This window comes from Leucopleurus acutus (genome assembly GCF_964270905.1).
Source record: "Leucopleurus acutus genome assembly, chromosome: 8".
NCBI lineage: Eukaryota > Metazoa > Chordata > Mammalia > Artiodactyla > Delphinidae > Leucopleurus > Leucopleurus acutus.
In genome coordinates, this window is record NC_139151.1 from 99,686,740 (window position 1) to 99,757,023 (window position 70,284).

Here is a 70,284-nt window from a genome sequence, read left to right on the forward strand (position 1 = left end):
GCTTCCCTGGTGGCGCAGTGGTTGAGAATCCGCCTGCCGATGCAGGGGACACGGGTTCGTGCCCCGGTCCGGGAAGATCCCGCATGCCCCAGAGCGGCTGGGCCCGTGAGCCATGGCCGCTGAGCCTGCGCGTCCGGAGCCTGTGCTCCGCAACGGGAGAGGCCACAACGGTGAGAGGCCCGCGTACCGCCGAAACAGAAACAAAAACAAAACCCTTCTTTCTACTCCTCTGAGAATGGTAACACACTTACTGCTCCACAGCATAAGCAGGCTTCAAGGCCCAGTTTACAGACCATCTCTTGTAAACTTTTCTCAATTCCCACCGCGAGTACTTTGTCTTCTCAACTCCCATACACGTCTTGGGTCACCTGGTGATCATGTTTCATCTTCCCGTCTCACTTATGCTCCTTGAAAGGAGCCTCTAGTTCCGATTAATTCTGGTGTCTTCTAACTACCTGGCTCGTAAATCAGAGGCACAAAACCCCCTACTACCCCTTGCCCCAAAAAAGGGCTGCTTGCTAGACAACAGACCCCAAACCCCACCGTGCATTTGCATGGCACTGTCGTGCACACCGTTTCTCATTTTCAGATCGTTGTTAGTAAAGAGAATCTTGGGGCCGGGGCCTATTTGCCAATCCTGCGGTCACATTACCACTACTGGCTACACTCAGACGACTCATTGTAAACCTGGGATGGGGAAGCCCAAGAGCCGCTCCCGTTCCTGGGGTCCTGAGGACAACTGCTCGCTGGGCGGCCACTGTTCTCTCTCAGGTCGGCAGCCGAAACCCCAGCGAAAGCAATTTGCTGGCACGCGCGGACTGCACCGAGACATCCCAGGCACCCCCGTAACCATAGAGTGAGGTAGGCGGGTAGAGAGGCCAGAATAGAGGGCCGCTCCGTCCCCAGCTTCCGGCAACGCCTCGCTGCTCCAGGAGTAGCTGTAGCCGCGTATGCAGTTTCCATGGGGACTGAAGATGGCGTCGCGAGGTGAGATTCCGGAGGTGTGTGAGTCGCTGGTCCCGCTCTCCTCAGTACCCACCCACCCCCAACCTTCTCTCCCAGTGCTCGACCTAAACCCTTCCTTCTCGGGTGTTAGGGACATCACTCCTCACTTGTCCAAAGCAGGGTTTGGCGGACTCACCCACCCTGAGTGCCCGAAGGTCTCGAGGTGCGGGTCTCAGATACCCCCAAATCCTTGGCTGGGCCTATTCTAGGCCAGCTCAGTTGCGAATTTGCAGCGTGACTTCAAACAGGCCAGTGCTGGTCTCTGAGCCCCAATTTCCCTTCCCAAATAGTGACGAGGTTAGATCTTAGAGAGGCTTTGACTTTCAGCCCCAAAGCCGAAGGAGTCGAGTTTGACGGTATTCCGGAAAGAAGGGGATTGAAGGAAACCCCCCTCCACACCGTATATACACACGTACTCCTCGTCAGCAATCAGAAGTGCCCCCATGTGGCCCTTTCCACTAGCTGCGGCCTCGTGTTTCCTCCAAGTTAGACACAGAACCATTGAAATAACTGAGGCTGAGCTGCCCTCCAGCCCATCTCTTTTCTCTGTGCTCATATTTTCAGGTAAACGGTTGTCCTCCACCCCCTTGGAAATCCTGTTCTTTCTGAACGGGTGGTATTATGCTACCTGTTTTCTGCTGGAACTCTTCGTATTTCTGTATAAAGGTAAGGCCTGGGGTTCTGACTCCCCTTGCCCCAGCATCCCTTCCCCACTTCAGCCCAGTGCCAGCTGCCACCAAAAGCCTTCTTGTTTTTCATTCTTTTCTGCCCCCTGGGGCTCCTCTTCGTTGCACGGTGGAAGTCTCTTCATCAGGTGACTTCCTTGAGAATGATTTAGTAAGAAGCCCCTTGGCAAGATTTTCTTGAGTTTGGGAAATGTGGACTTCCCCATTCTGACTCTCCCCCATCACCTCTTTGCTGAACTCCACTTTAAGCCCATTGGTGACCTTCATTTCAGCAGCCTGTGTACCCATGTACGTCTGATTACAGTGGAGACCAGAGTCCCCATAGACTCTCCGAGTTAGGAGTAAAACCCCGTAATAACGAGCCTGCCTCTAACAGACGCAGCCGCACCAGGAGTTAACAGATCCTGCCCACATCTCACTAAGTAGTTCATGGAACGCTGATAAGACTCGTGTTGTCTTTATTCCCAGGTGTGTGGGAGTTCTTGTGTGTCCTGTTCTATGTTGTTTGCAAGCTCTGACTTTTGTATTGGCAGGTCTCCTGCTACCATATCCAACAGCCAATCTAGTACTGGATGTGGCGATGCTCTTCCTTTATCTTGGAATTGAAGTAATTCGACTGTTTTTTGGTGAGTGTTGTCCAGAGAATATTTCCATTCCTTATGAGACGAGCTGGTATCTGTAACCTGATTAACAAGGAAAAGTTTCAGTACATAACCTAGGCTCACCATAAGAGATTGGATCTGGTGGTATATCCCGTTACCCCCTCTCTGAAGTTTCAAGCTGCTTCATATTTTGGGTCAGGATTTATTTGTCTGTTGCTCTGCAGGGCCAGAAGTAGGTGGTGACATGAGATATTAGATAATTCCTTCCCAGTTGTCTAACTAATACAGGAGTTCCTGGTTCCTCTCACTGGTTTGCTTGGGAGAATAGATTCAGTTGTAACTCCATGTCCAGGGCAGTAGACGCCTATCCAGGGCAGTAGACGCCTGCACAGGTCAGCACTAAGATCCCCTCCACTTCTCTGAATAAGGATTTCTCTAGGACAAGTTTTATATCCCCAGAAATACAGAGCAAGCCCTTATTAGTTAGAATATCTCATCCTTGAAAACGGCGTTAAAACACACACTGAGGGGAAAAAAATAGTTTCAACACATATAACAAAGGATAAAGAAGGCTCACATAAAGTGCTAAGAAAAAACCTAGTTTTAAAAATTAGCAAGGGGATTGACATATATACACTATTGATACTATGTATAAAATAGATAACTAATGAGAACCTACTGTATAGCACAGGGAACTCTACTCAGTGCTCTGTGGTGACCTAAATGGGAAGAAGATCCAAAAAAAGAGGCGATATATGTATACATACAGCTGATTCACTTTGCTGTGCAGTAGAAACTAACACAACATTATAAAGTAACTATACTCCAATAAAAATTTAAAAAAAATTATCACTAGCAAAAAAAAGAAAAAATTAGCAAGGGACGCTAATGGGCAATTCACATAAGAATAATTACAAGGACCAATACACATGATAAAATGCCCAGACTCACTAACAAGAAGCAAATTGAAAAAACAAGGTAACATTTTCACCCATCAGATTAAAAAGGTTTCCAAATTCCCAGCATTCGAATGGCTGTGAGGAACAGGTCTCTATGGTCTCACACTCTTGTGGGTATTTATATTCCCACACCCTCTAGGAATATAAATTAGTACAAGCTTTTTGCTAATAGTTTTACCAGGTAAAATTCGTATTCTTAGACCTAACAATTTCCCTTCCAAAACGGTTGAAAAAGACAGATACTTCTACAGATATGCTAAGATATCTGTATGAGAACGTTTATTGCCATGTATATTTTTTTTTATAAATTATTTTTAAAATTTTATTTATTTTTGGCTGTGTTGGGTCTTCGTCGCTGCGCGCGGGCCTTCTCGAGTTGTGGTGAGCGGGGGCTACTCTGCGTTGTGGTGCGCGGGCTTCTCATTGTGGTGGCTTCTCTTGTTGCGGAGCACAGGCTCTAGGTGCGCGGGCTTCAGTAGTTGTGGCACATGGCCTCAGTAGTCGTGGTTCACGGGCTCTAGAGCACAGGCTCAGTAGTTGTGGTGCACGGGCTCAGTTGCTCCACGGCATGTGGGATCTTCCCAGACCAGGGCTCGAACCCGTGTCCCCTGCATTGGCCGGTGGATTCTTAACCACTGCGCCACCAGGGAAGCCCCTGCCATGTATTTTTTAACATCAAAACATTAGAAACAACCTAAACATCTATCAGTACAGGATTAGTTAAATAAGTTATGGCATTGGTTCAGTGAAATTGTTCATAGCCATTAAAAAAGGGTAAGGTAGTTATGTGTGGAAAGATGTCTAACTATGTTAAGTGGTTAAATAAGTTGCAAAACAGTATGCAGAGTATGATTCTATTTTTAGAATAATAAATAGTAATATGTGACCATACACATAAAAAAGTCTGAAACAGTATACATCATTCTGTAATAATGGCTGTCTCTAAGGGCTGAGTCATGTGGTCTTTTAGTTTCTATATTTTCTAAAATTATTTTTTATATATTTTTTTCTATTTTTTGGCTGCCCCGTACGGCATGTGGGATCTTAGTTCTCCAACCAGGGATCAAACCCATGCTCCCTGCAGTGGAAGCCTGGAGTCTTAACCACTGGACTGCCAGGGAACTCTGTATTTTCTATATTAACTGAAAAGTTTTCAATGATTATATATTATTTTTATGATTTACAAAATTTTTCCTCAAATAAAGAGCCCGTTGTCCCTTGACTGGGAGCCAGAATGGAAGCAGGACCTTTCGGTGAATGACTGCAATCCTATAGCTGCTCCAAAGCCTCTACTTTTTTTGTTGTTGTTTGTTTGTTTTGCGGTACACAGGCCTCTCACTGTTGTGGCCTCTCCCGTTGCGGAGCACAGGCTCCGGACGCGCAGGCTCAGCGGCCATGGCTCACGGGCCCAGCCGCTCCGCGGCACGTGGGATCCTCCCGGGCCGGGGCACGAACCCGTGTGCCCTGCATTGGCAGGCGGACTCTCAACCACTGCGCCACCAGGGAAGCCCAAGCCTCTAGTTTTTAACATGGTGGGACCGCATTTATAAACCTGCACATCCCCATTCAGGAGCATTTTCCTCTGCTTGCCAGTCCATCCCATCCCGCCCGCCTTTCCTCTGAGGCCAGGGAAGGCAGGCCACTTGGAGGTGATTCCATGGGCTGTGTCTGACAGGTACAAAGGGAAACCTCTGCCAACGAAAGATGCCGCTTGGTATTAGCATGGCCTTGACCTTCCCATCTGCCATGATGGCCTCCTATTACCTGCTGCTGCAGACCTACGTGCTCCGCCTGGAAGCCATCATGAACGGCATCTTGCTCTTCTTCTGTGGCTCAGAGCTGCTGCTTGAGGTGCTCACCCTGGCTGCCTTCTCCAGGTACTGCTGCCGAGGGACCGTTTCCTACCACCTGAGGGTTGGATTCCCATCCCAGGGGGGGATTCATTGTTTGTCTAAAGCCTGAGGGGTCTAGAAGATTTTTAAGGGCAAATAGGGTTGTCTGTGGGACTGCCTTTCCCACTTAGGGTAGACATTCTCCTTGTTCTTTGGGGCCAAGAGGCTTGGAATATAGAACAGTTCCAGCCAGCTGCTCTTATTCACTGGTCTTTTAACATGTTGTTTCTTTCTTTCTTTCTGCCATCAGTATGGACAGGATTTGAAGTACAAAAATTTCAGCCAGCAGCCCTCACAGGCTAAGACCACACATACCTCTGGTACTTTAGCCATACGAGTGAGAAATGGTGGGTCAAGTTGTCCTGGGCAAGGTTGCAGCTTTTCCTCAGCACAGACACCTTGGGGAACAAACCAAGCATAAGCCCACCGGGCACCATCTTCTAAACCAGGATCATCAGTTCAAGAGACTTTTCTACACTCCAGTATAGGGAGGGGCAAGGCTGTCGCCATCCTGGCCCTTCTCAGAACCAATTAATTCCCTTCTGACCTCAAGTTTTCCTCTTTGATCATCGTGGCCAGAGCATCTTGTGTGGACCGTGTAGGCTCCTTGGGCTTCCAGCAGGACCTGAGCTGCACACTCCCTGTGTGTGCTGCGCCCCACGTCCTGCAGGAGCACGGGGCACCTCAGGAGGGTGTGCTCCCAGAGTGATGCAAAAGCCGCTAATCCCATTTCTCAGAGACTGAGCTCCAGAACTTTCTCTGGAGCTCATAGTGTTATTTTTCTACTCTCATCATGAAACAAAACATTATTTTATAATAAAGATGTATTTTCTGTGGCGGAAGTTGTAGTAGCCTTTTCCTCACGGCACCCGTCCCTAGAATTTCTTCCACTTTAAGAGAAGGTAGCGACTATCCCAGCGGTTTGTTCTCGGCTGCGCTTGGTGGTTCAGTGTGGACACAGAGGCAGTGGTGAAGGTGTCCCACTGAGTTTCTTCCCACAGCTCCAGCCTCAATTAATCCCTAAAGGCCCTGCCAGCTTCTTCAGATCTGTCTTCTTCAGATCTGTCATCCTGCCTGCTCACATTCTTCACCTCTGCCCCAAAGCCAGCATCTTGTCTCTCATTCCTCTTACAGATAATTGTCATCTTTCCAGGGTGAGGCATGAGTAATTGGAAGAAACATATTCTAAACTTACCAATATTTTTTGGTCATTTGTTTTAAAATTTCAAGTTAATATAAAAGGAACACATACTTTTATTCTTTTTTTTTTGCGGTACGCGGGCCTCTCACCGTTGTGGCCTCTCCCGTTGCGGAGCACAGGGTCCGGACGCGCAGGCTCAGCGGCCATGGCTCACGGGCCCAGCCGCTCCGCGGCATGTGGGATCCTCCCGGACCGGGGCATGAACCCGTGGCCCCTGCATCGGCAGGCGGACTCCCAACCACTGCGCCACCAGGGAAGTTCCTATTTTTATTCTTTAAGCTGGAGGCGTGTTGCCCTAAATGAGTGAATCATTCCCTTCTCCAAGTAACCGTCTTTAAAACTATTTCTCATCTTGCATGATAGCAGCCATTTCTTCAGCCCCAAGAAGCCATCACAGAAGCCACTTTAGGAAACCCTGAGCCATACGGCCCATCTGCTATCAGGTGAACCCTAGAATATCTGCTCTTCCTCAGAGTAAAAAGTAATTGGCCTTTAAGAATGTCACGCTGGTTTTTAACTGCTTATTTCCTGTGATCAGGCTCATTCTCACCCTATGTAGGTCTCCACTTTCCAAAGCACTGATGCTTTTTCTTATTTCCTAACCCTCCGTGTCCTTGCCTAAGAGCTGCCTTTGGGGTCCATCCAAAGACTATTAATAGGTCTGATTAAGCATGAAACAATAACAAAAAACCCAATAGGAACTTCCCTGACATTTCAATCACATATCCCACTAATACCTTAATTTTCTGCTGCTTCTCACACTGCTTGTCTAGCCCTGCTTTGAAGAAATCGCTGGCATCAAACTGGAGAACTCATTCCCCATGGCCTCTCTATTCCATTTAGAGTTTCACTGGTTAAGGTCCCCCTCCCAGCAACACAGAAAAATGAATGGGAGGCTCAGTTGAAAGTTTAGAGGTGGCTTATAATTCAAAGGGGCTTTAGAGATCAACTTAATCTCATCCCCAGCTTGGCAGGTTTAGAGATGAGGAAGTAACATAGCCAAGCATCATACAACTGGTTACTAATTTGTTAGAAACTTTGTCTTACGTGTTTCAATCTGGATCAAGTAAATTCCATTCCTGAACAGGTACCACGTGAGTATAAGAATGAATGATTGAAAATGGGGCTTAGAACAGGAAGTCTTCACATTTTCTTCATGGGTATCTGGAAGCTTAGCGTATTGTGTTTCCCAGGCGTGGCTCCATAGATGCTCATTCTTCTTATTTTTATTATTATTTTTTTGGCCGCGCCGTGCAGCTTGCAGGATCTTGGTTCCTGACCGGGGATTGAACCCGTGCCCCCTGCAGTGGAAGCGCGGAGTCTTAACCACTGGACCGCCAGGGAAGTCCCATAAATGCTCATTCTTCTTGATGCTTGTTGGGGCGAGCTGTGTGGATGCAGTTAGTCACACCAGAGTAGAACATCATACAACAGAAACTGAGGCAGTGGAGGATGGGAATCAGCACAGCTAGTCTTTCAGGGTTAACGTGTCAGAGGCTGTATTCACTGTAGTGTCAAGGGAAGCCACTATACCCCATACACACCTGAAGGACTAACATTCTGGGACAGTGAGAGGACTGGGCCAAGGAGCAGGCCCTGGTCACAAGAGCTGGCAGAGGCCTGCTAGGATATCCACACTCATGCCTAGAACTGACATGTCACACCTGACATGCCTAGTCAGGTGACTGCAGTGGTGGTCTCTAGGGGCTGAGGTCTGGCTCATTTCAGGAAGCACTCAGGAACACAGAGGTGACCCAAAGGTCATTCCCCTCCTATACTGCCATGGTAACCCCTAGGAGAAACTGAACAACGTACTTGCTTCTCTAAACTAGCAGTCCTCATGCTTTAGTTTATGTAAGTCATCTGGAGCATAAAAAGTAGATTTCTAGACTTCAGAGACTGATGCAGCCAGGAAGGCATTTTAGCAAGCATGGCGCATAACTGAAATGCCGGCAACTGTGGAACTCAACTTGAGAACCCTGGTTTAAGTTCTGAGAGGCATTCCAACTATTTTTTTTCCTTCAAGTTTTATAACATCATAGACCCTCAAGGAATTTCCCTTCTACTAAGGGTTTCTTGCTTTTATACTGCTCTTGCCTTTACTGGTCTCAGCAACTCATTATATGTCATCTGGTTGCTGGTTCATCTTTTTATTATGCTAACTCTCCTCTTGTTTGCCCGACTTTTTAAAAAGCCTTTCAGGAATCCCAAGGATTACCCCGCAGCACTTTGCTAAACTTTCTAATCTGTACTTCCCTTATATTTAGATAGCACCGCAGTCTAAGTAACACGTTCAGACCTCCCAATGTGGAAGGCAGAACAGCTATCATTTTCATCTTACAAACGAAAGAGACTGAGGTTGTGCTGCTCGTCCGTGGTTAGACAGATTTAGATGTGAAGGAGGCACTAGCCAGCATATCTTCTAACGCCTAGCAGAGGACTCTTCCCTTTATGAACTTGATGACATCGGAACTGAACTGTACAAGGTAGGACATTTATTCTGAGAATAAATCTTAGGAACCTTGAAGGATAAAAGATGACTTGGAATTAACTAGGCTGTTTGGATGGCTAAGGAAAAAAGCTAAACCTCAAGGGGCACCTCCAAAGGTTCGCACGAGGTCTCCTAGGAGGTGTACCACACGCACTACACACGCCCACCGTGCAATTCCAGCTGAGAACTCAGGGATTCACTCCCCTCCCAAAGCCTCTACATCAGCCCACACCCGTGTCCCAGACACCTCAACAAATCTATTCAATGCAGAATCCGTGAAACAGCTCACACCCCATTTATTATTTAAAAATATTTTGTTACAAAAGGAAAAAAAATACAATGCAGTATAAAAGATTGACAGTGTCATCAAGTTTATTACACAATTTTCAACCTATCAGAAAGACAAACAAATCACCAACAACAGGGGGACGGGGCCTTGGCCTTTTTGAGGGTTGGGTTTTTTTCCTTTTGCTATCAGGAAATAAAACTAAAAATTGTGTCACCAAGTAAAAACAAAACAAAAATGGGGAGAAAAAAATTCTCCGGGTAAACGGCTTTTCTGGTATTCTATATATTTTTTTCTCCTTAAACTGTCACCTTACTTGGTTTTCTCTACATTAAAAAGACACCCGGAGCTGCTCTTGAGGATAAGCACATCACTTAACGCTTGGCCGGCTGGGCAGGGTGCCATATTCTGAAGTGGAGGTGGGGATGGGGTTGGGGGACAGGGGGAAAAAAGCTACAAATCTGTAGCCTCTGTCCCAAGGGAATGTGCCTCTCCAACCCCGGGGGACTCCCTCAGTGACTGAGCGAGGGCTATGTCAGAAACGTGCAAGGAACAGAGGAAGGCTTCGGTCCAGCTCAGTCTCTCCCCTCTGAGCCAGAAGGGTCTCCAGCGACCCTACATCCCACGTGCCACGTTTCCTGTTCGATGTCGCGTGCCCTACAGACGCGTGCAGAAGTAGCATCTGTCGCCCCGTGGGTACCGCAGGACCCTGTTGCTGCTGCTTCTTTCAGCAGCAGCCGCCTCACAATTTGGATGTTATGGGAAAAGCAATTCCATTTGCCTGTGTAGAATATGGCCCCCAGAGTGGTGGTCCTTAGAATTCTGAGCTGAGCTCATTAAAGTCAGGCTCCACTTCTTCCTTGCTCCTTATCAGAGGCAGCAAGTACCTCCAGGCAGAGCGAGGGGAGCTATTAAGTCAAAATTCAAAAGGTGAAAAAATACCAAATTTGTGACTTTACCTACTAGTGCCGGGTTATCCCACAATAAGTAAAAGTATGTACCTGGAGGATGCAAGCCCATGCTCACATCAAACCTGAAAAAAGAAAAGCCTATGGAAGTAGGCCATATCCCGCCCAACTTGCCTCCTTCCCCACTCCTAGTATTTCACAAGGGTTCTTCACTGCTGAGGTCCGATGTCCCCGACTCCCAATGGCAGTACCTTCCTCTAAAACAAGGAAGCAGCCTTCTTGGGGGAAGGGCTCCACATGTGAAATGGAAAAGCCCCAGGGAAAGGGAACATCTAGTGGAGCTGGTTATTGCAAGAGGCAACCGAACCAAGCAAGAAGCAGTAGAGGGTGGTAACTGGCTCTGCCAGGCTCCCCAGCAGAAAGCAACCTCATGGGCCTTCTCTGCTTAGGAGGGGCAAGTCCACTGAGCAGGCTGGGCAGCAGGGAGTTAAAAGGGTTTTAGCCCCCTGGGAGGTCAGGGAAACAAACCGTCAATGAGTAAGAGGGAAAAGCAAGAACAGGAGAAGCTTTCCATAAAGTAATTTCTGTTCTCATGGTCCCTCCTCAAAGGGCTGGGCAGGTAAAGGAGTTAAAGAAGTGGTATGTTAGCAAGGGGTTTGGACCCTCTTCGCCCCATCAAACCTAGTGCTGAGGGCAGGACCCTGGGCATATTTTGGCACACCCAGTCACTCTCCTAGATCCCACAGGGAGGATCCCTTTCCTTTGGGAAGGATGTCTTCCCATCAACCTCACCACTGAACTGCTCCTGGAGAATCAGAAACTCATACGTTTCCTTGGACAAAGCACCGTTCTCTATGGAGACCAGGGACCTGGACATGGTTTCTTCCTGTCTGCCACCCTCCCAACCACATGAAGTCTTTACCCTGGCAAACAGGAGTGGGACTGGGAGGGCTGCCAGGCAATCTTCAATCTTGCAGGGCAGAGGGTATTCCCTGTGGGTGTCTGGAAGGGGTTAGGGGCTTGGAGAAAGGGGAAGGGGTGGAGCGGCCTCCGTCCTTTAGTCCTGATCAAGGTGAGGAGATGCAAGTCCATTAAAAAAACATTTGCTTCCAACCAGACTCCTGCAATGAGAACATCAGAAGAGAAGAAAGAAAATACAAGTTAGAGGTTACTTTCCGATTAACAGGGGCTTATATAAATTATACTGGCATTTTCAAAAGTTAAAACGTATGAAGTAGGGGATGCAGACAGAGAGAATGCAAGCCTGGGAAAGTAAAAGACAGCAGAACTGTCTGGGAGTGTTTGGCACTGTGAGTAGTGAGGGAATGGTTGGAGAACAGAGGAAAGAGGAGTGACATTTTACTTTAAGGTTAGGGGGCAAAACATAGACAATGAAATGAGGCATCAAAGCAGTTTGACTGAAAAGGAGACTTTGGCTGGAAACTACTACATTTCAAGAAAAGTTGCTCTAAGGGAGCATGGTGAGTTTAAATACTGTTTCAGAAAATCTATTCTGAGCAAGTCATAGCTTACCTTAAGGGGAAGGGGAAAAATCTGGAAATGGGAAGTACAATGGTAAGAAAACAAGTGTGTACATAACCAAATCCATTAACCCCCAAATACCCAAGAGGCCCTTGCAGGGAGCATGTACTTACACAAGAAAACTAAACTTTTTTCCTTCTTTTAAAGAAGCATACACATACACATAGAGCCAGAGATGTTCCAAGTACCACCACTCAAGAGATTCTAAGTCCTCCCCAGATGACAGGTGTGGGTGAGGGGCCAAGCAGCATACTAACACCAAGCAGGAGTGATGTGGTCAGGCCAGAGCAGAAAGCAGAGCACGGAGGTCAAAGAAGATAATCAGCAGTCACCATCCAAGAAAACTAAAAGCACGGTTAAGAACTTCTGCTGAGCAGTGAAGGACTGTTAAGCCACTTGTCACATCTCGACCTAACTTAAGGTCCCCAGTACACTCAGCCCTCTTTCCAACGTTGTAACATCCATCTGCAGGGGGTGGCCTGGTCAATCTTACCACACAAAATAGAACTGACAGCGAAAAGGAAAAGGGGGAATTAAATTCAGGCTTAGGATTTCTACTAACACCCAAACTGGCAACATGGCCTACACATAAATGCTCACCTTTAATGTATGCACTTCTGTAACCAGGAGGAGCTCTGCAAGAAAAACTACATCCATAATCTGCCTGATCCTTCTACACTCTGAAATGGCACCATTTCACCCTGGGGTCCTCAGAATCTGTCATGGCCTCTGGTTTCTCTAAGCATCTATGCAGGCAGGTATCTTTCTCATTTTCTGTAAGAGGAAACTAAAGCCCTCAGTGACTCCTCAATTTCATACCATTTGGGTTTCCGAATCTTTGCATTAGATCAAAATTGAACAGAATGCTCAGTTTTCACTGGACCAGGAGGATAGCAATGAGGTGAGAATTACTATATTTCAAGCAGGATAATGTCCTAAAATAATGAGACAACAGCCAACAACTACAAAAACTTGAAGCCACAGACAACCTAAGAATATCCTCAAACTTCAAAGCGTACACACGTATACCACAAAAGTGATGTAATTTGGGAACTGTTGCTACAAAACAAGACTCAGAGGATAACTAATGCATCAGAAGTAAACTACAGTTGACCCTTGAAAAATATAGGTTTGAGCTGCGCTGGTTCACTTACATGCTGATTTTTTTTCAATAAATACGTACTACAACAGAATCTGAGGTTGGTTGAATCTGTGGATGGAGAACTGCAGAAATGGAGGGCTGACTATAAAGTTATACTCGAACTTTTGACTACGCAGAGGTCAGCTCCCCTAACCCCTACACTGCTCAAGGGTCAACTGAACAGCACCCAATTCTTAGAGGTTATGGCTCCATTTTGGTGGTAATGTTTGAATGCAGACAGAGGACAAAGTGGGTCAATCAGACTTCAGGTCCCAGAGGTCGTGCCCATCCTGAGGAAGGATGGACAAAAGAGCCTGCTGGTTTTTGCTGCCCCTAGCTGGAACATACCCTTTGCTCTCAGGGAACAGCTCTCCGTATAGTATAAATACTAGTATTTTCTAACTAAAAGGTATTGTGCTCAGAGCTTGCAAAGTTATCAAGGTAAATGAGGCCCCATCTCCTCAACATGACATCTCCTAAGTCACAACTTGGTACCTGCAGATGAAGTTAAGAATCCCAGGATGAGAATGTGAGAAATGGACATTTTTGGGGGGTCAAATTCAGTTCTTTTGGACTAATTAACCAGAAGGAATAACCAACGTACCTAAAGGGGTGACTAGGAAAAGTGGGGAACTGGAAAACCTGCCTCAAGAGTTAATTTTCCTCATTTGTCATAGGCCTGCACCAGCCAAATGACTGTTTTCTGGGAACTACTGGGTTATAGGATTTTTCAGTTTTTCAAATTGAATCATCCTCATAATGGAAGAAAAGTCCCACTTTACAGGTGGAAAAAAAATGAAGCAAGATGACAGCTGAAGTCTCAGGTTCAGGTGTTCAATCCCCGAAGTTCTAATGATCAGAGGATCTCACAATTTTTCTATCAAAAGGCTGTCAGGAGCAAAGCCGCCAAGAACAGTGACATGCAGTTACACGTTCCGACTACTAACCTACGTGGCCCCAGAGACTATAATTCATGCTTTGCACAGACCAAGTACTACCTCCTTCGTCACTCTTATCCTAGTCAGCTCCAAAGGACACACACGGTGGGCTGCAGGACTGGGGAGGGTGGTGACTGATACTGAATCTATAAGCAACACTAGCAACTGTGCTAGCTCAAACAAGGGAAATGCTGCTACTGCTACAGGAGGGATGAGATCGATCACAGACCCACTCTACCCACCCTCCCGCCCACTGCCTGAGACTCAATTAGGCCAAAGCTGTTTAAAACTCCGCTTAAGTTAATGGCAGAAAAAACAAAGTAGAGGGCAGTAGCCAAACATAACAAGACTCCTTTCTTACTTGTTTAGTAGGTTGTCACTAGGCAACAGTTTACAGTCCAGCTACTGCTTGTGAACTACAGGCACTCACAAGAAGGTGGGAGGGTTTCTTTTCCTTTCTGCATCCAGTCATCCATCTATCCACCCCAAAGATACCAAGCAGAACTATTCCTCCTCACCTTCCACAATTACCATTACTTCAGACCAACCAAATCAGCCAAACACCAAGGACATTATCCTAATGTACTTGATGTGAAGCCACAAAATTGAGAAGAGACCCCAAAGTCACCTGGGTCATGCAATAGCCTTCAGGAACCACAAACGTACCATCCCCGCCAGAGTCTCGACTACTTTTACAGATCTCCAAAGAAACAGAGTCAACAACTGCTCTTGCTTGCTTATACACTAGAAACAGTCTTTGTTGGAAGCTTGTTTTCAGTTGGGATTGCCAAGCTGGTGGGATGTAACCTGGAGCATGAGAATGAAAATAACAGAGCTGAAGCCCCTGAACCAGCCAAGCCTAACTCAACTTTTCAGTTACTTGAGTTAATGTAGTTCCCCACCCCTAACTCTCCTGCCTTTGTTTTGCTTTATTAAAAAAAAAAAAAATCACTGTAAGTTTTTCCAAAACAATTATATCCTGCCATTGAAATATCCTCCACAGTCTCTAAAGCTTTAAAGATAAGTTTTTTCAGATCAGCTTTCTCCTGACTAAAGTATCCTGATTTTCAAAATCTTTTTAATACATATTAATTCTTAAAAATCATTAATGTTGCACCTTGAAAACTTACAAGTAGGCAATGGTCTTACTTTTTTCTGTCTTGGTCAATTTTCCTGATTTTTTCATTTGAAAGTTTGGTGGGGTTAAAGTATAACAATGAGGGACTTCCCTGGCGGTCCAGTGGTTAAGACTCCGTGCTCCCAATGCACGGGGCACGGGTTCAATCCTTGGTCAGGGAACTAAGATCCCGCAGGCCACACGGCGCAACCAAAAAGAAAGTAAATAAATAATAAACAAATAAAACATAACAATGATAATAACAATAGCTATCATTTATTGAGAATTTACTATGTGACAGGTACTATGAGTGCTAAATGCTCTATATGGATTAGCTCACTGAATACTCAGCAATCCAATGAGACAGTTGCTTTTATTATCTCCACTTACAAATGAGGAAACTGAGGAACAGAAAGTAATATGGCTGGAGGAGCTGGAATTCATAACCTGGCATCTACCTGCAGACACTGTGTTCTTAGCCATTATGCCGTGTTGTCTCAGATACCAGGTGAAAGCAGTCAAAAAACAAGCAAAAATAGCTTAATCTCAGGTCCATTTCAGGGTGCGACTCCTCACAAACAAGCAGAAAACCTGCCCTCCTGAATTTTTGGTTACCTAAATAGGAAGTCTTCCCATACCCTTTTCTTGTTTTAAAAGGAGAGAGAGAAATCTTTACTATCAATAATTTTTCTTTCATAAGAGATCATCAACCAGCCAGCAATGAGGCTTCATCCCACCTTTCTCAGTGGTGCCGGTCCCGTTCTCTATCCCGGTGTCTCTCGTGCTCTCGGTTCCTTTCTTGGAAATAATCATCATGCCGATCTTCATTATGAAGCAGGTCCCGGTGCCTCCTGCTGCTTTCCCGGGACCGGCTTGGTGACCTCTCTCGGGACCGATGTCTTTTCCTATTAGAAGGATACTTTTCAGCCTCACTCAGAGGGCTTACCCCATTCTTTTTAAGAGTATTGTGTTTTGGTGTCTTCTACTATTTGCCTAAACCACTCTTCTGTTACTCTACCATGGCCCCTAGTCTTTTTTGGAAAATTAATAACAAACTTGTTGAGATCTTACTAACGTATCAGGCACAGTGCTAAGAGCTTTACATGCATTATCTCACCTAATCTTTACAACAGGTCTGTAAGATAAGTACTACCATTGTCCCCTTTTTAAAAATAAGAAAAATGAGGCTTGGAAAGTTGAGTAACTTCCATATTCAAGGTCACGCAGGTAGTTAGGAGCAGGACTGAGATTCAAATTCAAGAATGTGTGGCTCCAAAGCCCATGTTCTGAACTACGTCAGTCTTTCCTCCTAAATAAGCCCACTGCCTCACCAAACACAGATTTCAGACATTACAACATTTATTAATGTAAACGTTTGATTAATTTTTTTCCCTTAAAGACATGAGGGCTAGGTCTGCTCTTTCAACTAGGTCCTTGCCAGATACCCTGGGCTCCTTTCCTCCCCCTGCCAGTCCCTGGAAGAGTGCTGCTCAGGGCTGGCAGGCTGCTGAAGCAATCATCAACTCACCTGGATGAGCTCCCGCTGGCACCCACACTGTAAGACTTGGCTTCAATGCCATGAAGACAGTCCTTAAGGGAGGAGATGAGGACACGGCAACGCTCATCATTGGCGACCCGGGACTGTTTGATAACAGCAATGGCTGTGAGCAGCGTCTCAATCGCGTCGCTGTAATCCCCTGACAGGGGATGGATGGGAAAGGCCAAGGATGAGCAGAGGCAGTAAACTAACTGATGAAAAGGAGAACTCAGGAGGACACAAACCAAGAGTAAAAAGCTGTCCCACAGAACCACAGTAAAATGGATGAGGCAGAAGTGGCAGGTATAAAACTGTATGGCACCTATATTCTAGTGGTCTGGAATCAGACAGATGCTCTCAGACACTGCTAGTGGATGTATAATCCGGCACGTCATTGTCTGCGGGTTATCAGACAGCATCCATTAAAATAAACAATGTGCATACTTTTTGACCCAGTACATCTAAAAATTTTCTACTTCTGTTCACAAGTATATAATTTAAACAATGTTTATTTCAGCGTTGTTTGTTGTATTAAAGAATCAAAAACAACTTAAAGTTCCTTCAGTAGGGTCTGGCTATATAAATTATGGAACATTGGTTCTACAGAATACTACATAGTCGTTAAAAAGCATGAGGTAAATCTGTATGTAAACAAAGCAATCCATGTAAAGCACTTAGCACAGTGCCAGGCACACAGTAAGGGCTCAATAAACGTTAGGTATTAGTTGATGTAACAGATGTCCAGAATGTATTTTTAAAAAGCTGTGAAACAATATTCCATCAAAATTACATATATATTTTGCTACATGCACAGAAAAAAAATCTGACGGATAGACACTAAATTGTACAAGGTGGTCTTATTGATGGTCCTTGTACAGAAGCCTTTCATTTATTAACACTGCATATTTCTGTCTGAATTATTTTAAATCTATAACCAAATACATATATACATACAAGTAACATATCTAAGACATGTATGTTGTGTGTGCATATATATATATATTATATATGCACACACATATTTTTAATTATGCTGCCATCAAGAACTAGCTCCTTCATTCCTCACATCTGAGCAATGTTTGGACTCAAGGAGAGTGGTCAGGGTGGGTACTTGAACAATGCTTTTGCAAACTAAAGCTTTCTTAGCATTAAGGACAAGATAATACAAGGAAAGCATGAAACCAGGCAGGGGTCCAGTGACAGTGGACTAGCAGCTCCCCCTTGCGAGGCAGTGAAGAACAGAACAGAGACTGTGAAGGACCTGCAATTCTGTGGAGATCTAAGAACACCAGGATTTTGGCTCTCCCAGAGTAGGGAATTTTTGCCTATTTTGTAGGAATTCAATAAATATTTGTGGTTTGAGTGACTGGAATGAGAACAAAGCAAAGGGAGGAGACAGAGGTTCAGTTATTGATCATCTCAGTGTGAAGGAACTGGTGAAGAACAACGACTGTTTGTCTTTATACTCTGTATATCTGACTTGCTACAATGAGCATAGATTACTTTCTAATTTAAAGAGATTTACTCAGATGTCATGAAGGTTTCTGGTGCAAAAAAAGAGAGAGAGAAAATATACATACTTTCTGTCTTTAGTCCACTCTGCATTCAAATTTTGTAGTCAAAGATGAGAAATTATGGAAAATGGATGATAACAGAGTTAACTTATTTCTTAGGAGATCTGACAATCTATATTTACATTCATGTAGGAAACTCACAGGAAGAAAGTGAATATGATTAGTGCTATAATGCAAAACTTGGACCAGAACCCGGAAACTTCCTATATTCTCTTCTCTTAGGAACCAAAGGTTATGTTCCCCTGGCTCTCAAAGGCATGGCTTCTGGTTCTGCCCACTTAATACTGACAGCAAGGCAAAAGTTAGTTGTAAGGGTATATTATGCCTTAAGATTGACACCCAACAGACTTGTCTCTTTCTAGGATAGGTTACATGGAGGCCACCAGCTCTGCCTCGATCCCCAAATGGAATCAGATTCCATATCCACCATCATCATCAGTTCTAAAAACCCAAGGTCTACACTTGGCATTGGACTCATTACATAGACACAAGATCCACTGATCAACCACTGAGATCAAGATCTCCGTGAGGCAGGAAGTTCATTCTATAACAAACACCACAATGAGCATTAGTTATTTATATTCTAGGCACTAAGTTGGTTTTCATGGGGCAGGTCTAGACACAGGCTAAACAAACAGCACCAGTGGAGCTTCCCAAAAGCCAGGAAACCAGGTTACCATATTGCTTTTCAAAATGTGCCACTCTTGTGAATCTACTAGTGCTCCAACTTTATCTTGTTGAATTTCTTGCCAATGGAAATGACAAAACAATGGAAAAACTAAAGGTAAGGAGAAGGCAGCAACGGTAAGGATGAGTTACCTGCACTGGCTCCAGATACAGCTTTGGAAATGGCACTGCTGGAAATTGCTCTGTTCCGCTTCATGATCTCTTCAAATTCTGCTTCACTCACTGTAGAGGGCGGAGGGCCCGAATCTCGGCTGCACACAGAAATAATACCACTCCTGACTGCCCACACCCCTTGTTAACTTTACCATACTCTAGAGTACTATGCTATTTAACTGTGCTCTCCTGTATAATGTCTTAAATGGTTCTCAGCCTGTTCACATGTTTTATATGTTCATGTTCTCTTCAAAGACAGGATTTATGTCATATACTTTTGTAATTCTGGCATGACTCAACAGTGCTCGACACTCATAGCATTCCTAACAGTGACTTATAGCACTCCATTTAATCAACTGCCTTAAAAAGGGATACGAAGGACATGGTTTGGGTTGAGAGGTAAGACGCAAACAAAATACCAAACAAAAACATTCTCTAGTAGTTAACTATTTCCCAGGACTCAATACTAGGACAACAGTTTCCACAAGGGAAAACACAAGAATTCAGTGCTCACTTACTTCCTCAGGGAGAACAAAATGCTTAAAACACTGTCTACCCCACTATGCCTGGCTCAGATCTGAAAGGAACAAGATGGTCCTTACCTGCCATGGTGGTTATAGGGTGCTGAGGCCTTCATGTAAGTATCTGGTGGAGGCCCCACTGTGGCATTTGGTGGGGGGAAGAAGGCTGGATTGAGGTGAAGGGCAGGTGGGATGGCCCCAGGGGGAGGTACAGTCAGATGAGGAGGTAATCGAGGAGGAGGGGGCATGAGATGCTGGTAGTGGATGCCAGGAGGAGGAGGAGGGACCCCAAAGCTTGAGGAGAGAGGTGGTGGGGGTGGAATTGGGGGTGGGGGCAGACCCATCAGGGGAAGGGCTGAAGGAGGGCGATTGAAGTAGGGCAGCACACTGGGGGGCTTATCCACACGGGCAGATGAGGGTACAAGGTTCTCAGAGGGTGTGGCCCGTCCATCAGCAGAATCACTAGAATCTCGGGAGTGGGCCCGTGGAGGTATTCCTATGAAGCAAAACAGAATCACTGTTACTGTCCGACCTTTAGACATAACCACGGGACCAGGTCATCGTTCAGCAAGTCATGTGACGCCATACTAAGGAAGGCGACAGGCAGCTGAGACAGAGGTAAAATCACCTACTGTTTCCTTTGGCCTCAGAGAGAAAGCTCAGGGGCCGCCTAGTTAGGGCATAAACCCAGGAAGCAAAGCCACCCCAAATTCTGCAGGTTAAAGAACGCTCTTTATCTAGAACTCTCAGTGCCTCACATTTAAGTTACCCTTAGCTTTGCTTTCTATTTTTAAATGCAGAAGGACCCTGATAACCCATGAGGAAATGACAGTGCTGAGGTATGTTCATCACTGGTCAGCTGGATTCAAGCTGATTCGAAATCCCATTTTCTCTGGTAGTTGTTCAGGGACTCTTTCCTTAGACTAGTAATAGTTAACCTTCTTTATCCTGCTATATACTTGAAATTTTCTCTTTGCCACGGCTCTTTGGCCAGGGAATTTGGGGGAAGGGAGGGAAGGGCAGGGGATGGATAACACTTCCTCCATCCAAGTACCCAAACTGGTAACTGGGACGGGGAAGAGCCACAGAACAGAGAGTAGAAGACTGGAGGTTAAATGAGAAAACACGGGAGACAAGCCAAGGAAAGATCTGCCCACAGAATGAGCAGATGGCACACAGCTGACACCAGGGACTCCTAGCAAAAGCCTGGTACAAAATATGCCTGAAACCTGGGAAACTCCCCCTACATTTCAATGGCCCAAACCCTCTACCCCACAGGGCAGCCTACTAGGAACATCATCGTGGAACGGTGGTATGGTGTTGTGCAAAACAGGGGCTCAAAACATGTTTGTATACAGCTGGAAACATGGCTCTGACACCGTCAAGTCATTTGGTTAAACCTGTTCCCTCTTTCCAATTTAACAGTCTACTCTAAGCCTGGTTAATGTGGAATCCAACAGAAGAATGTGATCACATGGTCTTGGGAGTCTTGGAGGTAGAAAGATGCCATTAGGAGACAAGTGTGGAGAGAAAGAAGAGTGCTCCTTAAGCAAAAACTTGTTAGTAAACACTAACTCCTGATGAAAGCACAAGGTGGAATTAATCCCCTTGGCAACCACCTTGGTTCCTCTAACATAGTTTATCACCAGTGCCTACCACAGCATTCTCTTGCTTTTCACGTCTCACACACATGGCAACGTGCTATTTCCCTGAGTTCTCTCAAGCTGAAGAAAGAAGAGGTATTAGCAAGTGTAATCCTCTGAAAGTTAGCTACCTTCCCAGCTACCGTTCCCACACTAGCAAGGGTTCTTTTTGTATCTATGGCCACAAATCCCAAGAGTAGCAACCACTGTTAAGCAGACTAAGTCAACCAGCTATACTTAGTGAATTAACAGAGCCCAAGTCCATCAACATGACAGCGCAGAAAAACACCACTCAGTCAGCACCATCACTTCAGCAAAGAAAGCTAACATCAAGGAGTAAACAGCCAGGTGGTGCCAGGACTGTTAGGCGCTCAATGCAGCTGTAAAATTATACATCTTAAGAAAGCTAGAAGAGGCGTGAATCATAGAAAGACTCTGAAACACAATGGACTTTGAAAATTCAGGTTATCAAGGAAGAAAAGTATGTGCCTTCTAACCCAGAGCAATAGCTCACACCACTTCCATCTAGGCTCTCAATATAGTTATAAGAACATAGTTGTTCCTATGCAAGAGTTGAGTGGCCATATTTCCACCTTCAGTCAACCTATCCAAGGTCCCAGTGGACTACCCAATCAATAAATACAAGGCACTATTTTGAGAGCAGGACCTAAGCAGTGACAGAAAGTGGGTAACGAAAACTTTGCCATACCCCGTAAAAGGAAAGTAATGGCAGTTGACTGTTTCAGGCAGGGCCTTGCAGGGTGGCTGCACCTTCTGAAGTCAGGACAATCCAAGGTTGGTCCCCAGGTTTCGCAGGTTCAGAAACTTGATTTTAACAGTTCACCCAGGGATGACTGGACCCTAGGAGATTGATTCACACTATCCAAACTCACAAGAGACTGATTCATAAACCAGAATGACAATTTATTAATTTACAATGAGAAATGTAACTGCCAAGCAGACTGGAATACTTGTGTCGGCTGGTCAGCGCATTCTCTTCCCAGTAGGAGAGCCTAGTTGGGAAACCAAATTAGTATCAGAAGGTGTCTTGGTGAGCACAGGGTCAGAATAAAGGGAATAAGGTGAGCTTAAGGCATACTATCATCAGGCTAAGGTAGCATGATGCAACTTTCTTTACTAATGGGAAACACTTGCCAAGCAAACTAAAATCGCAGGTAACAGAAAGGGTACCCAACCCCCCCGGTCAATGCTGGAGAAACACTGTTAAATTCTTACTCTCCAGCACTCCTCTTGGTCGACTCCTTACAGAACACCCTTCCAGTGTATGTTCACGACAAGATTACAGCCATCTTTATGTGTCATATTTATATTTTATGGTGGTTGCTTCTTAATAATTTATACACACGTCTTACAATTAAGCCCATTTGCTATACACTTGATTTTTTAGATAGAAACACATAATTTAGACTTGACAGGAACTTTATATGTCGCGTGTCTAGTTCAAATGGGGAAGTAGGCCCTAAGCAGTAAAGTGACCTGCCCAAGGTCACATAATGAGTTAGTGGCAAAACTGAGCCATAACCTGAACCTACCTGACTCCTAGCACATAAGCCTCATTTTTTGGCTTACCTACTGCCATGCTGTCACCCATAATCACCACCACCCTCTCTCAAACTCTTCCACATCGTAGGCCAAGCCTACACCACAGAAAACAAACCCACAAACTTCCCCCCCTTCATACAGATGGTCTCCACGTACCCCCTCTTGGGACTCGGACGCACTCACGTTTCCGAGCCTGTGCCTCAAACTGTGACAGGTTCTGGCGGGTGGCTGGCCTCACATCCACTTTTTCTCCATTAAGAACTTTTCCTGGCAGAAGTTCCAACAACTTGTGGACAGAGTTTTCAGAGGCTACCACCACCTCAGCATACCTTGAGGAAGAAAAATTAAAAATGAGTGAAATCTACTAGACAACCAAGACAGGAACACAGAAATTCTCTTCCACTTTTAGTGAAAACTGGTAAAGCCAAGGATACCTTGCTAATATTTTTTTTTTAAGATTTTTTTGATGTGGACCATTTTTAAAGTCTTTATTGAATTTTTACAATATTGCTTCTGTTTCATGTTTTGGTTTTTTGGCCCTGAGGCATGTGGGATCTTAGCTCCCAGACCAGGGATCGAACCCACACCGCCTGCATTGGAAGGCGAAGTCTTAACCACTGGACTGCCAAGGAAGTCCCTTTTTTTTTTTTTATCTTTCTAATATTAAACACACAAAACTACTAAAAACAAACAGGTGTCATGCTAAAATTTTCCTATTTATTTCAAATTAGAAATCAGCTTTCTTTGCCTCTCAATGGATGGATGTTCTCCTACATTGCAGCTAGGTCCCCATTCTAAGGTGGTTTGTTAAAACCAAGGCAGTAAACTGGGCCAGGGGTGGGAGGGATTAAATTACAGGGCCAAAATAACAGTACAGATCTGTCATCCCAATGGCTACAGACTGAAAGGGGCTTCTCAAATCCAGACCTCACCCTTTGGACTGGCCATTTGCTCGATTCTCTGCAAATTTCAACTCCACCACATCATAGACTCCTACAGAGCGAATAACCTGGATCAGCTGCTGGTCTGTGGTCCACTGGGGCCGGCAAAATGGAAAAGGAAGAAATGTCAAGAGCTACACCCCCCTCCCCCAGAATGTCCCAAACCCTTCCCTCAAACCTAGGATTCTAGTCACAATCATGACCTCCCACAGGAAACCCAGAAGGCCATCAATATTTCAATTAGAGCACGTTTTTCCTATTGTCCTCACCCATGCAGAATTCCAAAACCACCCACCCCTGCCCCAATCCCCGTCTTTGAGACTAAGAAAATTAAAACCTATTATAACTTTGACTGCCACTTGGGCTGGCTCATCATCAGCTCAAACGGTGATTACTAGCAGCTTTTAGTTATAGATCTGATAGGCTAGAGTTGATCACTGACAGCAACTTTCCCCTCAGTATATACATTTCTTAATTTGAAAACACCACCTCCCAGCACCAGCCCCCAAACATGTCACACAATAACTTTTGCAGAACAACAATCACCACCTACCCCGAGCATACTACAGCTATCAAGGTCTTTGCTCCCTCTCACCCATCATTATCATAGGACCATCTAATGACCACCAAGAGTTCAAGGTGTTCACTCTGAAATCTCATCCCACAGATGACCCTGGTAGACATAAAAGCCCCAGGGTCAGGGGCGGTAACAAGATGGCAGAAAAAGCAACTACCCACTTAATCATTGCTTTCTTCGGCACCAGTACGTCCTCAGGATAGTTCTCTTTCAGAGATCAATCCAACCTGATCCCAGGAAAAAGAAATCCAACCCCATCAGAGCACAAAACAGTGCAACAGTGGTTTCTGAAAATGCCATCACCTCCCAGTGCTCTCCCTCCAGCCCACCCACAAGCCTTTTTGGTTACCCATGCTCACCCAGGAGAAACTGCCCACATAGACAGCAGCTCGCCTATTACGCAGGCCACTGTAGGTGTAGAGAATTGCAGGGGTCTTGTTATTGGGCTTGGGAGATGGCTCCTGGCGAACAGGAGGTGGCGGCTCAGTGCTGCTGCTTCTGTCATCTGAGGGCTGTGAGGTGGCTGTCAACACGTCATCGTACAGGTCAATCTGATCTGTATTGTTGAACTCTGGGTCCTAAGAGACGAGGGGTTGGCAAAGGTGGGTTTGAAAACCTTTCGTTTTGTCCATTCTATTTTACTCTAATTTACTTAAAATCCACGGTCAAATATTTTATAAAACATACAAAACTTCCTTGTCCTACTCTAGGAAACTAGGAAGAAAAACTTCCCCATGTAAAACAATTTTAACACTTAATTATACTTATGTATGTAGGTGTTTCTCCTAAGACCCTGTTAGCAGTCTATAGTGTTTCTAGCTTTAATCAACTGTGAGACTCAAAAGGTATATGACGATTAAACAAGCAAACTAAGAATGCAGAGATGCATCTGCTACTGCTATCAATGTGGCCAGCTTCTCAAGACCACATCTAAGATACACTAATGAAAATTTGTTTTCAACATCTTATGCTATTTCCAAAATCAAGAGTTACACAAAACTTACTCTTCTACTTAATAAGAAATAGAGTAGGGCTTCCCTGGTGGCAAGCCCGTGCGCCACAACTACTGAGCCTGTGCTCTAGAGCCTTTGAGCCACAACTACTGAAGCCTGCTCGCCTAGAGCCCGTGCTCCGCAACAAGAGAAACCACCGCAATGAGAAGCCCGCGCACCGCAACGAAGAGTAGCCTCTGCTCCTGCAACAAGAGAAAGCCCATGTGCAGAAACAAAGACCCAATGCAGCCAAAAATGGAAGGGAGGGAGGGAGGGAGGGAGGAAGAAAGGAAGGAAGGAAGGAAGGAAGGAAAGAAAGGGAGTATATTTATTTAGAAATGTAAATCGGGGGAAAAGCATGTTAAAGTGGGAACCAAAACACAAAAAAGAATGGGAGTTATTGGTTTAAACTCTTTGACTTACACAAATGATTTAGAGAAGCTCTAAAACTCATAGTACATAATCCCATCTTTCCATTAACCATCAAAGAAATATAAAAAATAAAAGGGAAGTGAATAATGGGGGGATTTTCCATTATAAGTTCTATTTCTCAAATGACATGCAGATCCAATACATTACCATGACATTTATGAGACATCTTTGAGCAATACCAGAGATGTCCAATGATACACAAAAACAGTTAAGTTCTCTAAAATATAAAGGTCAGGGGCTTCCCTGGTGGCGCAGTGGTTGAGAGTCTGCCTGCCAATGCAGGGGACACAGGTTCGAGCCCTGGTCTGGGAAGATCCCACATGCCGCAGAGCGGCTGGGCCCGTGAGCCATGGCCGCTGAGCCTGTGCGTCCGGAGCCTGTGCTCTGCAACGAGAGGCCGCGACAGTGAGAGGCCCATGCACCGCGATGAAGAGTGGCCCCCGCTTGCCGCAACTAGAGAAAGCCCTTGCACAGAAACAAAGACCCAATACAGCCAAAAATAAATAAATAAAAATTTAAAATATATATATATATATATATATATATATATATATATATATATATAAAGGTCAGGAAACAGGACAAGCACCGATATCATAAGCTGTGTTATAGTAAGCTTTCAAATATGAACGTGAATTCTGCAAGATAGGCAAAATATACTTTTTGCCTATGTGATATATTACTGTTATGGACTGAATGTTTGATTCCCCCCTACATACACTGAAACCCTACTCCCCAATGTGATGGTATTAGGAGGTAGGGCCTTCAGGAGGTAATTAAGATGAGATGAGGTCTTGAGGGTAGAGCCCATGAAAGGGATTAGTGCCCTTATAAGAATCAAGAGAGCTTGCTTGCTCTGCTATGCTCTGCATGATGTGAGGATACAAGTTGGCAGTCTGCGACTGAGAGAGGCTGATCACCAGAACATGAACCTGATCTCAGTTTTCCAGCCTCCAGAACTGTGAGAAATACATTTGTTTATAAGCCACCCAGTCTTTGCTATTTTGTTACAGCAGCCCAAGCTAACACTTATATAAAAATTCCTAAAATCAAAAGAACTACTACTAAGGGACCTTAATGTTTCAGATTTTGCAATGTCATTATCTCAGAGAGGATCTTTTTATTTTAAGGATCAGACAAGTATATTTTCAGGTAACATTCTAAAACATCCAAACAGTGCTAAAGAGGATACTGCCAAAATGAGAGTACAGGGAGACGTTCGGAGTGTCTTAGGGAAACTATAGCTCATTCATGTCATTGCTGTCTTTTAAAAACAGGAATAAAGAAAGAGCCTATACTAAGGGAATAAAAGAACCTGTATTAAGTAACTTGTTTAATTGCCTGAAGGAGAATCATTTCCCCTAATGCAACTCAGGACAGGAAGCTCCAGTAACTTTCTCCCTTCAATACCATCACAAGAACTGCCGATCCTGAACTTCGACTAGAGAAGAGACTAACTACAAAATGCATTCTTAGACCTACATACCATTAGCAACTTTTGGAAACAATCTTTTAGTTTCTCAGTTTATCTGAAGAACATGCACACCATGATAATACTATTGGATTGTTCTGGTATTGAGGGGGAAAGGATTCTACTTCCTGAGGCATGTAAATAGCTTCAAGTATTACAAACACTCTTAACAAGCCCCATAGGAGAGGAGTTTGAAGCTTGTAAAAATCTCGCAAAGAGAATGGCAAAAGGGAGTAAACTTTTTAGGGGCAACTTAAAAGCAAGAAAAGGAATCAGTGAGGCAAATAAGCACAGGAAAACTATTTTAGGTAGTCAAACCTATAAATAAGGACCTTGCATAAAAAAGGATGTGTATGTGAAGAACGGGGAGAAGCTAACATTGGAGAGCACAGGGTGGATAATAAATTAAAAAGGTGAAGAAAGCTACGGCTAATAACTCAACATTTTATGTGTAAAATATTTCACAGCCTTACATCTCAAACAATCCTAACTCTAGACAAACCACTTATTTTTTTTGTTTGTTTGTTTTTTGCGGTATGCGGGCCTCTCACTGTTGTGGCCTCTCCCATTGCGGAGCACAGGCTCCGGACGCGCAGGCTCAGCGGCCATGGCTCACGGGCCCAGCCGCTTCGCGGCATGTGGGAATCTTCCCGGACCAGGGCACGAACCCATGTCCCCTGCATCAGCAGGCGGACTCTCAACCACTGCGCCACCAGGGAAGCCCCAAACCACTTATTTATTTATTCATGTACTAGGTATGATTTGCCCTTGTGGTTCAAGGTAGAGAAAGGACTTAGAAACCACTCAATCTTCTCCAATGCTCTAATCCTCAGACAACACTACTTCACACTTCAAACCAGGGTGCCTTTTTTTTTTTTTTAAATAAATCAAGGATTGTGAAATGGAACTTAAAGGGAATAAGGAAACACACCATCTTGGATGGTCAGTGGAACCAAACTGCAATTCCTTCCGTGTAGTATCTGTGATTCAGAGATGTGTGTCTAAAAGTTGTAATACAAAAATTATTGCTGATAATTGGGTAGAGGACATGCAGACTCAGGCAGCTCAGACATCAAACATATCACCAGGAAATCCCCCATACTGTAAGCCTCGGCAAACAATCTACTCTTTCAGGGTTCCTTAGAGAATATGACAGACTCAATCCTGGAAGACCCTGGTGGATGGATTACCTTACCACTTTAAGAAACACAAAAGGATTCAATGAACGCAAAATTGTCACAAGATTCAAATGGTCTCTCTGTGCCACAGAGCCTCAGTTCAAAGAAGTTTGTGGGAACTTTTCTGATGCACAGGCAGACCTGTTGAGGATTCTGTTGAAGATTTTATTGAAGAAACAATGTATCAAGTTGTGTTTGGATTTAAATCTGCTAGCAACATCAGTTTACTTTACTCTTCAGTTGCTAAGACAGAAAAACAGATAGGGCCTGAGGTCTTTCAGATTACCAAATGAGCTGGTGTTTTATGCAGGTAAAGAAAAATCTAATTCTACAAATTAAGTGAAAAATACAATGTTTTACAGGCATTGATGTGGAGGGATTCATTTCAGGGAGATTAAAAAAGAAGTATGTATTTAATACTGAATTAATACCAGGGACAATTTTGCATTTAACAGCATAGGAATAACTGTGGTTGTCTCATGAAGCCTCTTGGTTTACAAAAGAGAACTTGCATGATTATGAATTTAAATGAGAACTTCCCCACCTGTCTGCTCAATGTTCCTACCTGCCAGCCCTTTTCCTGATGTCTAAGGGGAATAATAAAGCTTAGGATTTATTTTTCTCAAAGCAACCCATTTGATATAATTTTCTTTTAACTGTAACCAAAGCTCAGTTTTTGGCTTTATAATTACTATTTCCACAGTTCTCACCTCACACTCTCCTTCCATCACTGTCCACTGCTCTCAACCACCAGGAATAGAACCTCTTTTGAGTAGAAGAAATCCATTTTTTCCTTTTATCTCACTACTTCTAACACAGTGCCTAGCAAACAGAAGTAGCTCAATAAATACTTGTTGATAAAAATGAGGAAAACTAAGCATATTGTGCCAAGTACCTGTCTCTGCATAAGGAACAGAACAGAGACAAAACACTCAGCAGGATGGCAGCTCTCAGTCTCTTTTCTAGTTGTTCTCCCCAGCCTAAGAGAGCAGCTGTGAACCCTAAGATTCCAACTGTAAAAGGAGTGAAGTAGCTCTGCAAAAGAGGCTTTTGTAGCACATGTTTTAAGAGATCCAGGAGTCAGCACGGTAGGGTTCCATCTAGGAACAGTGCTTATTTTCCCTGGGGAGCAAAGTACACATGACAAGGTTCTTGTGCACGGGTGAGCTTGGGGCGAATCAGTAACATTCTTATAGCCTCCTAAAGCACCATGTGTGCTCGCCGCCTTCAGTCGAAGCTTCTAACAATCCTAGCCAGACAGAGCTTTTGCCACTCCTTCAGCGCCTCCAGAACATACTAAAACCAGCCTTGCTAAAAATTAACTTACTTGTGGGGAAAAAAGCACCCTTCCCCTGACCTTCCCCCAGCCATAAGACATTCAAAATCTATACTTTTTTCAACTTACTAAGTATCAAATACTGTCCATTTGATATAAATGTCTACTTGATTTCACACACCATCTTTGGCCTATCTTAGACCCATAAAAAAGTCCTGTTTAACTAAAGAGACCAGAGAACAAATTGTTGAGGCCAATGACTTCTACCTTGACAAAGCAGTGACCATTGGATGAGGCCTATGTCTTGTCTATGACCTACAAGCTGCATTGCTTAAGAAATTATGGAATCTCATTTCTCAGACCAAATGTCCCTGTGGTCAAGGACCCTGTTCTACCCATTTCCCAAAGTGAATCAGCAGCACTGTTACCAACCCACAGATAAGGAAATTAGGGGAAAAGAAGTTTTTAAAATGAATAATTGAAAACAACTAAGGGAGCCTTGTTTTCTTGCTATCTAGTACTAAAAAAACAGTAAAAAGTAGTAAGTCTGATTCAAAGTAATATGAAAAACTCAGGAAAACAATGGTTTGTAACTAAATATTCTAAACCTTTTTTCTCATCCAGAAATAATTATGACTTGTTTGAAATTTAAAGAAAAATCTTCATGTATTTAAGTTAATCAACAGCCTCATGTACATGACTTCAGTTTGCCTGAGAAGACATGGGAAAATGACTAACTTATGTCAAGTGAAAGAAATGGCATATATCAACCTCTTCTGTTGCTTCATATCAAAGCCAGGGTCCAATCAGAGCACTTTCCTTCCCTAGCCTGTTTTTTTTATCCTCTTTCCAGGTCCTTACATGTAGCCATTAAAAGATGCCAACAGGAAGAACCAGCTTACTGAAGTAGAACAGTGCTGAAAATAATCCAGGCAAGATATTAGTAGGTTTTAAATAGAGATTTTGGGACACTCTTGAGATTTGACCTCAAGAACTCAGAACTGAACTGTATATGAAATTATTGTTTCAAAGGAGATTACTGTATCGTATTTCTTGACATATCATATAGAGACCAACAAATCCAACTTAGAGCATGTGGCTGGGTCTGTATCTGCTTCGTAACTGGTTTGTCCAACACCTTTACCTCCCCCCACCAAACAAGTAGATCCATCAATAAAATTTACTTCTCAAGCCTGGAGTCAAGCTACTTCTGAAAGGAAGGAAGACAGAAAACAACTGGAATGCAGCTGAAATTAAACGTTAAAGCTATCTTTTATACCGTGCCTCTCACTGCCCTATGGGGGAGGAGACTGCATTTCTCCAGGGGCAGTTGGAGAGAATCTCAAAGGAACAGGTATCAACATCATCCTCATGAATACTACAGCAAACCTAATTCTGATTTTTAATTTTGGCTAGTCTTCGAAGAGACTGACATCCAACTTTGGCTTCCTGGGGGAGCAAGTTCCACAGGTTGATTCATCACTCTATTAAACCCCATTTTTATTTATTCTTAAATCAAAGCTTTTAAAATCAAGCCTGGAAGCTTAAGTTAACATAAAGCAGAACGGTCAGAAATCTTGGAAGTCTGTGCTAGAGGGAAAATTTTAGATCTGACAGAGGGGTGTTTAGGCCTATAAAATCCTCATGGACTGACACAGCCTGGAACCACTGCAAGTTTGGTGCAAGTGATTCCTCCGCTGGTACAGGAAAATACCAACGCTCCCGATGACCGCTCACCTGATTGAACTCCTCGTCAGCATATATATCAATCAAGTCCACTCCTTCTGACATGGCTCCGGAAGGAAGATGTCGAGCCCGGAAAATGGACAAGGTAAGAAAGATACCACTGCAGTATCCAGAAAGAAACAGAGTTAGACGCATAAGGGTCCCAGGGTGGGATGAGGGCATTGGTTGCCAACCTCCCGTCTCCAGAGACGCAGCATCCCGGCAGCCCGAGCTCTGCCCCACCCGCTCCGCCCCGCCCCCGGCCTCGCGCCGCCCCTCGCTCTCCCAGGCCACCGGGGCTCGCGGGGCTCGCTGCCCATCACCCTCGGGCCCGACCGGAGCTGCGCCGCAGCTGCCTGGGCGCGACGAGGAAGTGCAGGCCTCTGCTCCTAGGAGCCCTCGGATGGCGCTGCGAAGAACGATCGCGGCGGAGCCCGCAGCTACAGCCCGCCGCACCTGCCGAGGCCCCAAGCGGCCCCGGCTGGAGTCCCTGCGGGTCTCGGATCTCCAACCACCTCCGCTCCCCACCCAGGCCTAGTCCTCGCCCCCAGCTAGGCCCGCCGCGCTCCCTCCCCACAGACCCGGCCCGACGCCCTCGGCCCCCTCCCTCAAAGGCCCGCGCCTCCCGCCGCCCGCCAACTCCGGGTACCCCAAACTCAACCGACCCCCTCCCCGCCTCAGCGCCGTCCCCGAGCCCTCTTCCGGCCCAGCCGGCCCCCGGCCGCGCGCCCCCGTTACCGGGAATATGGCGGCGGCGGCGGCGAGTCCGGACTAGGCCCGAAGCGCGCGAACCGCTCTCTGCCCCAGGTCCCCCGCCGCCGGCGTCACACGCACAGCCACTTCCGCCATACGCGAGGACGCATCTTCCGGCTCAGGTCCTCAGAGCTGCTGTCTGCGGGACTGGTGCCCGGAAGTTCCCGGAAGTGGCCGGGCGTCTGGCTTCTGATGCGGGTCGGGTAAAATGGCGGTGGCTGCTGTGTTCCCGGCCCTTCCGCGGGTGAGGAGAGTGGGGGTTATAGGGTCCTAAGCAGGCCGCAGCGAGAACTGTATCTCGTCTTCCTCTGAAGTGGAGGCCGAGAGAAGCGTCCAACTGCCTGATAGCCCAGGGCAAGGGCAGACCCAAGGAGAGGTCGAGCTTGCAACGTAGGGAGATTCAGGTTACATCCACCCTTGCCTGAGCCCACTGTGTGTCTGTCTCGTAATATCGTTGAACCGTCAGTCTTCGTGGGAGACCCAATTCAGATTTCACCTATTTCCCAGGTGGAGCTGGCCCGACAGCCTCTGGGCGCCCCTTCTCTCTTTTTTTAAGTCTCTCTGTTCTTTTTAAGTCTTTAGTATCTGTCATGGTTTCACATAGTTTCATAAGATCGTTTTTCTTTTTGAATATAGACTGTTAACACTGTAAACCTCTCTCTTAGAACTGCTTTTGCTCAGTCTCATAGCTTTGTGATGTGTTTTGTCTGCAGATATTTTCTAATTCCCTTTTGATTTCTCTTTTTACCCAGTGGTGGTTCAAGAGTGAGAGTGTGTGGTTTAATTTTCACTTATTTGTGAATTTTCCAGTTTTCCTTCTGCTGTCGATTTCTAGTTTCATTCTGTTGTGTTCAGAAAAGATGCTTTGTATGATTTCAATCTTTTTTGTTAGGACTTGTTTCGAAACCTAACATGCTGTCTATCCTGGAGAATGTCCTCAGTGTGCTTGAGAAGAATGTGTATTCTGCTGCTGTTTAGTGGAATGTTCTGTATATGTATGTTTGGCCCTTTTGGCTTACAGCGTTGTTCATGTCCTCTACTTCCTTATTGATCTTCTGTCTGGATGTTCGATTTATTATTGAAAATGGCTTTTGAAATCTCCAAATATTATTGTTACTATTTCTCCCTTCAGTTCTGTCAATATTTGCTTCATATATTTGGATGCTCTGATATTGGTTGCATGTGTAATTGTTGTATCCTCGTCGTGAATTGACCCTTTTATCATTATATTACGTCCTTTTAAAATCTCTTTTGACAGTTTTGACTTAAAGTTTATTTTGTCTGATATAAGTAGGGCCATCTCTGCTCTCTTTTGGTTACCTTTTGCATGGAATATATTTCAGACTTTCACTTTCAGCCTACATGTTCCCTTACATCTAAAATGAGTTTTTGTAAGGCATATAGTTGGATCTTGTGGATTTTAAAAAATCTATTCAGCCACTGTATGTATTTTGATCGGTGAGTTTAATCCACTTACATTTAAAATAATTACTGACAGGGAAGGACTTACTATTGCCATTTTGTTCATTGTTTTCTCTCTGTCTTGTAGCTTTTGTGTCCCTTTTTACTCTTTTGTTGTTATCCCTTGTGTTTCATTGATTTTCTTCTATAGAGACATGCTTCAATTCCTTTCTCATTTTCTATTGTGTATAGGTATTTTCTTTGTGATTATTGTGGGGCTTACATAAAACATTTTATCATCTATTTTAAACTGATAATAATTTCAATCTCATACAAAAGCTGCTCTTTTACTCCTCCCACCTTATGTTATTGATGTCACACTACATATTTTTGTTGTGTATCCATTAGCGTATTTTATAGTTTTTTGTCTTTGTCTTTTAACTTCTAAGCCAGAATTAAACCTGATTTACCCACCATCATTACAGTGTTACAGTATCCTGTGTTTGTCCTATATATACATTTACCAGTGAGCTTTATGCTTTCAAATGCTTTTGTGTTACTGTCTAGTGTCCTTTGTCTCCTTTGGGTTTCTTCAATTTGGATGTCCATTTCTTTCCCCAAATTGGGGAAGTTTTTGACCATTATTCCTTCAAATAAGCTTTCTGCCCCTTTCTCTCTTTTTTCTCCTTCTGGGATTCCCATAATATTTGTATTGGTCTGCTTGATGATGTCCTATAAGTCCCTTAAGCATACTTCACTCTTTTTCATTCTTTTTCTTCCTCTGATCGGGTAGTTTCAAATAAACTGTCTTTGAGTTCACTGATTCTTCTGCTTGATCAAGTATGCTATTTAACCCCTGTAGTGAATTTTTTAATTTGGTCATTCTTCATCTCCAAAATTTTGTTTTTGTTTTTGTTTTTTTTAATATTTCTCTTCATTGATATTCTCATTTTGTTCTTGCATTGTTTTCCTCAGTTCATTGAATATCTTGATGACATTTATTTTGAGTTATTTGTCAGGTAATTCGTATACCTCTGTTTCCAGGGCTGGTTTCTGGAAGTTTGTTTTATTTCTTTGATTAGGCCTTGTTTTGCCATTTCTTCATGCACCTTGCAACTTTGTGCTTAGATCCATGCATTTGAAAAAACAACCACCTCTCCTAGTCTCTTTGGACTGACTTTGTACAAGGAAAGACCTTTGCCAGTCGGTCCAGGTAGAGAATCTGGGGGCCTATCAAACCTTTTGTGTAGAAATGTCTTCTCTAGACTTGTGCATGTAGATTCCCAACTAGAGGGATTTGCTGGCTTCTTTTTTCACGAGCTCATAATCTCTTGCTCCCTCTGGTGTCTCTTTATGGTACTACAGGTTCTCTGGAGCTGCCGCAAGCCTCCCAGCTCTCCTCAGCAGCCCCCAGGCTTCAGAGTATCCCAGGTCCCATGAGCGCTGCAGGTTGGCCAAGACGGAAACCAGTCCCTTGTGCAGCTCCTTGAAAAGCAGGAGTTTTGGATGCATGCTCCTCCTTTCTTTCCATTGGCCTCTGTCGGCTGTACCATAGGTCCTCAGAAGCAGCAGCAAGCCGGCCAGCTCTCTTTGGTTTTCAGAGGACCCCAAATATCTAGAGTATGCTGGGTCCTGTCAGTGCTCTGAGACAGGCAAGACAGAAGCCTTTCTCGCAGGCAGCTCCCCGAAAAGCTGGAACGTAGGACACACATTCTACCTCTTCCTCCCCAGGTAGGAGTCAGGAATTGGGGGTTTTCTTCTGCTTGTTTTGTGCTAAGCCACAGGTAGGGACGATGGCGAGTGAGTGTATGCTAGTCCAAACCCTCACCTATTTCTCAGCAGCCCCCAACCTGGCATCTTTTCTGTCACACTTAGATTCAGACAAGACAGAAACCAGTCAATCGGGCATCCCCCTGAAAGGCTGCATGTTGGGTGTATGTTTCAGTCTTTTCTTTCCCTCCCAGGGAGAAGCCAGGACCTGAGAATTTTCTCCAGTTGCACTGGGCTAAGCCAGGGCATAGGGGAGGGACTATGTTGAATGAGTACCATGAATTTTTCTTCCAGCTGCAGTGCAGCTGGCTTTGTGCTCACCTGAGGTTCAGGAGCCTCTTAGCTGGTTTCTGAATTTCTCATAAAGGGAATTGGCCGGTGTATTGTTGGGTAGTTTGTGTCTCCGTGGGAGAAGGAGAGTGTGGGACTTCCTGTTCCACCATTTTGCTGACGTCACCACCTTCTCATTGCATCTTTTTTTATACATTTTTGTTTTTATAAATTTATTTTTTTATTTTATTTATTTATTTGGCTGTGTTGGGTCTTCGTTTCTGTGCGAGGGCTTTCTCTAGTTGTGGCAAGTGGGGGCCACTCTTCATCGCGGTGCGTGGGCCTCACTATCGCAGCCTCTCTTATTGCAGAGCACAAGCCCCAGACGTGCAGGCTCAGTACTTGTGGCTCACGGGCCCAGTTGCTCCGCGGCATGTGGGATCCTCCCAGACCAGTGCTCGAACCCGTGTCCCCCGCATTGGCAGGCAGATTCTCAACCACTGCGCCACCAGGGAAGCCCTCGTTGCATCTTGATAGTTTTTACCCTTCTCTAGATTGGGAAACTTTGGGGAATTAGGGGCCATACCATCACCGTATGCTCAGATTTTAACACAGGCAGGTGATTAGAATGCAAACCATATTGTAAGAATTTTAAGGGAATGCAAAGGAAAGAGAAAATATTTCTGCTGGAGAGGTTCTGGAAAGACACTGGTTAAGAACATGTTTGCAGTCACGGGTGGTTACAGTCTTCACAGTAGTTACTGTTTGGGTGAACTTGGTAAGTCATTCAGCCTCTCCGAGCCTCAGCTTCCTAAGCTGTAAAGCGGGGACAGTATCAGCATAACTTCTTTTTTTTTTTATTGAGGTATAGTTGATTTACAGTATTTTATAAGTTTCAGGGGTACAACGTAGTAGTTCACAATTTTTAAAGATTAAACTCCATTTATAGTTATTATAAAATCAGCATAACTTCTTAAGGACTGAAGGAGATCAAATGCATTTTGCACCTAGTAAGTGTTGAGTGAATGACAAGGATGGTCGTCCTTGTTAAAAAGATGTTTGTGGGGACTTCCCTGGCGGTCCGGTGGTTAAGATTCCGCACTTCCACTGCAGGGGGCGCAGGTTCGATCCCTGGTCGGGGAACTAAGATCCCGCAGGTCGAGGCCAAAAAAAAAAACCTGTGATATTTGTGACTTATTTGTTTCAGGTGCTTGCTCTGTCAAGACGCCACCTAGTGTCTCCTTCGCTCAGAGTGACATCGTTCAGACGCTGCTACAGAGGTGATAGCCCGACAGATTCCCAGAAGGACATGATTGAAATCCCTTTGCCTCCATGGCAGGAGCGAACTGATGAATCCATAGAAACCAAAAGGGCCCGGCTGCTCTATGAGAGCAGGAAGAGGGGGATGCTGGAAAACTGCATCCTTCTCAGGTAAGGGGATAGGAGTCGGGATAGCACTTCTCTTTGACCGGAGGCAGGCTTTTCAACTTCTTTTTCTTTCTTGTTTCTAGCCTCTTTGCTAAGGCACATCTGCACCACATGACAGAGAAACAACTGAACCTCTACGATCGCCTGATTAATGAACCCAGTAATGACTGGGATATTTACTACTGGGCTACAGGTACTAGGCATGATAAGCAACGTAAGGTGAAAAATAGGATGACTTGGGCTGATTTGAGTCTGGAATGGTATCCTGGGCATTTTTTTTTTCTTTTATCATGTAGTAGATACTCAACCCAAACACTCTTCAGATTTTTCCAAAGCGTGCAAAATTTGTTTTATGAGGTAAGGTTCTTTGCAAGCAAAAGAAACCTATTCTATCTAACTTAAGCAAAAAAGGGAATTTAGTGGAATTGTATGGGAAGCTCCATACAAAACTTATCAAAGGGAAGGTTGAAGAAAACCAGGCCCGGAATGGAGTGGAATGAGACAGCTCAGGCTGCATAGCACGAGGTCTTCAGGAGTCTCACTCTGGCGCCACCCTTGTGAGGAATGAATTCTCATTGTATATAGTTAGGGTTAGCTTTGGCTGTGAGTAAAAATACCCCAAACAATAATGGCTTAAAGAAGACAGAACTATGTTTCTCTTTCTCATAGCAGAGGTTCAGAGGCAGACCTCCAGAATGCACAGAGGGGTTTCAGAGTCACGAAGGCCAGATTCCTCCTGACTCGCTTTTCCTTCACCCTCCGCCTGTGTAGGGCTACCTCATGCCCCAGCATGGCTGCTGAGGCTCTATCTGTCATGTCCATATTTCAGCCAGGGAAAAAGAGTAGGAGAGTGCACCCATTTTTTCTGGATCCTTCTCAAGAAATTATACACCATAATTCCACTTATTTTCCACCTGCCACACTTTAGTCATATGGCTACACCTCGCCATAAGGAAGAAATAATGTAGCCTATTCCACGTGCCCAGCTAAATTGGGGATCCTATTATCAAGGAAAAATGGGAGAATAGATATTAGGAGACATCTCATCCATTTCTGTCACTCTGCATCTCCTGTTTTTGTGTTTCCACTCACTATTTGTACCTTAAAATAGAAGCTATTCTATAGGTTCCAAGTGTGAAGTGTGACAATACAGGGTCTAGAGGCTTATATAACCATTAGAAAGCCCACAGAGTGGGCTTTATAGAAAGCCCTGGCCCTTTATAGAAAATATTTGTCCCTGACTTAGCATAGTGCATTTGACATTCATCCATGTTGTTGTATCAGTAGTTTATTCTTTTTTTTTGGCTGCGTTGGGTCTTCATTGCTGCGCTCAGGGTTTCTCTAGTTGTGGCGAGTGGGGGCTACTCCTTGTTGCGGTGCATGGGCTTCTTACTGCAGTGGCTTCTTCTGTCGTGGAGCACGGGCTCCAGGCATGCGGGCTTTAGTAGTTGTGGCTCGCGGGCTCAGTAATTGCGGCATGTAGACTCTGGAGCGCAGGCTCAGTAGTTGTGGCGCACGGGCTTAGTTGCTCTGCGGCATGTGGGATCTTCCTGGACCAGGGATCGAACTTGTGTTCCCTGCATTGGCAGGCGGATTCTTAACCACTGCACCACCAGGGAAGTCCCAATAGTTCATTCTTTTGTATTGAGTGGAATTGCAACGTGTGGATGTACCACAGTTTGTTTATCTGCTGACCAGTTGAAGGACATTAGGATATGTCCAGTTTTAGGCAACTATGAATAAAGCCAAAACTGTAAATCTTTGCATACAGGTTTTTGTGAATGTAGGTTTTAGTTTTTCTTGGGTAAATGCCCAGGAAAAGGGTTTCGGGGTCATATGGCAAACATTATAGCAAACTTTATTGATGGACATTAAAATTTGAATTTCGTATAATTTTCATGTGTCATGAAATATTCTTTTGAGTCTTTTCCCTCAACCGGTTAAAAATCATTCTTAGGGCTTCCCTGGTGGCGCAGTGGTTGAGAGTCCGCCTGCCGATGCGGGGGACACGGGTTCGTGCCCCGGTCCGGGAAGATCCCACATGCCGCGGAGCGGCTGGGCCCGTGGGCCATGACCGCTGAGCCTGAGCGTCCGGAGCCTGTGTTCCGCAGCGGGAGAGGCCACGACAGAGAGAGGCCCGCGTACCTCAAAAAAAAAAAAAAAAAAAAATCATTCTAAGCTCACAGGCCATACAGAAATGGGCAGTATGCCATTGTTTGTCAACTCCTGTGCCAAGTAAAAGAGGCCAGCCTCAAAGACTCTACACTGTATGATTTCCATTTATATCGTATTCTGGAGAAGGCAAAACTACATAGCAGAAAACAGACCAGTGATTGCCCAGGACGGAGTGAGAGGGGAGAAGGAGATGCTCCACATCTTTACCAACACGTGGTATTGTCAGGGTTTAATTTGTTTTTGTTTTTAGCCATTCTAAGAGGCGTGTAGTGATGTGTCGCTGTAGTTTTAGTTGGCACAACCCTAATGACTAAGGATATTGGGGGTCTTCTCTTTTCTTTTCTTTTAATATTTATTTATTCGGCTGTACCGGGTCTTAGTTGCTGCATGCCGGATCTTTGATGCGGCACGTGGAATCTTTTAGTTGTGGCATGTGGGATCTAGTTCCCTGACCAGGGATCAGACCTGGGCCCCTTGCACTGGGAGCGTGGAGTCTTACCCACTGGACCAACAGGGAAGTCCCGAGTGTCTTTTCAAGTCATTTGCCATTCATACCTCTTTGGTGTTGTGTCCCTAAATCTTCCTCCTGCCTTTTTTTTAATTGGGTTTTTTGTTTTCTGTTTCACCACCAGCATTTGATGCTATAAATTTCCAAGCACTGCTTTAGCCTTATGATACAAATTTGGGTGTGTTGTGTTTTCATTTTCATTCAACTCAAAATAGTTTCTAATTTCCCTTGTGACTTCCTCTTTGACCTGTGAGTTATTTAAAAGTATGTTTAATTTTCAAATATTTCCAGATTTTCCAGGTATTTTTCTGTTATTGATTCCATTGTTGCCACAGAATGTATGCTATATAATTTCAGTTCTTTTAAATTTCTTGAAATTTGTCTTATGGCCTGAAATGTGTATATCTTTTTTTTTTTTTAAATATATTTATTTATCTTTGGCTGTGTTGGGTCCTCGTTGCTACGCACAGGCTTTCTCTAGTTGTGGCGAGCGGGGGCTACTCTTCAATGCGGTGCGCGGGCTTCTCATTGCCGTGGCTTCTCTTGTTGCAGAGCACAGGGTCTAGGCGCGCGAGCTTCAGTAGTTGTGGCACGTGGGCTCCAGTAGTTGTGGCTCGTGGGCTCTAGAACGCAGGCTCAGTAGTTGTGACGCACGGGCTTAGTTGCTTCACGGCATGTGGGAATCTTCCCGGACCAGGGCTCGAACCCGTGTCCCCTGCATTGGCAGGCGGATTCTCAGCCACTGCGCCACCTGGGAAGCCTGAAATGTGTATATCTTAATAAATGTTCCATGTGCATTTATTTGAACACAACATGTTGTTCTGCACTTGTTGATGAAGTTTTCTGTAAATGTCAACAAGGTCAAGTTGGCTGATACCGTTCTTCATGTCTTGTGTATTCTGGTTGATTTTGTCTGTACTCTCTATCAATTAATAAGGAGTGTTGAAATCCCCAACTATAATTGTGGATTTGTCTATTACTCCTTTCAGTTCTCACAGTTTTTGCTTCATGTATTTTATAGCTCTGTGATTATGTGAAGACATATTTAGGATTGTTCGATTTTCTTGATGAATTGAGTCCTTTATCATTATATAATGTCTGTCTTTATTGCTGGTAGTTCCAAAGTGTCTGATAGTAGACACTCCAGCTTTCTTTTGATTAGTGTTTGCATGGTATATATTTGTCCATTTATATTAGTTTTCTATTGTTACGACAAACTTTAGTGACTTTAAGCAACAACCATTTATTAGCGCACAGTCCTGTAGGTCAGAAGCTGTGCCGAGACCTCACAGCCTGAAATCAACGTCATCTCTTCTACATTCCTGCCCGGAAGCTCATTCAGGTTTCAGGGAGCATTCATTCCCTGAGGCGTAGGACTGAGATCCTGGTTGTCTTGCTTGCTATTAATGTCTTTCAACTTCTAGAAGCTGCTCTCAGGTTCTTGCCACATGGCCCCTCTGTCTCAGCATTGGAGATCCTCCCTCACGTGGAATCCCTCTCATGCTTCAGATTTCTCTGACGTCCCCTTCTGCCACCAGCTGGGGAAGATTCTGCTTTTGAAGAGCTCACGTGATTAGGTCAGAACCACCTGGATAATTTTCCTGTCCTGACTGTGCCATATAACATAACCCAGTCATGGGTGTGAAGACCATCATATTCACAGTCCTGGGGATTATACAGGGCTCGTACACAGGGGAGTGGGAGATACTGAGGGCCAGCCTAGAAGGCTGCTTACCACACCATTCTCTTAATTTATCTTTGTCTTTAAGTTGAGCTTCTTATAGATAGCATATATAATCATTCTTTTTTATCCAATCTTATAGTCTTTATCTTTTCATTGGTGTGTTTTGGCCATTTACACATAATTAATTACCAGTGTGGTTGAACTAAAATCTACCATCTTTTTTTTTGTTTCCTATTTCTGCTGTCTGTTCTTTGTTCTCTTCCCCCTCTGTTACCATGGATTTTTTTTTGGGGGGGGTATTTAAAATTTCATTTTATCTCTGCTATTGTTTTTTTTCTTTTCTTTTTTTTTTTGGCCGCACTGTGTGGCATGTGGGGGGATCAAACCCGTGCCCCCTGCATTGGGAGCGTGGAATCTTAACCACTGGACCGCCAGGGAAGCCCCTCCGCTATTGGTTTATCATTTATATCTCTCTATAATTTTTTTTAATGATCGCCCTAGGATTTACAGTATACATCTTTAATTAATCATAGTCTACCTTCAAGAATAGTATACTAAAAAAAAAAAAGAATAGTATACTGCCTCATGTATAATGTAAGAACTTTCAGTAGTACTGCAATTTCTCTCTTCCATGTTTTGTGCTTTTGTTGTCACACTTTTTACTTTTACTTACGTTGTACGTCTACACTACATTTCTGTTGTTTTACTTTAGACAGTTATCTTTAGAGCAATTTAAAATAAGGGAGAAAATACATTGTATTTTGTATTTTATAAATATGTAAATTATAACACATTATATATAAATATGTATGTAACATATAACACATATTATGTATAAGGTACAGTATATTTACCTTCATTTTAATCATCTCTGGAGATCTTCATTTCTTTATGTAGATCCATGTTTCTCTGGTATCATATTCCTTCTGCTTGAAGAACTTCATTTAATATTTCTTGTAGTGTAGGTTGGCTATTATGAATTCTCTCAGCTTTTGTTTGTCGTTTTCAAAAGGTATTTTCAGTGGATATAGAATTACAGGTTCGAAATTATTTCTTTTATTTAAAAAAATTATGTATTTTATTTACTTGGCTGTGCTGGGTCTCACTTGTGGCAGGTGGGCTCCTTAGTTGCAGCTCACCGGCTCCTTTGTTGCAGCATGCGAACTCTTAGTTGTGGCATGCATGTGGGATCTAGTTCCCTGACCAGGGATTGAACCCAAGCCCCCTGCATTGGGAGCTCGGAGTCTTAACCACTGTACCACCAGGGAAGTCCCCACAATTATTTCTTTCAGCACTTTACATGGGCACTCTTCTTTTGTGAGGCTGTTAGTACGCAAGATCGAGTCAGTCTGGTTAGGAATTGAGCTGGATTTGGATCTGTGTTTCCTACCTTATGTTATTGTTGGAAATTTTTCATCCATTATCTCTTCATATGTTTCTTCTGCCTCATTTTCTTCCTCTTTTCCTTCTGGGATTCCAGTTACACTTGGTTTAGACTGATACTGTCCCACAGCTTTTGGATGCTGTGTTTTGTGTCTTTTACTCTTATTTTTCTTTTCATGTGTTAGTTTGAGTAATTTGTACTGAATAATATTTATTGACCTTTCTTCCACTTCACTAATTCTTTCCTTGACCATTAAATATTATGATGAGTGCATTCTGCTTATGGGCTACTATATTTCTATTTTTATTTTTAACATTTCCATTTGACTTTCACAGTTTCCACCTCTGCTGGAGCTCCTTATCAGTTCATGCATTTTTCCTACTTTTTCCACTAGCACCTTTAACATAATAGTCATAGTTACTTTATTTAAATCCCCTGTCCAATAGTTCTAACATCCACGTCATCCCTGAGTCTGTTTCTGTTGATTGCTTTGTCCTTTCACAGTGTGTTGTTTTTCACTTTTCTTTTGTGTGTGTGTTAGACACATTTGATTAAATGTTAGACATCATGAGTGAGACAGTAAAAACTGAGGGAGATGGTCTTTATGCTTAGAAATGGGCATGATCCTTCCGCGGAGCAGTCGGAATGGGAATCGAGTCAGTCTAGTTAGGAGTTAAGCTTACTTTGGATTTTGTGATTGCTTTGGTTCCCTTCAGTTCACCACCAGCCTCTATTGTTACCATGTGCATCCTCCTGTATTTCTGTGCTTCGAGGAGATCTCTCTCCATGCTGCTCTTGCCCTCTCCCAGCTGTAGATACCTATTGATTTCCACTTGGTGCTTGTTGCTTTGGGGAAGGGAGGGTATTCTCTATTATCCTGGTCCATTGGTCCCTGTGGCCATGGGTCCTGGGGGTGAGCTTTCTCAGTGATCCTGCTGGTCCCGTCAGGGTAGAGGATTTTTTTTCTTTTACCCTTCCACCAGCCCAAATGTGTCCTCACATGTGCCCTGTAGGAGACAGGATTCGCTGATCCACTCCCAGCCCCTTGAGGCTTTTGTTCTTCGGAGAAGGAAGGGCCAGGCTGGGCATTGTGCTTTTGTGGGTGGGCGGGCAGTATTGGCCGCTCCCCTCCTCCTGGCCTGTATCACAGAGGGAGGCTTTCTCCAGCTTCCTGCTCTGGACACAGTCTTTGTCATGCGCATACTTAGTGGGGGATTGTTGAGAAGAACCTGCACATTGGGGCAAATTCTCCTTGTGTCTGTGTCTCCCAGAGATTTTTGCACCTCTCATGCTAGCCTACCTGGCTTTCAGCAGCTGATGAACAGTTTTAGCTAAATTCTTCTTACCTGTTTGTATGTGCCCAGTGCCTCGTCTTCCTGTGCCCTCTCTCAAGTGAGCATGTGTTCATATCCATTTTCTCCTTTGAGGGGCCTCTCTTTGCTTAGATTTTATTCTCTTGGGTGCCCTGTGACCTCAGCTCTCTGATGACTTCAGAAAGTTGTGATAGTTCTACTTGATCTGACTTTTTCTTGTTGGGATGAGTATAATGTTCTTTCCAACTTTCAGCATCCTGGGGGGCGCCTAAACCTCCTTGATCTTATTCTGGTCGTCACACACAAAAAAACAGATGCCAGGCTCTGTGCCAAGTGAGGGGAAATCAAGCTTTGTTTGGGGGAATTCCCTCTCCTAGCATTGTACTTAGTCTTGCTAGGAGGGTAATTCCAAAGCATATTACCTAAGGTTTCCCAGTGGGAGGCTTCGCTTGTAATTTGAACCTTAAGTGAGCATCTCACGGTTGGAAAGAAAGATCCAGAGGTGAGCAGCATCCTGCCAGACTCTCTTCTGCTGGCCTGAGGCTGGCATCCTCATCTGTCTGCTCTCGGTGCCTTTGTTGCCTCTCCATGCAAATCTGGTTCTCCAGGGTCATGTTAATTTGGGGAGCCTCTATTAGCTTTCCAGTAAATTGTTTCATACTTAAGTTTACTAGAGTTATCAGTCGTTGTCACTTACATCCAATGATTTTTGCCTCAGGAAATATATAGGCTAGAAGGGAAAACACAGTACTCAGAAAACAACTGAAGTACCAAATGCAGAGCAAAACAGTACGACCAAGGTTGGACAGGCCAGGGGTCAGCAGAATTGCTCATGGAAGACCAGATAGTAAATGTCATCGTCTTGCAGTCATATGGTCTCTGTGGCAACTACTCAGCTCTGCCATCGTAGCACAGAAGCAGCCACGGACAGTACGTAAACAAGTGAGAGCAGCTGTCCCAGTAAAGCTCTTTACGAATACTGGCTGCTGTAGGTTGCCACCCCACGGTACAGGCTGCCGTGTATATTCAGAGGAAGAATGGAGCTGCTCTGTGTATCCACTGTGCTTTTTGGCCAAGGCCAGAGTTTCAAGTTTCAAGATCCTTATACCTGGCAACTGACTGACCAACGTAATTCTTTTTGCCCATCCTTCTCTTGCAGAGGCAAAGCCAGCCCCAGAAATATTTGAAAACGAAGTCATGGCCCTGCTGAGAGACTTCGCTAAGAACAAAAACAGAGAGCAGCGACTGCGGGCCCCAGATCTCGAATACCTCTTTGAAAAGCCACATTGAGCTGAGGGCCACTGCCTGCCTGGCCTCGGTCTGCGGATGCTCACTGCTTATGATGGGTATTGGCCTTGATGTCCTGCTTCTCCTTAGACGCTCAGCCCACCCAGACCATTGGTCCTGCCTCCAGTGATGGACCCGCCTCTCTCCTGAGGACATGTAAATGTTCAGTGTATCTCATTCTAAGACCTTGTGGTTCCGTTCTAAGCCTCAGAGCGGTTTGTCTAAGTTACCGGTGTTCGGGCCCAGCTTTCCTCTGGCTCCACAGGAGGGCACTGTAGGGAAGCGATTGTGCCAGCTTGTTGCTTCAGCCAGCAGTGAACTCAGTGCAGAGGGGCAGCCAGCTCTTCGTGCTGTGTGGAAAGCTCCCCGGGTGACCCAGGGCTTTGTTCCGGTGAAATTCCCCCTTCCAACCTGGGATGGTTCTTTCTGCCAAGGGAAGCTGATCCAGGCCCCCTGAGCGGAATCCTTCAAAGGCCCAGCAGGCAGATGAGGGCAGTGGGCAGGAATGGTGTGGGCACGCATCCTCATCCGATTTTCTCTAAAATGCTCACTTTGTAAATTGAACGATAATTGAATATTAAAGAGTATTTTAAAAAGGAAAACCACAACTCCCCAGCCCTCACACAATTATTTTAATTTTGTCTCTTCTCATGTGATCCACAGGCATACGTTTATAGAGCTTTACAAGGTCACAGTCGTAGGTTTTAGCTTCGTGCAGCACTATAGCAAACATTTTCTATATTTCTACAGTCTCCACGATCGTTTTAGTTGACAAACTAATAATGCATAAGAAATAATATGTTAGGATGAATTAGCTGAAAGTGTTTAGCTCTAGGACTAGAAGATTTCGACATTGCCAGGAGGGTAGTCTCACTGGAGGAATTTTCCCCTAGGAGCTGTAATCCAATCAGAACGGCCATCACCCAGACTGGGCCAGGACCATCAAAGGTGCGATCGGAGGAAGGCAGGCCTGAATCGCTAGGCAGGCGGTTGGTGAGCACAGAGCTGCGCGCAGGCAGGAAGCACACGTTTCCAGCGCTATTGAGCTTCGCGGTCCCCACGGAGCGTCCTCGTGGTCCTGCCTGCCCCTCAGTGTCCCTGGCTGAGGAGAGAACCAGCCTTTATTTACTTACACGATCTCAGTAGAGCTTCACAGCTCTCCTGCAGACAAGTGGTGTCACACCTATTTTGTAGATGAGAAAGTGGGCTCAGAGAGAGTGATTTGTCCAAGATGAAGTCACTACTCAGTCAGAAAGCCAGAATCTTGCTCAGTTCAGTCTGTCTCCAAAGCTCATGAACTTCCTGCCAGAACGTGCTACCTTACTGGTGGAAACTGTGTAGAAATCTACGCTTTGGGAGGTTACAGCAAAGAAACTTGACGGTTCTGAGCCATGACCTGTGTGTCACATAGGGCAGGGGTCCCCAACCCCCCGGCCATGGACTGGTATTGGTCCACGGCCTGTTAGGGACCGGACCACACAGCAGCAGGTGAGCGGCGGGCGAGTGAGCAAAGCTTCACCTGCCGCTGTGCATCGCTCGCACTACTGCCTGAACCATGCCCCACCCCTCCACCATCTGTGGAAAAATTGTCTTCCATGAAACTGGTCCCTGGTGCCATGAAGGTTGGGGACCGCTGACACGGGGAACAGGAAGCTGCCAGGTGCCTCCCAAAGTACGCACTTGGCCACCCACGATAGCTCTCGTAAAGTGAGGGTAGGAACTGGTTACAAGTCAGATCCTGACTCTGCTGCTCACTGCCTGGATAAATGAATCGGCTTGAGCCCCGATTTCCTCATCTATAAAGTGGGGATGGTGATGCTCCCTGTCTAACTATCTGAAGATCAGACGTGAAGAGATGAAGCACACGGAGCTTTTCCGTGGTCCCCAGCACGCGGTGAGCTCTCGGTAGACATTAGGTGGCAGCGTTAGGTCATGGCGTCAGCCTGAGATCTAGGAGCTGTCTCCTAACACAAATGGCCTGCCGTGTCAGCGAGGTCACCAGAGCTTCATGCAAGGCAGAGTCCTGCAGGTAGAAAACCAGACCTGTTAAGGAACCAGGGGATGTCTTACCAGCCAGTAAAGACTGGAGAGAAAGCAGACCCTCTGGTGTCAAGAACTTCGATGGAAAACTCTGTAGCACTGTCACCTGAGCAAGGAATGGGAGTAAGAAATGGCGGGCAGAAGCAGACATCGACCGCCCTGGGGGCTCAGCGCGGGCTCTGGCCAGTCTCTCGGGCCTCACTTGATGTACTGTGTGGAGGATGTTAAACAGAGTTTATGTAGAGAGAGGTCTGGGCTGTCAGAAGTGCACATGCGTTGGGCAGTGACTTACGCATCTATCCTGGACTCTTGTGCAACAGATCCCAGCAGCCAAGTATGCAGCCTGGGCTTTATCCCCCTGGGGTTTGATCTCTCCTCACCCTGATTTTGTCTTTTTTAACATAACGTTCAGCTGCTGCCACTTTGACCTGGGAATGGCATGCTTCTAAAGGAGATGTTTTCTTCCCAGGCTGCTGTCTTGTGTCATCTCTGAAAGTGAAGGATCTTGCTCAACTTCAGCTGCTCAGTGTCAGACCAGGGGTGCTATGTAAACAGTTTTTCCCTTTATTAGGCATTAAGTAAAACTAGGCCAGCCACAGGACATTTTTTAAAAATTAATAAACATATTGCAAGGGCCAGCGGCCCCGCAAGATCTGTGATGAACAAAGCTGGACTTATTCCTCTCCCTGTGACGCATCACTGCTCACTGACCTCATTCAGAGCCTCTGTGGGGCACCCAGGCGTCTGGCCCTGCCCTGTCCCATCTGAAGTGGTCTCACGAGACCTGTCGCACAAGCTCCCACATCAGACGTCAAACTGGGGCAGTAAAAGCTGTCCTCTCCCCATCATTTCCTCTCTTAATCATTTTAAGTCTTCAGAATCCATAAGCCAAATCCCTTTTGCCCGACCCTGAGCCTTAGATGGGGCATATCTGTGGGGGTCATCGCAGAGGCACCTCTGACTGGTGTTGGCCGCCGTCTGGAGGTCATCTGCTCTGTCTCTTCAGCTCAGTGAGGGTGGCACTGACCCAAACCTTGTTCATATTTTTAAACATCCCCAGGGAAAGATTCCACTGGGGGAGTAGAGAGTCTTACTTTTATCTTTCCATCCATCTGCTATCGTGGCTAGTCAGGAAGTTTCCATGATGGGGAAGTTCACGCAGCCTTAAATGGCAAGCAGGGCTGGGAGACCTGCACTGACAGCATCTTATTGGTACAGCCCGTCGTATCTGAGGATGGAGGACTTGCCATCCTGCAGCTGACAAGCTGAGGGTGCTGCTCAGCTCCCAGTCAAGCCACCTTGTTGGGTTTCCCAGTGAACCCTCTGGCACTGAGGACCGGCGTTAGGCTCTTCCCTAGTCAGGTGACCTGAGGCAAGGAGTGGAGCGCTCCTTTGCCTTTAAGAAACAAATGTCTGTCAGCAGTCGGACATTTCAGGGCAGATGGTGGAAAAGTTGAAGCTATCCAAGATACCATCAGGCGTCCAAGGAGAAGACGTGCAGAGGAGAAATCTACCTCCTCGTAACCTGAGAGGTAGTCTTTTGCTAGGTCCCAGGTCTCGCCTGAATTCAGATATTCCCGCCAAGGAGGAGAACGTTCTCTTTAAAAGGACAATGTGAACACATTTTACGTAACTACACATCACAGCATGTAGAGTTAAAAAAGCAAATTATGATGTTAAGATGTACGTTTTGTTTCGCAGTGGATTTCAGTTAGTATGTGGTGAAATGTTCACATTTGGTGATGCCCTGGGACATGTGTTGGAGAAATAGAGCAGAGCAGTTCAGGGCAGCTGCTTGGGGGTCAGGCCTAAGGTAGAGTCCTGGCTCTCCCATTGGTCAGTTGGGTTGGTCACGTTGTTTAACCCCTCCACGCTTCTGTGTCTCTCATCTGTAGAAAGGAAAGTCAAAGAACCACCTCACGTGTGGGTGTAAGGACTAAATAAGTCACCTGTGTGAAGTGCTCAGCATCTGGCACCTGAGCGACACTCGTAATCACGGCTAGTGGTGGTGTTGGCCGAAGGCACGCCCAGCACCGCTAAGAGCATTCCTCGAATGACGTCACTCAGGCCTCACAACAGGGATATGAGACAGGCACAACTATCATTCCCTCGGCCAGGTGAGGAAAGTGAGGCCCGGTGGGATGAAGCTGCTTGCCGGAAGCCGCAGGCGGGAAGCGTGGGAGCTGGAATTGGAAGCCAGGCAGTGGGCCTCCAGGGCCTGTGCACCTAGGCCCCGTCTGCTACCTCGAAACACGGAACTGTCGTCATTACTCCTCTGCTCCTGACTCGTCACCTGCATCTTGCCTTGGTCCATGGAGGACTGCTGTGCAGAGTCCTTCGCGGAGACCCCCCTCTCGGTTCCCTATAGGCTCCCCCCTCCCCCTCGGGCCCTGACTCTTGTAGAGATGATATCACAGCCTCAGCAGTTCCAGCCTGAACACCTGAGCCCTCCAAGCAGGACAGGTGCAACCTAGCTCTCCAAGTGATGGTCTGGAGTTCAGAGAGACTGCCTTTGGATTTTCGGGGGGCCAGGGGCAGGGCTCGATCTCTGCCCTGCTTCAAGGCTTTCATCCTTACCTTGAGCAGCAGAGATGAGGATGGAAGCTTTCTGGGTCTTGCTGTCACTATCCGTCTTTTCCTTCCAAGCCACAGGCTGTCTCAGACCTGGATGTGGCTGGTCGGAAAGACTATGTGGACCCCATTCCAGGGCCCCCAGCTGAGTTGTCCAACCTCTATTGCGACCACTGGCTCCAGCACTTTTGCTGACAAGCCACTGCTGGTTGCTCCTAAGAGCACAGGCTCTCCCCTGCTCCCCTGTCTCTCTTTGCTCCCACCCCTAAGCAGAGTCATGCACAGTGAGAAGGTTTTAGTAGATGTTATACTAGATGCTGTTTCCCGCGCAAATAGAAACAGCAGTGGGCTTGGTCCAAACAGGAAGGGTGACGCTCAGAAATCTAATTAGAAAGTTACGCTATAACGGTCTTCACTAGATGCTGGGATCAGAGAAGGATTTTTTTTTTTTTGGCCACGCTATAAAGCGTGCGGCATCTTAGTTCCCTGACCAGGGATCGAGCCCACATCCCCTGCAGTGGAAGCACGGACTTTTAGCCACCGGACTGCCAGGGCAGTCCCTATAATTTCACTCTTTATTTCACTGATTCACAAGCAGAGGTGGTCAGCCCTAGCACCATGTGCTAGGCCTAGTGCCAGGCCCAGGAGACAGAGGTGAACGATATACAGCCCGTGCTCTGGAGGACCTTTGAAGGAGGGGTAAGCGAACAGAAGAGAAGGGATGATTGGCCCGTGTGTCTCAGGCACTGACTCAACTGGGCCCAGGCCGTGGGACATCCAGCCTCCTGTGACAGGCGCACCTCCACACCAGGCCGTGGAGCTGAGACACCTACTTTTAATATCCTAGAAATAGCTTCCCTCGTTCTGAATTCACTCTCACCGATCAATTTTATGAGGGTCTGGCAGACCCTTAGCCCTTGTAGCCACTCCCTTTGCTGTGATTTTGCAGGGCCCTCCCCTCTGACCCTGGGGTCAGCCAGGGTCTTGCTTGGCCAACGGGATGTCGGTTATCATGAAGTAAGCAGGGCCTTGAAAAGCACTGGCACAATTGGGCTTGCTGGAGCTCGTGTACCTCTTCTGCCACCACCTGAAAGCCTGCCCAGCTTAGCTTTCCGGAGGATGAGAGTCATGTGTCCAAGTCATCCCTTTCCCCTTAGCCAAAGTCAGCTGGTAGGTAAGTGAGACGAGTCAAGACCAGAAGAATTACCCAGCCAAGCCCAGTGCAAACTGCAAACCCAAAGACCCTTAAGCTAAATAAATTCTTATTATTTTAAGCCACCAAGTTTGGGGGTGATTTGTTATGCAGCATTATAGCTGCATACAGTCACCAACAGTATTATAGCTGTTGGTAACTGATAACAGACGGTAATTGGGCTTCCAGTGTAGATTTGCTTATAGAGAAAAAAAAAAAAAAAATCACCAACCGACCAGCATGAGTGAGTATCCTGTCCCCTGGGCAGGTGAACTTTTCACTATAATACTTTTTAAAAGGAGGCTGCTTAGTATATCAGACTCTTGTGAACTTAGTATCAGTCTCATACAAACACATGTAATTCCTCCTCGACTATTTGAACAGCCAACATGTACCGAGTGCTTTTTCTAGACCACACATTGGGCTAACACAATACCTGCATTGACTCACTCTGTTCCTATGGCAGCCCTATGAAGTAAGTTGTACTGTTATCTTCATTTTGCCAATGAAGAAACAGGCCCAGAGGAATTGAGTTACTCGCCCGTGGTGACATTGGCTTAGCACTTGGGCAGAAGCGATCAAAGTGATGTAGGACCCTTGAAAAGCAGGAGTTCTGTGTTCTGCACTAGCAAAACACTGGGTAAACTAATGCCTGCTCTGACGGGGGAGGTACCCTATGTGTTTTCCAAGCTGGCAGCCCACAAGGAAGAGGCCGGAAAGCAGAAAACCAGTCATCCCTGTTGGCTACTACTGGCTGCATTTGGTGAGGATATAGAAGGATGAGATGAGCTCAGCAAAGAATTACCTGGTGTTCAAGTAGGAATGAAAGGAAATAGAATCCAGAAGTCTTGGGCCTTGCAGGGTTAAAAATCTATACGCTAAATAGAAAAAGATGAGATATAAGCAATGCTTTGGGCAACAAAGGCCCAGTAAGACTTTTGCCTTAGATGAAGTGTCTCAGGACAGGATCAGATTAAAGGCCTGCCTCCTATTTATTGTTCTAAATGTGCCTCAAGATAGACACTGAGGAGGGGAACCAGCAAAACAAGTTAGGCTCAAGAATTAGGTCTAGGGAAAGACTGGGCGAGCGTGACCACTGGCACATGAAGCCTTTTCCTTTCCTGCTCTTCACAAGTCAGCTTCTCCGAGGGGTTGACTACACTCATCACCACTTCCTTGTCTCCTTTCCTTATCGCATCTTCACCTCTCTAGCTTTCCACCTCATTATTTGAATGAAAGCATCTCTCACTAAGGTCACCAGGACCTCCATATTACTAAATCCAGCGGACATTATTCAAAGCTTTACTTTTCCCTCTGACCAATGACAGAAACCTCCCCGTCCCTTGGTTTTCATGATTCAGCATTTCCTTCCGTTTCCTTCTGCCTTTTCAGCCACACCTCTACCTCTTTGGAGGCATCTCACCCCCACCCCACCCCCACCCCCCGTCATTAAATTTGAAGTTCCTCATGATGCTGTCCTAGGAGCCCTCCTTTTTTCTCTCTGTACACCCTCCACTGATCTCACCCACACCAGGGTATGGACACTTTTTTTTTTTTTTTGGGTGCCGCACACCTTGCAGGATCTTAGTTCCCCGACCAGGGATTGACCCCGGGCCCATGGCAGTGAAAAAAAAAAATGAACACCCTTAACATTACCTTTAAGGTTCCTGCCTGGGATGCCCACATCTTTTTTTTCTTCTTCCTTTATCTCTTCCCTTCTTTTTTTCTTGCGTTACGCGGGCCTGCCACTGCCGTGCCCGCCTCCCATCGCGGAGCACAGGCTCCGGACGCTCAGGCTGAGCCGCCGTGGCTCACGGGCCCAGCCTCTCCGCGGCATGTGGGATCCTCGCGGACCGGGGCACGAACCCACGTCCCCTGCATCGGCAGGCGGACTCCCAACCACTGCGCCACTAGGGAAGCTCAAGGGATGCCCACATCTTAAACGTCATCTTGGTCCCACTCTCAGTTTCTGTGCTCCAGCTCCTCCTAGGCTCCTTCAGCCTCTCATCCTCTCCACGACCTCTCCCAGCACAGGACCTTTGCACGGTTCCCTCTGCCCAGAGTGCTCTTTCCTCCCTTTCCTTCTTACTCCTATCCTCTTTCAGATCTCTGCTCAGGTGCCACTTCCTCAGAGAAGACCTCCCTAACATCTCAATTTTAAATCCATCACTCTCTGATCAATGCCTGTCTCCCCATCGGACTTCAAGTTCCATGAGGACAGGACTAGATCTATTTTTGTTCACCTGAGATCCGTAGTACCTGGCACATCACTTGGCATGTAGAAGGCTTTCCCAATTATTTAAGAAATGAGTAAAAAAAAAAAAAAAAAAAAATTGATGTGTCAATCTGATTGCAGAGCTCAAAGCAAACCTTCCCAACAGCAAGAGCTGTGGGTCTGCAGGGCTCAGAGGCCTCTTGGGTCTCCTGCTGTCCTGAGATTTTTTTTCCCCTTCCCTAGTTCCAGTGGTTCAGTGTGCTTGAAGGGTTGGTCCCCTTCTTTCCAGGTGGCTGGATGCCCTCGGACTGGAGAAGGGTTTTAAAGAATAAGATCTGTCTTTCTCACTGTGGAAAGTGGAGAGAGTTCTTGGTTCTCTGCCCAGGCGTCTGGAGGACCTGAGATACTAAAAGAAGCGAACTCTCAAAGCCAAGCATGCTTCAGGAAATAGATGCACCAGAGGGCCTTGGAGCCAGGGCTGCTGGGGTCCATCCTCTACTGTGGCCTCCCAAGCCAGGCTTTCCCTGGGTCGTCTCACAACAAGCCTCCTTTCAGAGGAGATCGCATTATCCCATTTCTACACGAGGAAACTGAAACTCAGAGAGGCTTGCCGTCGGCCACACGGCTGGCAAGCAGCAAAACAGGATGTAAATCAAGGTTGTCCCAGAACTTGTGTACTTCCCAGCACCGCACTTGTCCCAGACTTACCCTGTTTGCTCATTGCCATCGTGAACTCTGCCGTATCCATGCACCATCTATACTAATATTCACTTGCTATCTTTCTTAAGTTGAGCCCCTTTTTATTTAAACAAATTAATTTTATTTCATCTTTCTTAACTCTTTTTTTTTTTCTTTTGGCCACACCACGCAGCTTGTGGGATCTTAGTTCCCCGACTAGCGATTGAACCTGGGCCCTGGCTGTGAAATCGCCAAGTCCCAACCACTGGACCACCAGGGAATTCCCTAGACAAATTAATTTTAAAAGGAAACCTTACATCATCACTGTAAATGGAAAAAGTCATATCAGTAGTGTCACTTGCCAAAATTAAAACGGTAACTATAAAAATAAGTACATATAAAATGTTATTGAATTTTTCTAAATTATAAAAAATTTCAAACATACAGCAATGTCGAACGAGTTTTACGGTAAGCACCCATATATCCAGCACTTAGATAACCATTAACTTTTCACTCTACTTGATTCGCTGTATATCTTTCCATCTTTCCATCCCTCTTTCCACCCACTCATCCATCTACTTTTGGATGCATTTCAAAGAAAATTACAGACATCAGAACACTTGCCCTAAATACTTCAGAATGCGTATCATTAACTCAACTTTGATATTTTGTATTTAAAGTTTTTTTCTCTTTTGCTGTGAAATGTACATACAGTGAAATGCACAGATCTTAACTCTACGTTTGCTGAGTTTTGACAAATGCTTGCATCAACCTCCTGTCAAGATACAGAAATTCCCATCACCCCAGAAAGTTCCCTCATGCTCCATCTATGCATATATTGTAAAATGAGTACCACGGTAAGGTTAATTAATACATCCATCATCTTACAGTTACCTTTTGTGTGTACATGGCGAGAACTTTTAAGATCTACTTTCTTAGCCACTTTCAAGTGCACAAAACAGTACTGTTAACTGTAGTCATCATGCTGTACATTAGATCCGCAGAAGCTATTCATCTTTTTAAAATTTTTTTTTTAAATTTTTTATTTTATTTTTATTTTATTTTTTTTTTGCGGTACACGGGCCTCTCACTGCTGTGGCTTCTCCCATTGCGTAACACAGGCTCCGGATGCGCAGGCTCAGCGGCCATGGCTCACGGGCCCAGCCGCTCCGCGGCATGTGGGATCCTCCCGGACCGGGGCACGAACCCGTGTCCCCTGCATCGGCAGGCAGACTTTCAACCACTGCGCCACCAGGGAAGCCCATAATTTTTTTAAAATGTATTTTATTTATTTTTTGGCTGCATTGGGTCTTTGTTGATGTGCGTGTGCTTCCTCTAGTTGCAGCAAGCGGGGGCTACTCTTCGTTGCGTTGCCCAGGCTTCTCATTGCGGTGGCTTCTCTTGTTGCGGAGCACGGGCTCTAGGCACACGGGCTTCAGTAGTTGTGGCACTCGGGCTCAGTAGCTGTGGCTCGCGGGCTCAGTAGCTGTGGCTTGCGGGCTCTAGAGCGCAGGCTCAGTAGTTGTGGCGCACGGGCTTAGTTGCTCCGCAGCATGTGGGATCTTCCCGGACCAGGGCTCAAACCTGTGTCCTCTGCATTGGCAGGCGGATTCTCAACCACTGCGCCACCAGGGAAGCCCTGTTACTCATCTTATAACAGGAAGTTTGTGCCCTTGGACCATCTTCACTCACTTCCTCCCCACCCCCAGCCCCCACGCCCTGCCTCTGGCAACCACCAATTTACTCTCTCTTTCTATGAGTTTTTCTTTTCTTTTCTTTTTTCTTTCTTTCTTTCTTTTTTTTTTTTGGCTGCGCTGTGTGGCATGTGGGATCCTAGTTCCCTGACCAGGGATTGAACCCGGGCCCTTGGCAGTGAAAACTTGGAGTCCTAACCACTGGACCACCAGGGAATTCTCGAGTTTGTTTTTCTTAGATTGCATATAAGTGAGACCATACAGTATTTGCCTTTCTCTGTCTGCCTTATTTTGCTTAGCATCATGCCCTCAATGTCCATGCATGTTCTTGCAAATGGCAGGACTTCCTTCTTTTTTATGGCTGAATAATATTCCACTATATATATACACACTTAGGAACACTTGTACATCCTATTGGCTCTGTTTCCCTGGAGAACCCTGACTAATACACAGAATCACATCTGAACTTATTTCCCAAAAGTCCTCAGATCTTCAGTTCTTTGCTTATGCTGCAGTAGCAAACAAAATCCCAGACCTCCGGGGCTTGAAGCTCTCTCTATCACATCCCCGTCTGCTGAGGGAAATCCCGCTCTCTGGGGCAGCTGACCTCCAGGAGGTGACTCAGTGATCCAGGCTGCCTCCATCTGTTGGTTCTTCCATCCTGACATTCCTGTCTCCACCCACAGAGAGTAGAAAACTCACAGCCACTGATAACTGCCTCAGACTGAGAGTGGCATTCCTCAATTCCTCATGCAGCACATTGGCCAGAACTGGCCACATGGTCCTTATCTAACTGCAAGGGAGGCTGGGAAATGTAACATAACCATAAGCACTTATTGAGTGCCTTCTCTATGCCAGGCTATGTGCTAAGCACTTAAATATTATCTTTCTGGAGTCCTCAGCCTGTGTGAGTTCTACCATGACCTCATCATATAGGTAAGGAAACAGGCTTAGTAGAGTTGAGTCCCAGAGCACAGATCCCAGAAAAACAGGGCTGGAGAGTCAAACCCAGATCTCTGTGTATCCAGAAGCCACCTTCTTGACCCCTGTCCTCGGTTTCTTGCTGTTCACTGATGAGAATATCTCTATCCCACTGGAAAACTGAGATTGTGTTCTTATTTTCTGCTCCATCTCATTCCATCTTCCCCGGGAGTCATGAATTTTTAAACCTTGTGCGAGATCAACCAGTTCACCCAGAGGAGACAGTAAAAGAACAGAACAGGCAGAAACAGAACAGCCGACAAATATGCTCGGCAGAGTTCTTCCAGGAAACATCCACAGATGGGAGTGGAAATGAACTGCAGGAAGTTATGCTAGCTTGGTGGGAGGTGGGGGGAGAGAGCGCTCAAACCAGCAAGGGAATCATTTCCTTTTAGGAAAGACAGAGACGGAGAGGGATTGGACTTAGGCTGTTAGACTCGGGCTACTTCAGTTCCTGGTGGCAACAGATCAGTGAGCAGAGCCTCCAGGGCACGTTTTAAAGGTGGGGGTTTTAGGACCCCAGTCCCGGGCACCTCTCCTGCCTCATTAAGGCAGCAGCCGTCCTAGAGGCCCGAGTCACAGTGCAGAGATGCTGCAAATGGGCAAAATCGATAGTGAAATCTGAAGTCATCCTGGCCCGCCTGCTGGCCTGCTCCCTGGACCCAACGTTTACACCCCTAATAATCACAGCCCCCATCACTCACCGGTCCCACTGTGCAGGTGTCACACTGAGCCCCTATCTTACAGTTCTCATTTCATTCTCACAACAGCCCAGGGAGCAGGTGGCATCCTGCTGTCACAGGGAGGAAAGCGAGGCCTGGGACACTGTCCTAGATGGAGCCAGGATCGAAACGCAGGTCGGTGAGGCCCCAAAGCCAGGGCTCCTATCCTAACACCACGCCGTTCAGACCCAGGAGCCTCCGGATCCACTTCTCCCAAACCAGTCACCTCAGCCTCAGAACCGCTGAGCCCTTCAGCGGGGCAGCGCCACCACCCAGGGCTGAACCAAGAGGTGGCTGTGCGAATCCAGGCCACCCTGCTACCCCCATGCCACGGACAAGAGGGGCCCATGGGCTTGGCGTTGCTCCAACCAGCCCTTCCTGTCATGACCCCCTTGACGCCACGTTCCAGTTTCAAGTTGCTCCGTCCTGGATCACAGAGTGGGGGCACCTGGCCCGGATGAGGACTGTCAGGTGGGCTTAGAAGAATCTGGGTTCAGAAACAGTGTTCCTGTGGGCAGAATGTAGGGTTCGATGAGCTCTGTTCCTCAAACTCTGTGCCCTCCTTAGACACACCTCAGGGTCTGGGCTGGAGACACTGCCAGTGCTGGCCCAGCCGGCCCCAGAGGGTGAGGCTGAGTGTGGGCTAGGGTGAGGCAGACTCCCCTCCACACTCTCCTGTAACAAGGGGAGGGACCTTGAAAGAGGGCGGGCTGGGGTCCTGCTGTCTCACAGATGAGGGGGGTGAGGGAGACACAGAGCCAGTCATCATTTTAATATCTGTTTGAAGAAAGAGCTCCAAGACCTTGAGGCCAAATAAACAACACATCTCAAACTAAAAACAAACAAGCCAAACCTCCAGTTCTGGCCTAGTTCCCTCTTTCACAGGCAGCAGGACCAGAGAGTGTGGTTAATTAAGGAAAGTCACACAGCACTATTTGTGCCAGAGGCAGACCTCAAACTCAAGTTCCAGAAGCGGCTCAGAAAGGAGTAGAGATGTGACCTCGGCTCACCCAAGACATTGTCATCCCTGCCTCTTCCTCTTTCACCTAAATGGACTCAGACCAGGCCTTTCCTGGGGGCAACACCTGATTGCATTCTCCTCCCTGAGCAACCCCCTTGCCTCGGGGCCCACCTGAAGCCAGGGAACATTACCCTTTGTGCCTTCCCCAGCCTCCAGCGCACAGACTTCAAAAGTATGAGTGTAGTAAGTTCTAGCAATTCCACTTCTGGTTGTGCACCCCTCAAAAATTGAAAGCAGGGACTCAACAAGATACTTATACACCCATGTTAGCAGTATTACTCACAATAACCAAAAGATAGACACAACTCAAGTGTCCATCTACAGATGAGAGGATAAACAGCGTGTGGCATATACATATGAGGGACTATTATTAAGTTTTAAAACAGAAGGAAATTCCAACACCTGCTACAGTATGGATGAAGCTTAAGGACATTATGCGAAGTGAAATAAACCAGACACAAAAGGACAAATATTGTACGATTCCTCTTATATGAGGTGCCTAGAGCAGTTAAATTCATAGAGATAGAAAGTCACCTGTGGGTTGCCAAGGGCTGGGGGGAGGGGGGAATGGGGAGTTAGAGAAACTGAGGCCCAGAGGTGAGAGGTCCAAAAGTCACACAGCGATGGGGTCAGCACTGGGTCCAGCACCAGGTGAGCAGCCCCTAGGCTCCTGCTTCTTGTGAGCTCCGGGCCCTTGGTCTCCCGAACACTCCTTGCCCAGGCCGGGCCCCTCTGTTCTGGAGAACCTGGTGGCCGGTGGCCGGGCGGTCTAGTAGCTGCGCCTTCTCCTCGCTTCCCTCCAGGAGCCCCCCAGCTTTATGAGGGCAGCACCAGTCTATCACCTGCAGTTCTAAGTGACGGCCGCTGGGTGTCGCCACACAGCAAAAAACCACAGGCCACCAGGAGGATCACCGCCGCCTCCCAGAATTCCTCCCCGTCTTTCGTGGGCTCCGACCCAGGGGTCCCCAGCAGCGCAAGAGCTCCCGTCACAACGTTATGGGACAGTTTCAAGCCTTTCACAGCCCCATTTGCCCCTCATCAACTGCGAAAAGGAAAGCCTGGCCACAGCCTCCCTCGAAGCTGCCTCCCGCAGCTGAGCGAGCCCCTCCCCTTCACCCACTGCTCCAGCCGCAAGGGACCAAGTAGTCTCACCTTTGTTCTCGCCGGGCCTTCCACGTGGAGTGCCCTCCCTCATCTTCGCCTGGTGCAGGCCTACTGCCTGCTAGACACGGTGCAAAGTGTATTTCAAATCCACCAGCAGCCCTGCAACATAGGGGTTGGCGGTGAATCCCGGAAGCCGGGAGGTGCACAGCCAGCGAGCGGCAGAAGCGAGTTCTGATCTCAGTACTCTCAGGGTCCTGAATTGAGCTCTCGCTGGCTACATCACAGTGGCAGTGACTGAGACCCCTGTAGACTGTGGGCTCCCTGAGGGCAGGGCCATGTGGAATTCCTGTTGTTAACCCTTGAGCCCAATCCTTTGCCAAGACCTTTCCCTAATTCTTAGAGGGCGCCTACCACCTCAGTGTGCCAGCTACAGCCCCACTGGTAGGTACCATTATCACCCCCACTTTCCAGAAGGGGGAAACCGAGGCGCATGTAACACGCACCAAGTCTTTTACTTATTAAGTGTCGGAGCCGGGGCCGTGCCATTTGGCTTCAGAGTCTGAGTCCTTGCTTGTAACCCTTCCCTGCGATGCAGACACTTCAAGGAGGGCCTCTCTCTCCCTCCGCCTTGGGTGAGCCCGACCCATTCTTCCCTATCTTGTGTTTCTTGAGTGGAGCTCATGGGAACCTCCGTCATTACACTTGGAGCTCTTGGCTGGAGGGCCGGGCTGTGTCTCTTCAATTCTGTCCCTGCAGCTTCTGACCCCCGAACAGATTCGTTCCTCTGGAGGGTGGGTGCCTGCCACACCTCTGCTGGGTCCTGGTCACCTCTGAGTCCAGGGCCTCTCTGTGGGGGTCAGGGGCAGACACAAGCTCCCTCACGAGCAGGCCGGTCACCTCCAGGTGAGTGTGGCAAGGGCGTCTCCTGGGCGAGGGCAGCCCCCTTTCCCTCGGCCTCCCCTTCATTCACACCTCATTCTCCCCGAAGAGCAGGGGCGGGCTCCTGAGAGCTGACGGTGAAACTTCCAGGAAATCTGCCAGCTGATTGTTGAACACAGCCGCTGTTAACACTTCAATGATATAAACTTACATATTACTAAATTATATTTAAAAAGAAGCTAATAAATACTTCAAAGTCATCACCTCCTCATTACATTCCCATATTTTCCTGTCATTTATGCTCTTGGGGTTACTTCCAACTACTGAATCCCTATGGTGGAAGTACCATAATCGTGGTGGGCTGCTGACCTTGTATACCCAATTCCCTTTTCAGTAACATTGTGTTGGTAGTTTGAAAGCAGCCGTGAAAGCAGGGCGTGTTTACACCATAGAAATTGACAAATGCTGCAAATCAGGACACTCGTCCCCCCCCCAACACACCCACAACCAATCAGTCCCCAGAGATCCAACTGTTAGACATTCACAAGCCTTAGAGCCGATACAGAAGGAGCATGGCCTTCTCCATGCTGGAGATTAAACATGGCTCACGCCAGTTTAATCCAGACTCTTCTTCCGCCAGCTGTGAGGCCTGGGCCCCACCTTTCCCATCGCAAAATAAAGCTAAGAAGAGCTTTTAAAAACCGAGCATCAACCACCTGCCAGGTGCTGAATCCACTCTTTCATCAAATCTTCCAACAGCCCCAGGAGACAGGTCCAGTGACAACCCTCGATGAAGATGAGGAAATGGGGGCGACAGATCAGGTTTGAACCACGCTCTTCACTGCTGTGGTTTATTGGACCTAGAATAAGAGTAGCCAGTTCACAGGGTGGTTTGGGGGATTATGCGAGGTAATGTGTGGAAGAGCTCTAGCAGAACAGAGTCAACATTAATTTACCCAGAGGCTTAAGAGTGGGATCTGGACCCACCCACATTTGAATCTCAACTTTGCTATTTTCTGACTGTGAGATCTCCGGCCAGCCAAGTCACTTTGCTTGTCCAACCCTCCTTTTCCCTGTGTGAAAAGAGGGATAATAATAGCTACCTGGAAGAGCTATTCAGAAGACTGGAGATAAAGGATGTAGAGTGTCTGATGAAGTGGGTACTCAATAAATTGGACGATTGTTCAGGATTATCTTTTATTTCATGTCACTCAGACAGCAATTCTGCCCGGCTGTGGTGAGGGACACCACCATCGGGGCTGGAGCCACGGAGGCAGTACCTTGCCTGGGCAGCGCCTGGCCTCCCCTCCTGGCCAGGTCAGCCCCTCAGTGGGCCCTGGCTTCAGAAGGGCTTCCAAAGCGTGGGGACACTGTTGCTAGGCACCTGTTGCTAGGCAACGCACTGTTTCTTCTGGCCTGGCCACTTGCCCGAGGGCTCAGGCTTCTGTGGAGCAGCGCCTGCCTCCTGCAGCCTCTTGCCCTACCTCAGAGCCCCTGGCAGAGGGCAGGTAAGGGTGGGGCCAGCTGGGCGGTTGGGCCCCACGAGAGCTGAGCCAACTTCTAGTGGGAGGTGGGCAAGGCCGAGGGACCCTAGGGAGAGACAAGGAGACTGGGGCTGGGAGTGAGCTTCCCAGCTGGGGTGGCCAAGAGTTCTCAGGGTGGGCGATTGTCGGGCTATTCCGTTCCCAGAAGAGGGCACGTGGGGGCAAAGATCAGGGGCTGAGGGGTCGGATACCCTGGGTCTGAATCCCGGTTCTACTACCTATGATGAGCTCATCCTTCACCACTTGGGACCTCAGTTTCCCAGCTGTAAAATGGGGGAGGGGGTTGGTGATAAGGTGTGAGGAAGGTGAGATGAGACACAGGGTACACAAGTGTTGATGAGTACTAGTCCTTTCTTCAGTTTGGGGTGTGGGTGTCGGTGGAAAGGCACAGACCTGGGGGAAGGGCCGCTGTGTGGGCTTCCATCACCTCCTCTGTGGTCTCCGCAGCCTGGGCCTGGGGCAGGCTCGGGGCCCTTGGGCTGCCAGACCTCTGGGGCTCCTTGTTCTTCCTTCCTAGGACCCCCGGGGGCCCTGCCCCACGGCATCATGATGGGGAAACTCCCCCTGGGGGTTGTATCCCCTTATGTGAAGATGAGCTCGGGGGGCTGCACAGACCCCCTGAAATTCTACGCCACCAGCTACTGCATAGCCTACGGTGAGGGCACCTTTGTGTAGGAGGCACGCCCAGGGCACGGGGCAGGAGTGGGGACGCCCTCCTAGACCCCTGGTGCGGGCGGATGCTGGTCCTGCCTGGGGAGCCCTGGTCACTGCTCTGCCGCTCTGCTGACCCTGAGTCCTGTCTGCCTGCTTCCCCTCTGGCAGGCCGGGAGGATTTCAAGCCCCGCATGGGCATTCACCACGGCACAGGCTACAGATCAAATTACCGGCCCGTGGTCTCATGTCAACCCAATCTCAGTGCCCTGGACAACCCGGCCGTGGGGTACAGTCGGTCCAACCCCTGCTCACCCCCTGCCCACCCGGGCCTTAGCCCTCAGGGCCATCGGACCTCATCAGACCAACTCCAGGCTCCGCGCTTGGGGTCCGGGATCCTGGGGGACTCAGGGCCTGGTCCTCAGCCTGGGCCCCAAAGGCAAGCAGACTCCCGAGGCTGCTGTGGGAGGTCTGAGGGAGGTGGAAGCCTCCAGGGGACAAGGGGAGGTGGCCCTGGTGGTAATAGCTCCCCCCCCCCCCCGCTCCTGCCCCGCCCTCAGGGAACAAGTCTGCAACAATTTCCAGACCGTGACCAGTCAGAGCTCCCGTCCCCTGGAGGTGCCTGATGGCAAATACCCACTGCCCTGGAACATGCACCAGACCCACCCTGGCTCCTCTCGGGAGAAGGCCTGGGAAGCCACCCCCACCAGGGAGGTCAGTGCTGGGCCAAGACCAGGACGGAGGGGGACCCTAGCCTGGGGCGGAGGAAGGGCTAGAGAGTGGACAGGGTGGGGATCCCTCCAGAGGGTGGGGCTGCACTGCCAAGTGTTGGTCAAGGCTGAGATGACTGGGCCTGGGGGAGCCACAGTGTGGGCTGGGGTCCCCTCACCTTTATCACCTTTGACCTCGCCCCCATCCCCCCATCCCCTCCCCCTCCATATCCATCCCCATTCCTGTCACCATCATCATCTCTACCAACCCCACCTCCAGTCCTGTTCCCTCCGCACCCCAAGCCCATCCACTTCCCCATGATCTCCCCCATCTCATCCACATGTCCACGCCCACATCACCATCCCCACTGGGGCTGTCACTTTCACTTTTGTCATTATCATCCCCGTTGTCTTCATCTCTATCACTGTGTGACCATCATCCTTATCACCACCACCGCCAGAATGGATACTGCCATTCAGGCAACCAATACGTTCTAAACACCTCTTCGATTTCTGAAGGTGATAAGTGCTGGGGAAAAATATACCAGGGAAGAGGCAAGGACTGAAGCAGAAGTGAAGGAACTGGACCTGCAAGTCAGGAGGGTCAGAAAAGAGCTTACTATGGAGACATTAGACAAAAACTTGAGGGACGTCAGTATTCCTCCAGATGCAGCAAAGTAAGGGAAGAGCATTCCAGGCAATGCAGACAGCAAGTGCAAAGGCCCTGAGGTGGGAGCACCTGATGGGAGGAGGGACAGCAAGGAGGCAGGTGGCTGGAGCGGAGTGAGGAGCTTAGGTCCTTGTGGGCCGCCGTCAGGATGTGGGATCCTACCCGGAGTGCAATGGGAATACTGCAGGGCTTTGAGCAGAGGAGGGATATGGCCCAGCTTCATCGTAAAGGGACCCCCCAGGCTGCTGTGCAGATACTCTGTAGGGGTCAAGGGCAGAATCAGAGTCAAGACGTGATTGCCATCCCCTCACCTGGAGCGTAATTGGCTGCTCCGTCCTCCCAGGTCAGGAAGGTCCGTTTTGACACCCAGGACTGTGGGCCCCAGGCCATCAAGGGGCTGGAGCCCAAGGAAGTGCCCTTGCTCCACCGACAGCAGAACAAGGGCTCGCTGGAGTGGGAGGATGCCCGACACGTGAGTGGGTGGCCCCGATGAGGGCCTTGGGCCGGGCAGAGGGGCCGGACGCACCTCCTCCGGCTTCCTCGAGACAGGTTCTGTGCTGACTCACCCGAGCAGCCAGCTCAGTGTGGGCTCAGGGCACACACACTCAGAGAGACTGGGGCGAGGCAAGGATTTGAGATTTGGTATTTCCAAGGCAGCAGCAAAGTGGTCCTCACGGGCTTCCTTACATGTATCTTGGGATTTAATACCTGAGCTCCCTTCTCTCCCGATCCCATCCTGGGCCCCAGTGTACTGTGAGCACCCATTTCCTTCCACCTGCCTCTCTCCTCTCTTTGGGCCCCTCCTGCTCTGGGTCGCAGGGGCTCTGGGTCCCGTTGTTCATTACTGGAGTCCAGCGTGGGATATGACTTAGTTTTCATTGTCACGGAGGAACTGTGCTCTCCTGGTGGAATTTCTGGCGCTGTGATGCCTGATGAGAGAGAGATGTGTGTGGGAGCATGCAGGTCTACTCAAAGCACAGAGAACCGGAGAGCCAGCACTGCCCCCACTGCCTCTGGGCCCTGGTCTACCTTGCGTCCCCCATCGCTCCACTCTTTGTGCTCCAGGGCCCCCGCTTCATGACTTCCGAGTATGATCCCAAGTATCTCAAGGAGCCTTCAAACCAGCCAGGTAGGCAGGAGTGAGTCTAAGCTCAGGCCTCCCACTACACCTCCCTATTCCCGACCCTTGGGAGAGACCCCCGGGGACCCCAGAGCTGGCACAGGGCTGAGGAGGCACCAGCGGAAGACAGAAGGACATATCGGCAGCTTGGGGAAACCATCTTCCCTGGGCTGACCTCTGTGCTTTAGGTCTGCTGATCTCCAAAGGACGACTCTCTTGCTTAGGAGGGCTGTTTGAGGTTTGCCCTTCCTTTTGCTCTCCCCTCTTGCTCTCTGCCCTGGACTCTGGAGTCCCCCTGTTGTCCATGATCCTGGCTGCTCCAGCCTCCAGCTCCCCCCACACCTACTGGGACACCGAGCCACTGGTGGTCACGTTGGTGGGGCCTGCTTGTCCCAGGCCAGCACAGAGGGGCTGTCTTTTGCAGATCTCTTGCAGAAGAAATCAGCTGGGACCAAGGAGGAGACTGGCTTAACCGAAGCTTCCAACAAGAGCCCCATCATCTTCCAGCCGCCCTCCCAGGTCCTCCCTGGGGACCCAGTAAGTCAGGCTGGGCCCCACTAGAATTTCAAGGTGATTGAAGCTTTCCAGTCTGGGGGTTTCTAGCTTTAAAAATGTATATATATGAGCTGCAGAAGCCTTTGCCGAAACACAAGATGAAAGAGCTTGGGCGAAAACCACTACTTTGGTCCAACTCCCCCATTTTCTGGATGAGAAGACTGAGGTCCAAAGAGGAAAAGCAGCATAACCAAGGTCACTGAGAGTTCAGACAAGAACCCTGGACTGCTGGTTCCGGTTCAGCATCATGCCCTCCCCTCCCTTCTTCCCAAACTCTCCCCTTTCCTTTGTACGTCCAATTATACCCATTTGTGCTGAGCCCTTCTCTGTGCTCAGGACAAAGGAGCAGTTGAGCAGCCTAATGCTCCTCTGTGGCCTCTTTCCAGGTCCTCCTCCCCAGCCGGAGTGTCACCAAGTCAGACTTTCTCCCCATGACCCATCCTCACGTAAGCTGAGCCAGGGCTGGAGGGGAATGTCTGTGCCACAGCCTGAGGTCCTCCTGTGGGGCAGTTGGGATGGTGCCGGAAGCCATGCCAGGGGCTGCTTTGCTGCCTTAGGGGGATGAGTTCCTGCCGGTGCTGGCCAGAGGCTCCGAGCGGGAGACCGGCTTCAGCCGAGTGAAGGAGAGGACTCTGAACCCCAGAGTGAGTGGCCTCGGGGGGCTCCCCTGTGTGTTCTGAGAAGGGAACACTCAGAGAGGAGGAGACAGGGAGGTTTCTTGGACCCGGTGGCATTCGATCCGGGCAGTGCAATATGGGAAGAATCAGGATATTTGGAGATGCAGAGGAAGGACCCCTGGGTGGAGGGAGGAAGGACCTCTGGGTGGAGGGGGAAAGGCCCAGGGGCTGGAAAGTGAGGGGTGTGTTCAAAGCCGTGACTTCAGTGGGGCTGGAGGGGGACGCATCCTGGGGCTGGGGCGGTTGAGGCTGCATGGGCCTCTGCCTGCCTTCCCTCCATCCTGCTGCCTCACCCTGGCCACCCGGCCACCCTTCTTGTGATTCTGTCCCTTGCAGGTGCCCCCTTCCGGCCCAGAACCCAGCAGCATGAACCACTGGCAATTCCAGCCCCCGCAGAGGATGCAACAGACAAATGTTGCCCTGCTTGGCCAGGAGACCGTGTGGAAAAAGGTAAGGCCTGGGGTACCCAGCCCCTACCCCAAATCCCCACCCCCTCCTGACCTGAGAAGTCCCCTCTCTATCCCTCTGGTGCAGGAGCCCACAGGGTTCAGCCTTAACAACCCCAGCTATGTCCGGAGCCCCTATGACCCTGACCTGGATAATCGCTACCTGACCACCTACAACCAAGGGTGAGCCCCTCTTCCCTACCCACATCTGGGTCTGTGAAGCTGACCCATTTTACAGACAGGGAGACTGAGACTGCGAAAAGTAATGAGCTCACAGTAATGAGTGAAGAAGGCCAACACTTGATTAATGTGGGTTCCCCCAGAAGCAGACCCCGAGCCAAGGAGTTGGATGTGAACCCTTTATTAAGGGTGTCAGGGATGGGGGTAATGGGGTGGGGAAGGGATGGCTGCCAAGAACAGTGTGTTATTAAACCAGGTATCCCATGGGGAGACGCTAGAAAACAGTGCAAAACACACAACTCAGAATCATCCCAGCCAAGGAACGAGAGAGCTGGGGTATTCATACCCCACACCCATTGATCCTTGGTTAAGGGCTGTCCCCAGGGGTGATAGTAAAGCCCAGGTACCTCCTTGCTCCAGTAACCCAAGGGCAGCTTTCCCAGAGATGCAGTGCAGGCCCCTGGTGGGCAGGGGAGGAATGAGGGAGTACAATGGGGTCTATGTGGAGCAACAGGGCATCTGCTAAGAGACCACAACCAGTCCATGGCAGGTGGGCTCCATGCACTCTCAGAAGGTAAGCTCTGTGCTGTGTGAGCCCTGGGCAAGGAGTGAGTGTCCTGGGCATCAGGGAAGGCTTCCAGGAGGAAGTGGCCCTAGAGTCATGGGGGAGGCTACCCAGGCCAGGACTGGGTGGGGAGGGCATCACAGGGGTGGGATAATGGAGGTGTAATTCTTAGGCAAAAGCGTCCCCTCCTGGCCTCTGTCATCTGTGTGTCAGCCTGTGTCATCCGCGTCCACACTGCTCCCCCAGCTCCTCCATCTCCCAGGAGGATTGGAGCGAAATGCTCCCTCTTTTGAATGGGGACGCTGCGGCTCAGAGGGTGGAAGCGGTGCCTGAACCTCACAGCAGATCCGCGATGCACGTGGCAGCTCCAGTTCCCGGGGAGGGCAAGGGGGAGGGGCGGGGCCTCACTCTGGGAGTTGGGGGACAGCTGTGCTCCTGCCCCTCCCCAGGCTCCCGCAGACCCTCAGGCCCAGCCATCTCTCCTTCCCCCCCGCCTGCCTGTCTGGTTTTCTGAGCGCTCAGCAGGTGTCAGGCACACCACTCCTTCCTCATGGGCCCAGAGCCCCAGGGGTTGTAGTCACTGATTTTCCCATGTATCTCTCCGCACCCCCTTTGTAAACTCAAGGGCTGGGCCCACATCTTGCTCATTTTGGCACCTTCAGAACCCGGCCCAGTGCTCAGTGAAAATTGGTAAAATGGAAGAAAAAGTCAAACGCCTAGAGAGAAATGGAGGCGACGGGGTCCCCAACCCCCATCCTCTCCCATCCCCCGAGACGTTCACAGGCCAGGGAGGGAGGCATGGCATCTCTTAAAAGTCTTTTACACTCCAGAGTGCTGTCTCAGCCTCAGGGGCGGCTCCGAGGAGGGGCGCCCAGCTCAGGGGCAGCGTGAGGGCAGGCTTCCAGGGTAAGAGGTGAGTGAGTGGACAGGGCCTTCGGGAGGTTGGAGGACCTGCAGCAGTCTGTGCTCCGCTGGAGCCAAGATTCCTGCTGGAGAAGCGCAGAGAGGCTGCGGAGGACAGAGACCAGCTTCCCGCCAGCTACTCTTCTGTGTTGAAGGTACTTCGAGAGCATCCCCAAGGGTCTAGACAGTGAAGGCTGGACTCGAGGTGGCTTCCAGCCCCAGAAGCCCAGAGGCTATGCCCTCAACCAGCCAGTCACCCGCCTACAGGCCACCTCCAACCCCACAGAGAGCCTGCGGCGCCTGAATCCCCATGTGGGCAGGTAGCGCGCCCCCCTCCTGCTCTGTCCTTTGCTGCATCTAGGCCTTTCCCCGGCCTCTCCTCCCTCCTTCGTCTGTCTTCCATCTGAGAGGCCCATTTCCTCTCTCTGGTTTGTTCACTGCCTCTCCTGCCCAGCGGGGCTGCTGCCCTCCTCTGCCCAGCGACCCCTCCCTCTGCACGGCGGCCCCCCCCCCCCGCCCCAGTCCCCGGGGCGCTCGTGTTTCCCGCATTTGGCCAGCTCCCACCTGCTCCCTGCCAGCTGTGGGGTGGGGTGTGTGGGGACAAAGCGGAATGACTGTGGCTCTGCCTCTCTCTGACTCCTTTCTGCTCAATCCAATTCCTCAGAAATCCCGTTTGTACCAATAATGGCCCAGAGCTGGCCGGCAAAGACTCTCTGTGGCTTGGCCATCCCGGCTGAGCCCTGGCGCCGTGTGGAGGTGGGGGGGGAAAGAGAAGGTCCGGGCCCGCTGCCCCTACCCCTCCCTCCCCTGCATCCCCTCCTTCCTGCAGGACCCTGGTCTCGGCTGACCCCTTCTACCGAGCCACACCTCCCGGCAGCCACGGCAGCGGCTTCGCGGTGCCCCTCTGAGCCTGAGGCCTGGGTAAGGGGCCGGGGGACCTCCACCCACAGCTGCTCCCCGGGCAGGGGTGGCCATCGTGGACCAGCCCCCCATCCTAAGCCCTGGGTCAGGCCAACCCTGCCCGGGGACCCCAGCCCCAGAGCGGGGGGTGGGAGATCAGGGGCATCTCGAGGTGGGGAGCGTGCACAGACCACCGGAGCCCCTCAGGCCTCATCTCTGTCTGCACAGGTTTGCCGACCCCAGGGGACAGGAGCTGGCTACTGTCCCTATTCCCACATTCCCCGGGGGGCTCCCCGGCTACTTTGCTAATGAAATAAAGAGAAGTGCAGCAGAGCAGTGTCAGCGCGGTCAGAGGGGGCTGGGAAAGGAGGGGTGAGGGTGGGGAGTGGGTGCAGGGCTGGAGGGGCCAGGTCTGGAGTCAGGGAGGCCTGGTGGGACTCACTCTCATGCTCTGGACAAGGCACCTTGCTCTTGAGACTCAGTTTCCTCTCCCATGTAGGGGTCTCCGAGGACCTGTGCTAAGCGGTCCATCAAGTGTGGAAGGGAGGAAGTCCCAGGGAGGGACAGGCGGACCAGAGAGGGGGAGGCGGAGGCGGGCGGGAGGTAGGTCTACAGCATGGGGCAGGGGATCAAAGCAGGACAGCCGGGGACCCAGCTGGGTTTAAAGGAGGGGGGGGAAGACTCCCCTGGCCGTCTGGTGGTTAGGTCTCCGTGCTGCCCAACTTCCAACGCAGGGGGGCGCGATTTGATCCCTGGTTGGGGAACTAGGATCCCACATGCCGCGCGGCACAGCCAAGAAGTTAAATAAATACATACATACATATACACCCACACATGCATACATACATACACACACACATGCATACATATACACACATGCATACATACACACATACATACACACAAATACATACATATACACCCACACACGCATACACACACACACACACACGCATACATATACACACACGCATATATACACATACACACATACACATACATACACACGCACCCACGCATACACACACACACACACACACACACACACACACACATACACTCATATACACGTAAATAAAGGAGAGGTGAGGACAGCCGGGCGGGAAGAGTCGCAGAGATCTCTCTCCAGAGATGAATGGAGGAGGGTCTGCAGTGGATGGAGTCCCCGGACACCGACACTGGGAGGGGTGGCAGCTGGTCCCAAAGGCTGGTGCCCCAGTGCCTTTGTGAGAATTAGAACAAGGCTACCTCTAGG

General features: G+C 47.8%; 4 protein-coding genes across 5 annotated transcripts; 3 read left to right on the plus strand and 1 right to left on the minus strand.

Moving 5' to 3' along the window:
- Positions 1-950: 950 nt before the first annotated feature.
- TMEM216 (transmembrane protein 216) lies at positions 951-5,823 on the plus strand (the record flags this gene model as incomplete). The annotated part of the gene is made up of 5 exons (XM_082844368.1): positions 951-987; positions 1,570-1,671; positions 2,225-2,317; positions 4,928-5,129; positions 5,395-5,823. 5 exons carry the CDS (start codon positions 951-953, stop codon positions 5,408-5,410), a joined length of 450 nt encoding a protein of 149 aa, XP_082700494.1. The 3' UTR covers positions 5,411-5,823.
- Positions 5,824-9,133: 3,310 nt separating this feature from the next.
- On the minus strand, positions 9,134-31,844 carry CPSF7 (cleavage and polyadenylation specific factor 7). 2 transcript variants are annotated; one of them, XM_082844042.1, is made up of 10 exons: positions 31,777-31,844; positions 31,051-31,159; positions 24,324-24,542; positions 23,379-23,482; positions 22,630-22,775; positions 19,322-19,736; positions 18,699-18,817; positions 16,297-16,465; positions 15,506-15,673; positions 9,134-11,151 (listed from the first exon to the last, which is right to left on the minus strand). In XM_082844042.1, exons 2-9 carry the CDS (start codon positions 31,102-31,104, stop codon positions 15,511-15,513), a joined length of 1,389 nt encoding a protein of 462 aa, XP_082700168.1. In that variant the 5' UTR covers positions 31,105-31,159; positions 31,777-31,844; the 3' UTR covers positions 9,134-11,151; positions 15,506-15,510. The 2 variants fall into 2 exon arrangements, with proteins under 2 accessions (XP_082700168.1, XP_082700167.1); XM_082844041.1 differs by having other exon boundaries at positions 22,603-22,775.
- Positions 31,845-31,955: 111 nt separating this feature from the next.
- SDHAF2 (succinate dehydrogenase complex assembly factor 2) lies at positions 31,956-46,033 on the plus strand. The gene is made up of 4 exons (XM_082844237.1): positions 31,956-32,035; positions 36,440-36,663; positions 36,744-36,853; positions 44,884-46,033. The coding sequence occupies exons 1-4, from the start codon at positions 32,000-32,002 to the stop codon at positions 45,012-45,014; spliced, it is 501 nt and encodes a 166-aa protein (XP_082700363.1). The 5' UTR covers positions 31,956-31,999; the 3' UTR covers positions 45,015-46,033.
- A 16,165-nt stretch (positions 46,034-62,198) lies between these two features.
- SAXO4 (stabilizer of axonemal microtubules 4) lies at positions 62,199-68,453 on the plus strand (the record flags this gene model as incomplete). The annotated part of the gene is made up of 11 exons (XM_082844636.1): positions 62,199-62,307; positions 62,475-62,592; positions 62,864-63,017; positions 64,027-64,155; positions 64,749-64,812; positions 65,228-65,340; positions 65,745-65,804; positions 65,916-66,002; positions 66,372-66,485; positions 66,570-66,664; positions 68,285-68,453. 11 exons carry the CDS (start codon positions 62,199-62,201, stop codon positions 68,451-68,453), a joined length of 1,212 nt encoding a protein of 403 aa, XP_082700762.1.
- Positions 68,454-70,284: the final 1,831 nt, after the last annotated feature.

Coding starts and splice junctions, on each gene's coding strand:
- CPSF7 (XM_082844041.1), bottom strand. CDS start 31,104: ATGTCAGAAGGAGTGGACTTGATTGATATATATGCTGACGAGGAGTTC. Junction 23,483..24,323: donor ATGTGGGCAGTTTCTCCTGG/GTGAGCATGGGT, acceptor TGCCGGCCCCAG/TGGACCACAGACCAGCAGCT. Junction 22,776..23,378: donor GCAAATGGCCAGTCCAAAGG/GTGAGGTCTGGA, acceptor TTCTTCCTCAAG/GTATGCTGAGGTGGTGGTAG.
- SDHAF2 (XM_082844237.1), top strand. CDS start 32,000: ATGGCGGTGGCTGCTGTGTTCCCGGCCCTTCCGCGG. Junction 36,664..36,743: donor GAAAACTGCATCCTTCTCAG/GTAAGGGGATAG, acceptor TCTTGTTTCTAG/CCTCTTTGCTAAGGCACATC. Junction 36,854..44,883: donor TATTTACTACTGGGCTACAG/GTACTAGGCATG, acceptor CTTCTCTTGCAG/AGGCAAAGCCAGCCCCAGAA.